The sequence below is a fragment of the Nicotiana tabacum genome, chromosome 2, assembly GCF_000715075.1.
Source record: "Nicotiana tabacum cultivar K326 chromosome 2, ASM71507v2, whole genome shotgun sequence".
Taxonomy (NCBI): domain Eukaryota; kingdom Viridiplantae; phylum Streptophyta; class Magnoliopsida; order Solanales; family Solanaceae; genus Nicotiana; species Nicotiana tabacum.
Genome location: NC_134081.1, coordinates 33441712 through 33513800, shown reverse-complemented (window position 1 = coordinate 33513800; position 72089 = coordinate 33441712). Strand labels below are relative to the sequence as shown.

General features: G+C 38.5%; 3 protein-coding genes and 1 long non-coding RNA gene across 28 annotated transcripts; 2 read left to right on the top strand and 2 right to left on the bottom strand.

The window, feature by feature from the left end:
• Positions 1 to 9371: 9371 nt before the first annotated feature.
• LOC107813071 (uncharacterized) lies at positions 9372 to 11775 on the bottom strand. Of its 3 annotated transcripts, none has more exons than XM_016638282.2 (3): positions 10270 to 11775; positions 9849 to 9917; positions 9372 to 9689 (listed from the first exon to the last, which is right to left on the bottom strand). In XM_016638282.2, exons 1-3 carry the CDS (start codon positions 10714 to 10716, stop codon positions 9585 to 9587), a joined length of 621 nt encoding a protein of 206 aa, XP_016493768.1. In that variant the 5' UTR covers positions 10717 to 11775; the 3' UTR covers positions 9372 to 9584. The 3 variants fall into 3 exon arrangements, with proteins under 3 accessions (XP_016493768.1, XP_016493769.1, XP_016493766.1); XM_016638283.2 differs by having other exon boundaries at positions 9374 to 9689; positions 9849 to 9945; positions 10270 to 11772; XM_016638280.2 differs by having other exon boundaries at positions 9376 to 9689; positions 9849 to 9920; positions 10270 to 11771.
• Positions 11776 to 17082: 5307 nt separating this feature from the next.
• LOC107813072 (uncharacterized) lies at positions 17083 to 19066 on the bottom strand. Of its 3 annotated transcripts, none has more exons than XR_001654243.2 (5): positions 18664 to 19066; positions 18211 to 18376; positions 17950 to 18049; positions 17767 to 17860; positions 17083 to 17671 (listed from the first exon to the last, which is right to left on the bottom strand). It is a non-coding gene; the product is annotated as an uncharacterized LOC107813072 (long non-coding RNA). The 3 variants fall into 3 exon arrangements; XR_001654244.2 differs by having other exon boundaries at positions 17084 to 17671; positions 17775 to 17860; XR_001654242.2 differs by having other exon boundaries at positions 17084 to 17860; positions 18664 to 19064.
• Positions 19067 to 26768: 7702 nt separating this feature from the next.
• Positions 26769 to 30532, top strand: LOC107813068 (receptor-like protein kinase FERONIA). The gene is made up of 2 exons (XM_016638275.2): positions 26769 to 27025; positions 27582 to 30532. Exon 2 carries the CDS (start codon positions 27612 to 27614, stop codon positions 30276 to 30278), a length of 2667 nt encoding a protein of 888 aa, XP_016493761.2. The 5' UTR covers positions 26769 to 27025; positions 27582 to 27611; the 3' UTR covers positions 30279 to 30532.
• A 5543-nt stretch (positions 30533 to 36075) lies between these two features.
• Positions 36076 to 42748, top strand: LOC107813069 (uncharacterized). Of its 21 annotated transcripts, none has more exons than XR_012699739.1 (11): positions 36093 to 36465; positions 38042 to 38346; positions 38560 to 38649; positions 38891 to 38977; positions 39045 to 39104; positions 39194 to 39549; positions 39808 to 39855; positions 40716 to 40789; positions 40890 to 41093; positions 41543 to 41605; positions 42374 to 42748. XR_012699739.1 is itself a non-coding variant. In XM_016638276.2 (8 exons), the coding sequence occupies exons 2-7, from the start codon at positions 38070 to 38072 to the stop codon at positions 41596 to 41598; spliced, it is 642 nt and encodes a 213-aa protein (XP_016493762.1). In that variant the 5' UTR covers positions 36101 to 36465; positions 38042 to 38069; the 3' UTR covers positions 41599 to 41605; positions 42374 to 42748. The 21 variants fall into 21 exon arrangements, 3 of the variants coding, with proteins under 3 accessions (XP_075088547.1, XP_016493762.1, XP_016493764.1); XR_012699737.1 differs by having other exon boundaries at positions 40690 to 40789; XR_001654236.2 differs by lacking the exon at positions 39808 to 39855.
• The last annotated feature ends 29341 nt before the right edge of the window (positions 42749 to 72089 follow it).

The window sequence follows — 72089 nt, the reverse complement described above, 5'->3', positions numbered from 1 at the left end:
GAGCCTAAAAGGCCAACATGATCATTTGTAAACTCAAAACATATGCCGGCAAGGCCATACAAGTATCTGTATACATGACATCTATCTACAAGCCTCTAAGAGTACATACGTAACATAAAGGTCGGGATAGAGCCCCGCCATACCAAACAATACACATCTAAATCATACTGACCAAACAAGCAATCCTAAGCAAATGGAGCGCACCAACACCTTTCGTTGAGCTGATAGCCTACTTGGAGGACTCTCAACCTGTCTATCGGGACCTGCGGGCATAAAATGCAGCATCCCCAAGCAAAAGGGACGTCATTACAAATAATGTACCGAGTATGTAAGGAATGAAAATCAGTAACAATAGACATGAGAAAAACATGGAGTAAAATACTCGACATGTATGTCTGAATAACTCTGTGGGTCATTAATATTTACAATGTCATACATATGCGTATAAATATTATACCATGCTTAGGTATATGCGTTCATAATATCATCAAGCCTTTGAGTTCATCCCATCATATCATCTCGTCCACTGTGGGCAAATCATCAACGTATACCAGCTGATCAGGTGCATACACAATCCTGATTTACTTGATTGATGTAACTCTTTAGTTTCCTCTTCCTTCTGATCAGCCTTTATGTAGGCTTAAGCTATCTTCCGATCTGCGGCTCCTGGTATTAGTTATTACTTTATCCTTTTATAGGCGTTATGGAATATCCATGACACCATCTTCTAACAACTCAATCCTTTGTCTATGCCCTAAGCTCAATTATTTCTTTTAACTTATATCGGAGTTTTCTTTGTCTATATGATTGTTAACATATATGTTGCATGTATAAAACTCCGAACTCTTAAGTGCGTTCATAACGTACTCTAGGTCATTAATCGAATAATTCTTTTTGCTCCTTCTCAGCTTTTTTTTTTAAAATGTAAGCAATTACTTTTCCTGATTTTTCTGCCCCCTTGTTGCGTGCATACTTAGCTTACCTTAGTGCCCACACACATTGGAATTCCATACAACTCATATTATCTTGAATATCACTTCTGATTTTTACTTCCCGTTCATTAGCTACTGTAGGTGCCATTTTCTTATGGAGTGCATACAATATTGTTGCGAGATTATTGTTATAAGACCATTTCCTCCTTAGGTTACTGAGCTTAGGTTGAAGCCTTCGTCCTTACTTCCTCAGCTAGTCTTTTATTGTAGTATTTAGGGAGGATCCTCTAACTCTTGTACAACTATGAGCTTATTACATTGTATATTCGACGGACCTTTTGATGTCCTTCCTTGCCTATAATTATCCGTAGTTACTTACTTCAATGCCCTTGTGCTTGTAGGGTTGCTTTTGAACTGGTATCTTGACTATCTTCCTAGTGGCACTCTCTTTTATTCCCGTAATACTCATACGGTACCTTTAAGTACCCCAACTCCTATCTGAATATTTCTCAAGGGTCACGATATCACATCTGCGAGACTAAATTCCCCGTGTTGGGGTTTTACCATGTTTATCTTGCCCGATCTGTTGATTTGTCTGTAACCTCTTGTCTAGCCATGACTAGGCTCTTTCTGAATCAACTGCTAACTATTCGTTGGCCCATTCTCATATCAACATTCTGCATAATATTTCTTGGGTTATTTCCTTTGTCTTAACTTATGTCTCGCACTGGCTCCTTATTTATCAATAACATCTCGGGCAGAAACCCTTACTTCCTCTTCTTGATATCGTGCTTGCAAAATGTTCTGGAATCGTAGCATATCTGTAGGATTTGGGTAAGTGTAAGCTTATTCCTTTTTCATTTTTATCGCATTCTTTCTTTACCATTCCATAATTACTAGAACCACTTAATTCTGACTTAATACCACATCACTCCATATTCCCCCCTTTAGGGGAGCACTAAGATTTAGTGCTACGATGATCTACGTATAGATGTTTTACCTTCTCATCTTTGGCATCTTTTCACATCATCGATGATCCTTACTCGCCTCACGGTAATCTTTTTGTACCAAGGATAACTAAATTCCTCACTCGCGAGGGTGACACTTAGTGTAACTGGCACATACAATCCCTTAAGCTTAACTTTACTCACCTTGCTTGCTTTAGGGAAGCGTCTTCCTGAATAACCTTTAAAGGGTATTCTTCTGTCGTCCATTCCATTATTGCCGGGATGCAATCTCTGAAATTCTCATGATGCCGACTATTACTCAGTCCCTAGTTCATGTTTAGTTTATCTTGTTCACCAGCCCATACTGATTTCTATTACTCTGGGGTCTAACCTTTCCCTCTAGTAGTCGCGTTGGAGTCACAAACTGATTTATCGAAATGAGGATATGACTCTATTGCCTTTACTCTTTTGTTGTCTCAAGGCCTGTCACATCTCGTCCTTTCCTTCACTTGACTATAAACTCTGTAATGCAGTCATCTTTTTTATGTACCGTTGTCATCCATGTATCACATCTTACTCATAATGCTTCATTAACTCTCTTCTTATTTCCCGCTAACATTTATATCTATCACTTTATTCTAAAAACTCAACAAAGACATTCTTTTACTTTTAGCTCCCCTTGCTCCATCTACTAGCTCTTTTGGTTGCCTAACATTCTTTTCCTAATAGGGACGGGAGTCACACTAAGGTAATATTTATCCCTTCAAGGCTTCCAGTGCCTATCCTTATAGTACTCACATCTAGTTGTACTATTTTAGAGTGCACCATCTGGGTGTCTCACAAGGAGATCTATTACCATATTTGCAATATCCTTCGAAAATGTCAACTAACACAAACAATCCATTCACCATTTTGGGTTACTCTAACCCCAGACGGATCCTGATATCCCGTTCTTCTCTTAAACTACACAAGTCAGCCCCCATAGGGCATAACTGAAATGGGTTTGATCAATTGTATATATCTCCGTTACTGTTGAAAGTAACTCAGAATGCTTATTTTTTTCTGGTTGAAATGTAATTACTGTTAACCTTCATTAACTGGGTACCTCGTACCCTTTTTCATCTTGCTTCTTTTACTTGCTGAAACTTGTGTCTACCTTCCGATTCTCTTATTCCTTTTTACCGTAAGAGTGGATAGACATTCTTGCCTTAAGGCTCCTTATCAAGAAGCTTACACGTCTTAATACACACAAGATATGATGAAGACTTCACATTTACTCATCATAAGTACGATGCAAAATCGAGTTCCTCTGACTCAACCCTTCCACAGCCATATTCAATCCCTTACCAACCATCTTTCTAAATGTAGGCATCGTCGTATTATGAATAAGATAGAGTTTAGTAAATTAAGTTCTTACAACTGAGCTCTACCACACGATCTAGAGTAAAAAGAAAGAGTGATATTCCTAAATGCCCAGTAGCCTCCTGCTTATAAGTGTGGTGCACAACACACCCATAAACAAGACTCTACTAGACACAGCTTGTAGACTTCCTAGGATAGAACTGCTCTGATATGACTTTTGTCACAACCCAAATCGATGGACTGCGACAGGCACCCGGTGCCTTACTCAACCGAGTACCAATGTAACGTATCTTCCTCATTACATCAACATAGGTCAGTAGTCCAGAAGGGGAGTTATGATATAAATAGAGTAAACATGAGGGAATTACCCGGCATAGAATGACCCAACCTGATATAAAAACTCATACACGTGACATAAGGGCCTATAAGGCCAACATGATCATTTGTAAACTCAAAACATAGGCCGACAAGGCCATACAAGTATTTGTATACATGACATCTGTCTACAAGCCTCTAAGAGTACATACGTAACATAAAGGTCGGGACAAAGCCCCGCCATACCAAACAATACACATCTAAATCATACTGACCAAACAAGCAAATGGAGCGCACCAACACCTTCCGCTGAGCTGATAACCTACTAGGAGGACTCTCAACCTGTCTATCGGAACCTGCGGGCATGAAACGCAGCATCCCCAGGCAAAAGGGATGTCACTACAAATAATGTACCGAGTATGTAAGGAATAAAAATCAGTAACAATAGACATGAGAAAAACATGGAGTAAAAGACTCGACATGTATGTCTGAATAACTCTGTGGATCATTAATATTTACAATGTCATGCATATGCACATATAAATATCATACCATGCTTAGGTATATGCGTTCATAACATCATCAAGCCTCTGAGGGCATCCCTTCATATCATCTCGGCCACTGTGGGCAAATCATCAACGTATACCAGCTGATCAGGTGGTGGTGTGTATATAACGTCGTAACCTTTTTCATATATATATATATATATATATATATATATATATATATATATATATATATATATATATATACACGCGTATATAACGCCATCTTGTCATGGGTCATTGTGCATGTATAAATGCATGAGATGCATATTAAATACGTTAATAAAATCTCTTGATACATCATAAGACCATTATGCCTCTGATTAATATCATGAAATAAACTTTACCAAGTTACGTATTTTCTGAGACCCATGAACAAATGATAGAATAATATGACACATGAGGAATCAAGAACATAAGCATCTCTAGTATTTCTATGAAAGAGTCATTTATGGAAGTTACATATTTTACTCATTTCATTTGTATCATTTGGATCATATCAAAAAGAAAGAAGGGATAGCCTTAATATACCTGAGTCAATTCTCTTAAGAAAGATTACACCGTATTCCCTTAAAATTACAAAATCTCACGTTAATTTGAATTGTTGAAGGTTTTGGGCGTTGCTTATATGACCTTCGTTTATAACATACAACATTTACGTTTGAATCCTCATCATATGCCTATGAGAATGAGTTTGTGATTCACGTTGCTTATCCATCCATGTCTCTTAAGTTAGAGATATATTTTATACATTGTTGGGCAGCCACCACATAATCCATAATGATTTAAATCTTGCCACCTATTCTACAATGACTTAAGAGTCATAAGGTTTAGGGGCTGCCACGTAATTCCCTTGTTGGGGGATTTAATCTATATCCAGTAATCTTTAATTAATTAGATAATATCCCATTACCCAATAATTAACCAATTACCCACATAATTAAAAATTATCTCAGCTTACTTAAAATACTACTCACTTTTAATATACCTTATACACCTTACTATCATAGTCATGTAGTACCTTGTATGGCACTAGTCCATAAATATCGGGTATTGTAGCTCGGACCGTATTCTATCTCATATCGACAAATTTTGACGAAACTCACTTTCTTTGATTCGTTTACCCTTTAACCTCCACGGCACTTACTTATCGCTTGTTATAAATAGCATAAATGCTTATAACCTCAAGATAATCTTATTCCCGAACTTACGTCGGTTAACTTACGACAAAATTTTAACGTACGAAAATGCGGAATCTAACATCTCATTTCCGAACTTATATCAATTTACTTATGGCATACTTCCACGTATAAAAATATGGGGTGTAACACGAACTTAGCCGAGACTCGAGCTCTTCAACCTTTTTGGCCTGCACCTCGGCCTTTCCCTTTGCTGCTCGAAGCTGGACCTCAGCCGAAGTCAGTTGCGCCCGAGCAGCCTCTCTTTCCGAAGCCACACGATCCATCCTGACCCTTCATTCGTTGGTCTCGGCCTTGATAGCATCTATCTCAGCTCGCAGTTGATCGATCTGATTGATTTTTTGGTGGACCTGCGAATTATGACCGTTAGTCACCGAGCCTAGCTCTTCGTCACTAACCTCAAATATTTTTACCTGCTCGACCAAGTCAGCATGCTCCTTTCGAGCCACCTCCAGCTCAGCTCGGAGGCTCTTAGCCTCCCCCTCACGCTGCTCGTCGAGAAGTTTGTAAGAATCTTTCTTCTCAGTGAGCCCTCAGACCTCGGCCTCAAGCTGTTTCAGCTTATCCCGGTATCGGAGAAAAGTCTCGTGGTGAAGCACCGAGACCTACAAGCACAAAGAGAAAATGTTAGAGTTATTTGTAAAATAGCCTAAGTACAAATTGAAAATCGTTGAGGAATATCTAAAGTTACCCGGTTTAACGCATGTTGTGCTTCGTTGAACAGACAGGGTACATCCACCACGTTCATCTTGGCCTGATCACCCTCGGTCACCAGACACCGAAGATAACTGGCCACCCCTGCGGGGGCGGAGAGGACCCGGGCATCCTTCGGATGGGAGATAGTGATGGATCACTTTCGGCCAGGATCCATATTCCGGGCATGGAATCGATTGACTAGTTTGGGGCTCGAGAAAGGTCTGCTTGCTCCCAAAGATAGGATCTTCCTCGGTATCTCTAAATCACCCAACCCGATGACGCCCTCTGTGGCCGTAGAGTCCACTCCATCAAAAAATCTGCGGAAGGGGTCGTCTGCTCTGAGAACCCCCTCGTTGGGACGTTCCTTCACCGCCTGAGCCTCATTGTACATAGACTCAGTGAACGAAGGTGACTCAGTGATCTCTATCACACCGAGTGCTTCATTCGGCGCATTGCCCATATCCCGGGAAGCTTCAGCGTCGGCCCCCTCCTCGACCTCCCTAACTTGATAAAGATCGGCATCGTCTCCCTCTGGTTCGGAGGCCCCTTGCCCTCCGATTCGTGACGACACTCGGGCCACCAGATTGAAGGCTTCTTCCTCTTGTTCTCCCTCAGATTCACCCCTCAGCTGATAGAGAGAACCCGAAGGTGGTGCTCGAGCGCTGGTGCATTCTTTGGATTTACGCACTAGCCTTCTCTTTGGGTTTTTCTTCTCCGAGCTCGGAGAACTAGGGGCCCTTTTTCTTTTCTTCTCTTCACCCTATCTCGGAGCAGGGGACTCGGTGGGGAAATCATCGCTACCTGATGGGGGCCTCATTTTGACATCCTTGGATAAACCTACAAAAGGAAATAAAACAAGTGAGAATTTAATGATGCAAAAGAAAAAACAAATATTGCCCATGAAAGAGATCTCACCATGCGAACGAGCCTCCCATCGGCCCTTTGAAAGCTCGCGCCACGAACGCTCGGAATAAGGCCTTTGTGATATGATGCCCTCGACCCACTCCTTGAGTCGAGGAACTGCATTCGGGACCCGAACAACAGCTGCACCACAACAGAACACCGATAAGAAGGAAGGAAAAAAGCGATAAATTAAATTTTGGAAGCAAAATTATACTTATGTGACATGTTTCACTTCTCGGGGAACGGCATGTACTCAGTCGGGATCAAGTCCGAAGTCCTCACTCAGCTCGAGAATGCAGCTTTGCTGGCCCGACAGGCGAGCTTGATCACCCCCCGGTAGAGTCGGGGACTATATAAACGCATAAGGTGGTCGATCGTGAAAGGGAACCCTTCCATCTTGCTTACAAAAAAACAGAGGAGGATTACAATTGTAACGACCCGACCAGTTATTTTGAGAGTTGTAGCCACGTTCCCCAATTTCAATGATAACCGGGTACAGGGGGCCCAGCATGAAGGGATAAGTGTAAACACTTAAAAATCCTTCGACGTGGGTGGTGATGGCTTCGTCAGGTTCGGGAACCACCACATATTTGTCAACCCAGTTACAATCCTTTTTGACTTCGGAAAGAACGTCCTCGGTGATCGAGCAGATGTACCATGAGACCTCCTCGCACCGGCCTGGTACGGAGGAGGGTTTTTTGACCTTAAAATCAGCATTGACCGGGCACCCCCCTGGGATGAACATTTTCAGAGGAGGTTCCGGTACTAGTTCCACGACAGCAGTACGCGAAACGATCTCTTCGGTAGCCGGTCGCGAGGTAGAAGGAGTGTCTTTTTGGGAACAGTTTTTGAAATCTTTGCCATTTATTTGAAAATGAAGGAAAAGGGAGGAAAAGGAGGAAGTTAAAAGAGTACACTTGATGGCCTGGATGAAGACGGAACAGAAGTTCTTATAAAAAGATCTCAAATAACTGAAATATAAGTGCCTGAAATATTGAGATTGCTAAGGTACGAGGGCAGAAGGTTTGAATGTAAAATTTGAATGAGTAAATGAGGGAGTATTTATAGTTTTTCAACGACAGTTCGCATCCAGGAGTGGCCGACCAGCAGCTGACAAATATTAAATGTCATAAAGACTTGACTGACGAGACGTTCCGACTGTTTTGTCGTTTCTGTCGCGTGGTGTCGAAGAAAAAATCGAAAGCTCATGTCGTTTCTCGTCGTCTACTCTCCAAAAAATGAGAGGACTATCTGTATACAGTCAAAATCGAGCTCGCCTACGACATGGCAAGTTAGGCTCGGAACATGACAACCAAAGACTGAAGATTGACCCCGAGCCCCACCGAGCTAGAACCCGAGGTATGAACGTCTGCCTTCGAGAACATTGAGTCCATAATCCCGGAGTCGACCTTAGCCCTGATTGAGCTCGAAAAAATATTGTTAACATAATCAACAGAAGAACAAAATATCCGTGACTTGTCGGATATTACGGCGGGAATATCGGCGCGTATCAGTAAGGAACCGGCAATCAGCTAATCAAGGAATTTTTACCTTTTATAGAATTGTACCTAAAGTAGGACTCCTCTACTATATAAAGGGGGCTCTGGTAATTCATTGAGGACATTGTAACACGCATTCCAAAGGAACATATTATTTATTTTTTTAAGTTCTTATTCTTCTTGATATCGATCGAAATACATTCGGCTCGAGGGTGGCTAATCTTCCAAGGCGGAAACTGTTTAATTCGTGTGGTTTGCATTTACTTTATCATTATCTATTTCAATTGCAATCTGATTTATCATTTTGTGTCAAGTTAATCTACGTATCCTTAAAACTACTTACAAATTCAATTGTTATCCGATGTTGAGGAAAAACAAAAATAATATATCAAAATTTTGTGTCCATTTTTGTAAGCTTTTGGACATAATGAGACATAGTTTGTTCCAGATCTTATTCCTCCTTTCCTCTGTTTGAAGTTGAAATCAGAAGCATAAAGCTAAATTCATCATTTCCCTCTCATTTCCTTAGGTTCAACGTATCCATTAAATTCAAATTAGGGGGGGGGGGGGAAGGAAATGCCAAATTGAATATTTCAAGGTGGCATTTCGAATAGAATTTGGTTAGTTTATTTTTTTCATCCATTGGTGGACCTCTCTTATTCAATCAATCAGCATCACAACTATGCAAAAGAAGGATGTAGTTTGAATTATTGAGAGCTTAAAAATCTGGCATTCTCTCCTACTTTTGTAATCTGTTAACTATGACGAATTGACGATGACCACATTGGACTATGTTTCCCAAGACAGTTAAGAAAATCTCTACATGGACGTTTAAAATGCCAAACCCATTTTTCTAGAAAATGTTGTTGTTACAACTATTGTAAGAATTCAAACTAAAGTTTTTTGGCCAGTCAAAAGAAAGGAAAAAAGGGCGGGGGTGGAATTATTCCACCATTATATTCTGGTATCAGCTTTTATTGTTTTAGGATTGCTCTATTTAAATGAGCCCTACATAATACGACTTTAGATTAATGGGGACATCATTTTCGAATACCTCCACCAACCAACCAGTAAATTGATGATTGGAATTGTATGAAATGTAAATAGAAAACTATATTGATTTCTCATGAGGTAGGAAAAAAGGAAAATGAAGTTTGAAGAGTTTTCGAGACAACAAAACAACTGCTTAGTGAGTAGTGACTATAGCTATAATTTCATTCCCTATGGCACTGGGGTCGTTCTCCGATGAGCTTTCAGTCCTGATGTCATCTTCTTCGTCATAATTCAGCTCCTATAAGTTTTATAAAAAAAAAAAATCAATGTCAACGAAAGAAACAGAACATGCCTTGTAAACTTGACTCAATGCGCTAAAAATAATTAGATTTCAATCAAATAAATAAATCAATTGTGATTGTAGAAGAGGATGCTAGTAAAATAATGTTCTACTTGCCTTAGGCTGATATCCATTCATTTTCTTTTCTTCTTCCTTCTCCCTGAGCGTTCGAATCGGAGAAATTTTCTGCTGCAATACCACCACCATAGTCAATCTGTCAATCAATCAATCAATTTCCTCTAAATCTCAAATAGTCCGTTATTTAAATTCTGTATATCTAATGCACCATACTCATGTTCATTTTAAAACATGCCAGCAGTTCTTTACATTATACACATCCTTACACAGCTACCTAGTTCAACCCACAAACAACAAAATTAATCAAGAACAACTTTAATAGGAGATTTCCTTATTCACTTCTTATTACCATCAAATTTTTAGATTTGGTTTTTATTTTGATTTCAAACACAGATTTGAAATTTTGTACTTTCCATTTTTTATCAAACTAAAAGCAATCAGAAAAAATAAATAGAGTTACCATGCAGGATAATCTGAGCTCTTTCAATCGGAAAAGGCGATCGACTTCAAGCTCAAGCTCTTTCTGCAGCTCTCCTCTGTTGAACAACTCTTTCATCTGCAAATCCAGCATCAGATCCCTTTCTTTCAACATCTTCTCCGTCTTCTCTCTATTGATTCTCAGCCTCTCGAGCTTCTCACTAATGGCGCTCAGCTCCTCAGCTAATGATGAATCGAATGGTACTTCCGCCTGAATGCAGAGTACTACATTTTCCCTTTTTGGATGGAGATTCTCTTTGTTTGAGTTTTGGGTTAGTGAGATTCCTATTGATTGTAGAGTTTTGGGCTTGGGATGATTATTGGGAGTTGCCGGAGTATTAGTATTCTTGGGCTGAAGGGGTTTCCGGCCACTTTTTGGGCGGTGGATCTGATTGTCGGGGAAAGGTGATGGTGGAGCTGTGGATGCCATTTTTCTAATTTGGTTTTTTTCGAATTTGAAATGGTACAGGCGGACAACGGCTACTTATAAAAACTCGTGTTGTAGACTTTGAACGTGGCTCCAGATCCTCTTTGTATTAATAATAGATGTTATGATTGAATTGACATAACAAGGTTGATAAGCTCAGTTGGTTAGAGCGTCGTGCAAGTTCGCAGGTTCGAGACCTGCATGGGCCACACTTGTGCCAACTTACATGTACTAACTGGTTACAATTTTGTGTGCACTGAGAACGTACAATCTGCAGTTTCATTCAAGATATGTCTGCTTATTCTTTTCTTTCTAAATACAAACTGAAACTACATTTTTATTAACTATGTGAAATGAGATTTAGTTTAAACAATAAGCTTGGAAAGTAATCTCCTCGTTGCCTACAGATAGTATTTCATTAGTGCAAATACTCAAACAATGATTTGGCCATCACATTTTGTAGGCTGTAGTGAAATGGAGATCTCGCCAATGCTAGTACAAGCAGTATTAGTCGAAGGATGCCAAAGTTCGCAAAATGCCAGCAACACATTTTTATTGAAGTCATATGTGAATAAAGAGGAGAGGATAGCGTCGTAAACCTTGATGCATTCCAGCATCTCCTTATTGCGCCGAAGGATGTCTTCCACCCATTTCCCAATAGCAAGGTGTGTATTAAACCTCGCCAAAGCCAGAATGAGGATAACTCCAAGCTGGAAGACCTTCATCAGAAGGTTTGGGGCTAGCAGACACAGCTGTATGATCATGAGTCGATGATTTCAACAAAAGAACCTCTGTGTTGGTAGCCTTGCTAGAGAAATTTTCGAGGATATCGAATTCCTCCTTCGTTGACCATTCCAAAAGGTGAAGCGAAGAGTCATGAGACTGCCTTATTAGCGGAAAAGCACCAATCACTGGGAGATTAACTTTCAATTGAAGAACTTTGGTGTGCGGATCTTTTTTATCCCCCTAAATCTCAAGGTATAGATATGGAATTTCATGATGCCTTATTAGCGGAAAAGCACCAATCACTGGGAGATTAACTTTCAATTGAAGAACTTTGGTGTGCGGATCTTTTTTATCCCCCTAAATCTCAAGGTATAGATATGGAATTTCATGATCCTTGAAGTGCACCATGGTCGCTTGGGTAGACATGCAAAATTTATTGAATTTAAATTCAATAAAAATTTTGGACTATACTTTAAATATATGTTAGTCCAAATAAATATTATTGGCCAATATGATTAGATTAATTATATTAGTCCAATATATATGGATTAAATAAATAAATTCAAATTTATTGGGCTAACCAATTTAATTGGGTTAAAAGTGATGAGCTCACTTCATTAGGCCCAAAAGGTCCAGTTTGGTGCCACGTGTAAAATGACGTGACACGTCCAGTCAAACAGATGAGCCAATGGGATCATGTCACGTGTCAAAATGACAAGGCATTTCAAGTCAAATTGAAGGGCCAGTGAAATTGTGTCACATGTGCAAGTAACATGTTCTGGCCAATCAAATGCGGCATTGTCATGCTTCAATCTGATTGGTCGAAAAGAGTGTGTTCTCATCACAACTCTTCTCTTCCACAACTATAAATAAGGGTCTTCATAACCAAGAAAAAAAATACCATAACTTATAACAAGAAGCAAAAAAGAGCTCGTGGATCAAACACTGCAAATTCCTCCACAAGTTTCAAGCTTCAACCAATCAAGATCAAGTTCAAGAAATCAAGTTCAAGCTCAAGAACGAAGAACAAATCATGTTCAAACTCAAGTTCAAGAACGAAGAACAAATCAAGATTCAAGGAGTACGAGTTCAAATCAAAGTTCGTCCTAGTTGAATTCAAGATCATCGTTCGTGACAACAAATATAGATTCAAGATCAAGCTCAAAAGCCCTTGAATTTACACTGAAAACGTAGAATCAGAGAATTCATAGAGATTGTACACTCATATTATTTGAAACAAAATACTACGATTGTTGCAATATTTTTTCGATCTCGATTATTTTCTTGACACAATTTTATTGTCTACAAATTCTGGCATACCAAGTGAGACAATCTCTACCTCTCATCTCAACTTTTCAATCACCAAAGTTCAAGAACATCGAAATGGCTTCACAGAAAATTAACTCCAGATCAACTTCGAGTGAGGCTGCTAATTTCAAGTTCTATGTTGATGTGGAAAGCATAGTTACAAGGAGCAAAGCAAGCTCTTTAGGACAACACGCACTCCAAGTGTGGTCCACGCCAACTCCTATTTTCAGATCTTCATCTTCAAAAAGAGGAAGATCCTCTACAAGCACGACCCAAAAAGGGAACGATGTCGCCAAAAGGATCGAAAAAGTTCTTGCCCAACTTAGTTTATCTAAGTTTGAGAAACTTTTCATGCAAGCTTATGATGATGACTTGAGTGTTGGATCTACTTTAGTCTCCATTAATGCGACCTCCAAGCTCTATCCCAATAATGATCTATTTCATTCTTCATCCTCTACGAACATCATGCAAGTAATGGTTATTGAAATTTCTACCGTAGAAGAACAACTCGCAAATTTGACGAAAGCAGTTGAAGGCTTGTCAAAGCGCGTGCAAGATCAAAATGCTAAACTTTCCAATTTAACAAATAAGTTGGATAGCATAGTAGAAGGAGAATCCATACAAACACCTTTAAATCTTCAAAGGTTACAAGAGAAATGGGACTTCTCCGAAAAGCAAACGACGATAACTAAGGAGATCCAAGTCTCCGTTAAAGGTCTAATTCCCGTTGAGAAATTGAAGGACTTCATCATGGAGGCTATCAAAGATAAACCCGAGTCGTCTTCCAAATTATCTCTCATATATGCAAAGTTGTATACGCAAAGAATTGATAACTTGAAGATGCATATTGGTTATCAACCTCCTAAGTTGCAACAATTCGACGGCAAGGGAAATCCAAAACAACATGTAGCGCACTTTGTTAAAACTTGCAACAATGCTGGAACGTACCGTGATTATTATATCAAACAGTTTGTTCGATCTCTCAAAGGTAATGCATTCGATTGGTACACAGATCTCGAACCTGGATCCATCGATAGTTGGGGGCAGTTAGAGCAGGAGTTTCTTAATCGTTTCTATAGCACAAGACGCATCGTAAGCATGATCGAACTTACAAACGCTCATCAACAAAAGGATGAGCTAGTTATTGACTTCATCAACCGCTGGAGGAGCTTAAGCCTCAACTGCAAAGATCGCCTTAGTGAAACTTCTGGCATCGAAATGTGCATTCAAGACATGCATTGGAGTCTTTGCTATATCTTTCAAGGCATAAAGCCCAAAACATTTGAAGAACTAGCAACTTTGTGCCCATGATATGGAATTGAGTATGGCTACAAGTGGAGATCAAAGGTTTTCTGGCTTTGAGCCTCGTGATGAAATAGAAGCAGAGGATGTTGAGAATGGGGGCAAGTATTCATCTGAGAATGAAACCGAAGAGTCTATGCATGTCACTACGTTCCTCAATGCACGAGCCTAAACTACAAATTGTAATGCTCCTCAATGCACGAGCCTAAACTGCAAGTTATAATTCTCCTCAACGCACGATCCTAAACTGCATGTTATAATGCTTCTTGGCATATGCTATATTGTATGTCACGAAACTCTCCAAATTTTAACTAAATCTTTAAGGCGTAAAGCTCTTCAAATTCGAGCAAAGTCTTCAAGTTGTAAACCTCTTCAAATTTGAGCAAAGTGTTCAAATCGCAAAGATCTTCAAATTCGAGCAAAGACTCAAGTCAAAAGCTCTTCAAAGTCAAGCTAAATGTTCAAGTCACAAAGTTCTTCAAATTCGAGCCAAACTTCAAGTTGCAAAGCTCTTCAACTTTGAGCTAAATCTTTAAGTCATGAAGCTCTTCAAATTCGAGCTGAACTTTTAGTTGCAAAGTAATTTAAGGTTGATCAAGTCATCAAGCTTCGAAGCATTTCAAATTATAAGCTAAATCTTCAAGTTGCAACGCTTCTGGACGCACGAGCCTAAACGTCATGTCATGAAACTCTTCAAATTTGAGCAAAATCTTCAAGTTGCAATGCTCCTTGACGCATGAGCCTAAACTGCATGTTCCTACACTCCTGGCCAGCATGAGTCTAAACTTTGTACGGCCCCAAAAAACAAGTCCGCTAGGTTGAAAACCTCAAAAGAGGTGGCCTAGGCGACATAAAAAAATAAAAAAAAAAATCATCCATTTTGAACTACGGTATGACTTGATCCTCTTCACCGAGGTACGTAGGCAGCTTAGAGTTTCATTCTGAGTTTAGTCGCATGAAATCAAAAGATACATATTGCCCCAACCGTTGTTCGAATAAAGTATGATAGAATATAATCCATTCAATCAACACTTGAAAATCGAGTTGAAATGGCATTCTTCTGTTGAACTTTGGATCCCATATAATTTAAAGGGGGCGAGCCTCCATGGTAAATTGGTGTCCTCAACAGGATGATTATAGTCTTTTAGGAGGCTACCAAGTATTTGCATCGAAGTCCGGAGATTCGCTATGCCTTCGCTAAACATTCAAGTTTTGGTCTTCAAGTTGAAATATTTAATTCCGTCAAGCCTCCAAGTTGAATTCTACGAGTCCCTCAAGTCTTCAAGTCGTCCGGTCTTCTAGTTAAAATCTCCAGATTCGCCAGTTCTTCAAGTTGAAGTTTTCAAGTCCACCGCCCTTCAAGTTAAAATCTGCAAGTCTGCCAGTCTTTAAGTTGAAGTCTTCAAGTCTGCTAATTCTTCAAGTTGAAGTTTAAAGCCTATCGCTCTTCAAGTTGACGCATCGAAGTCCGCCAAATCTTCAAGTCCGTCAAATCATCAAGTTTGTCGGTCTTCAAGTTGATTTCTACAAATCCATCAAGTCTTTAAGTTGAGGCTTTCTAATTTTCTAATCTTAAGGTGGACGTTTAAATCCCTTTGCATCTTAAGTTGGCTTCTTTATGGTTTGTCCTTAAAAGGAACTATAATTTTTCAGTCTTAAGGTGGACATTTAAGTCTCTTTGCACCTTAAGTTGGTCTCATCACGGATTTGATCCTTCTATATATTGTTAAGAATTTGTCCGTCTATATAGTGATGTAGATTTGTCCGTCTATATGATGATGTGTATTTGTCCGTCTATTTGTTGATGTGGATTTGTCCGTCTATATATTAATATGGATTTGTCCGTCTATATAGTGATGTGGATTTATCCGTCTATATGGTGATGTGAATTTGTCCGTCTATATGGTGATGTGGATTTGTCCGTCTATATGGTAATGTGGATTTGTCCGTCTATATGTTGATGTGGATTTGTCTGTCTATATTGTGATGTGGATTTGTCGTCTATGTATTGAAATGTATTTGTCCATCTATATATTGCAAGGGATTTGACCTTCTATATGTCGCTTGTGTAGACATGCAAAATTTATTAAATTTAAATTCAATAAAAATTTTGGACTATACTTTAAATATATGTTAGTCCAAATAAATATTATGCGCTAATATGATTAGATTAATTATATTAGTCCAATATATATGGATTAAATAAATAAATTCAAATTTATTGGACTAGCCAATTTAATTGGGTTAAAAATGATGAGCCCACTTCATTAGGCCCAAGAGGTCCAGCTTGGTGCCACGTGTCAAAAGACGTGGCACGTCCAGTCAAACAGAAGAGCCAATGGGATCATGCCACGTGTCAAAATGACAAGGCATTCCAAGTCAAATTGAATGGCCAATGAAATTGCGCCATATGTGCAAGTGACATGTTCTGGCCAGTCAAATGCGGCATTGTCACGCTTCAATCTGATTGGTCAAAAAGAGTTTGTTCTCATCACAATTCTTCTCGTCCACAACTATAAATAGGGGTCTTCATAACCAAGAAAAAATACTAGAAGTTATAACAAGAAGCAAAAAAGAGCTTGTGGATCAAACACTGTAAATTCCTCCACAAGTTTCAAGTTTCAAGCAATCAAGTTCAAGCTCAAGAACGAAGAACAAATCAAGTTCAAGCTCAAGTTCAAGAACGAAGAACAAATCAAGGTTCAAGGAGTACGAGTTCAAATCAAAGTTCGTGTTAGTTGAATTCAAGAACATCGTTCGTGACAACAAATATAGATTCAAGATCAAGTTCAAAGGCCCTTGAATTTACATTGGAAAAGTAGAATAAGAGATTCATAGAGATTGTATACTCATATTATTTGAAATAAAATACTACGATTGTTGCAATATTTTTTCGGTCTCGATTATTTTTTTGATGCAATTTTATTGTCTACAACTTAATATCAAAATCAAGTTGTAACTCTCCGGAACTGCAAACAAAAAGAAAAGAAAGAATGGAAGAGTTAGAAGAAGTAAACTACGCTGCCAAAAGAGACAATGCACGAGCAAAGTATTAAAAAAAAAAAATGTCTGTCAAGGCACTTAAAGCTGTCAAAGGAAAATCATCCAAAATTCAGGACCATGTTCGAAGTATTTTCTGTGCAAATCTAAAAAGCATCTGGACCTGATTTTTATGGATATTATAGTTCAAGAAGTCCTCTTTCCAACGGCGCAAGCGGATTGAGGTTTCGACGTATCTGCAGAGAAATATGATTTTTTAAGTCGGGGCGCGCAGTCACAGTGGCGGATGTAGAGTATAGTTACTGGGTTCCCGGGAACCCAGTAACTTTTGCGGAGACCCTGTATTTTTATTAAAAATTTTATTAAATATCTATAAATATATAACTGTGAACCCAGTTATTATTGTATATTAATTTGAGATTACAATAGGAACTCATAAACTTCAAATCATGGATCCGCCTCTGCGCGCAGAGCTGTAAAAAGTTGAACGCCAGAAATCTAGTACTGAGTTCAAACAAGTATCTGTACAAATATACTTAGAATCTGGATCTGATTTTTGTATATATTGTAATCCCAGAAGTTCCCTTTCCAACGGTGTAAACGGATTGTGATTTTGACGTGTCTGCAAAGAAATATGATTTTTTTAGTCGGGGCGCGCAGAGCTGTAAAAAACAGAACACCAGAAATCTAGTACTGAGTTCAAACAAGTATCTGTACAAATATACTTAGAATCTGGATCTGATTTTTGTATATATTATAGTCCCAGAAGTCCTCTTTCCAACGGTATAAGCGGATTATGGTTTGGACGTGTCTGCAGAAAGATATGATTTTTTTAGTCAGCGCGCGCAAAGCTGTGAAAAATAGAGCACCCAAAATCCAGAGCTGAGTTCAGAAGATTACCTGTGTAAATTCACGGGGAATTTACACCTGGTTCTGGTGTAGATTGTAGTCTCGGAAGTCTACTTCACGACACCAAAGACGGATTGCAATTTCAATATATCTGCAAAAATATATGTTTTTTCTCGTGAAGACGCGCAAAGTTGAAGGATCAGTAACTGAATTCGAAGTTAAGTTTTGAAATTTGCCTAAAACATGGCAGCTACTTTTATATATGATGTAGCACCTGCAGCATAGTCCCGTTTCAAGAATTTGAGGTCGTACCTGGTCCTAGTACTTGGAAAGGAAATTTATCCTCACCAGAATGAAGCAAGGCGCTGCTGCGACGAATGATGTTACGCCTCCGACACTGCTATTAAAGGTGGCAAGTCTCGCGAGAATTGTGAAGTAGATATCTTAACATCAGTAGATGCCTAAGGGCTTGAACCAGCTGCATAAGTGATCAAGGCTATCAGTGTCTGCTCGATGAAGGCAATGTTCAGTTCATTAGCTAACGACATGAAAACTAATGACGCATATTGTGCAAGAACGAAGTCCAAATAACAAACATCTGGCGTGCAACATATTAACTATATGAGTTAGGCGTCTAATTGGTATTAGAACTACTTGCTACGGGGATATAGGAACTCCATCAAAGGTTTTAGGTAGCATTTAGCAAAGGAACAAAACTGAGCAATGATAATAAAGAAAGCCAAACAATTTCGCAAAGAGAATCACCTGTCAACTGCTACCATGCAAAGAGGGCTGAATATGTATCTTAACAAGTTTGGATCTACCCTTTTATAGGCGTAGGAAAGCAGCAGGTAAACTCAAAAGAGCCGGGAATCGCAGGATAGGGATAACTCCATCTGAATCAAATTGAGGATCTCAATGGAAAAGACTTTGAGTAATCAAAAAGTTGAAGTCCATCCATGTTCTGACAAGGATGTGTTTTGTTTCATGATTAAGGGAGTAAAGAGGTCTGGAATTACCGCAGGCTACGAACAATTCGGCTTTGCCTCGCTCCTACTCAATATGGGCTCATATTAAAGCCCCAAAGCTTAAGGGGTTTATTTCAAACAAGTTCTTTTGGAAATTCTAAGTCAGCTCAAGGACCAAGTTGACCATCATTAACAATACTTCAAGCCTAGTCGTTGAGGTTCGGCAAATCTAAACCGTCAAGTTTTGAAGTAGGGGGCATTTGTAACATACGAATTTTTATGGACTAAAGTCTGGGACAAATTCTTAAATTCAAGAAATGGTTAGCCTAAATCAAGTTTAATTATTTAAGTCCAATATGGATTTAAAGTAAAATCTGATTTTATTTGGGCTCGTTTATTTAATTGGACTTCAAAATATGAGCCCCTTTCACTAGCCGGAAGTCCAAGTGGCTAAAATTACATCTTAAAGCCCAAACAAATGACACACGTTAAATTACATGGCACCAAGTCAAAAGAAGTGGCCAATAAAATGTTGCCATGTATCAAGTTTAACTGGCCAATAAAAACATGTCAAGTGTAACTAAATGAGATAGGTTCATAATTCAAATAGACCAATAAAATCATAACAAAAGCTTTTGGCTTTATCACAACTCTCCTATTCTACCATTATAAATAGAGAGCTCCCATAAGGCTAAAGGGGGGGGACAACACAGAGAGAAAGACATCAAGCAAGTTGGAGAAAAGCTTGAGAAACTCCAAGGAAGCATCTAAAGTTTTCTTCTACCTTGGCGATCTTCGTTCGTAAACAAATCCAACAACGGAGTACAAGTCAAGAATCCAAGAGGCAATTCCAAATCTTTCGTTCGTGATAGCTAAATCTCAAATCATTGTTCGTGACGGCCATCAAACTGTTCGTGACGGATCCCGTCCTTTCAAGAATAAGCCAAGAGCCCTTGAAGCGACGTTTGTGAGGAGAAGAATCAGAAGACGTCATTTGCAGATCTAGTGACATTCTTGAGATTGCAACCCAAGTCGACTCTTCATATTACATTTTGTAATTTGTAATCTTTTTCTTATCTTGAATATTACAGACTTGAAATTTGCTGTTACAAAGATGATTTTTGAAGCTTGGCCAAACAGTCTATAAATGTCACAATAAAATTCAGCATAAGCAAGGGATGAGAGATTAAGTGTTTTCCATGGGAAGAGGTGAATGAGGCCTTACAAGGGATTCTACTTAGTAAATTCATTACTTTGATATGATGTCTGTGGGTACCTGTTATTCAGAGATATCATAGGAGTAAAAAAATGTAGTCTAAGTCCTTTACCTAACTTAGATAAAGTATTCCTTATCGTACTACGATATTTGGATAGGATATAAAGCTTATTTTATTTCTAAAATAGTAGATTTATAACAACATTCTACCTCCTCAAAGACAAGTCACTTGTGGCATACACTTGGTCCTTTACCTCGCGGAGCTTAAACCTCTCGCTTATCGAAATACCAACCCAATCTTGAAAGCTGAAGTGGGTTTGGAAAATAGAAAAACAAGAACATCTTCTTTACCACCAAAAATGGTAACATAAGACCCTTCTTCACTTATGCTTGTCATCTGCTCGTGAATACCGTCCAGTCACAACGGCTTTTCAGTCATTGTGCACTAGCTTGTAGTTTAGGTGTATAATAGGGGTGCCCCTTTATCAAACTATTCTATAATATAAGGTAAGCTTTTTGGAACCCTAGTTTTGGAGTTTTCCTCAACCAACCATCGAAGGTTGGAGAAAGAGATAGAAAGCTGACTAGAGTATGGGGCAGAGGGGTTATGTATATCTATTCCAATCAGAGTGATAGCTCAACTCGGCTTGCATGCCTTATTTGAGACTATTAAGGCAGGCGGTGGACTCTGTCATTAAGTAAGGGAAGAAGGATAAAGGAAAGTACACTCGATCAATTACCATGTTGTGTTGTAAGCTTCTGTCGGTCAAAATAAAATACCAAACCGAAGCTTTCTTTCCTACGGTTTCCGATATTGCAATGGCAAGCCGAGATTGCAATCCTTATCAAGTGGGGAAGGAATGAGTAATGGGTCGAAGAATCAGGCATCAACCCTCTTGGATCCGGTAGGAGCAGGAGTAGTTAAGTTAGTATCGATCTGGTAGTATGTAGTCCTGAATGAGTCTGTTTCAATGGTTATTCCAGAAGTGTTCTTTCAAGCCCTGCGTTCAAAGGTTGGGTTCTCTGTGGGGGGTCGATCCTTATTTCATAGTAGGGCAAAAGTTGGATTTTCAGTTGTAGTTTTTAATTTGGGGTGCTAATAGTAGCATAATTGGTTAATCGACATTCCTCTTACGTATTATAATTTAGGTGCTTTTTATGTTGCCATTAGCAAAAAATAGACTTAATGGACAAATAAGGGATAGGCAAGCCTTCGTGTGGTATTTATTAGGATTAGGACTGAGAAAATTATCTCTTATTTCAGACAGCCCGGACCATCGCTTTTATCTTCAATAGAGGAACAACAACCTAAAATTTAAAATGACATAGAATAAGTGGAATCTCATGCAAACTGTGAGGAGGTGGTTAACCGGGTTCTCTCGAAATCGGGAGAACTCTCAGTTAAGTACGACATCAACTAAATATTATCCAAAGGCACAATAAATGTCACAATAAAATTCAACATAAGCAAGAGATGAGAGATTAAGCCTTTTGATCACGGGAAGAGATGAGTGAGGCCTTACAAGGTATTCCACTTAATAGATTCATTACTTCGATATGACGACTGCTGAGTACCTGCTATTCAGAGATATCATATGAGTAGAAAAGTTAGTCAAGTTCTCTACCTAACTTCAATAATGTACCCCTTATCGCACCATGATATTTGGATAGGATATAAAGCTTATTTTATTTCTAAAATAGTAGATTTATAATAACACTCTAGGGGCAATTAAATTTAAAGGACTTTTGAACACCCTGGAGTAACAGTAGCTCTCGAACAACAGGTCCAGGATGCACACGGGGAAGATCCATGACGATGTCTGTAAAGTGAATAATATTAATTAAAGTATTTTTCTCTTTAATCGTTTAACATCTTTAAATACCGATATTTTTTATATTAATATTTAATCGATAAATTTTCTATATTATTACTTAGGTTGATAAATAAAATAATTATTTATATGTTAGTTTCTTAGATTTTTTGACTAAAATTCGGCAGGGTTTTGTTTGAACTGTCATCTTTTTCAGATATTTTTGGGTTATAAAAAAATTAAATATTTAATTTTCATAACTAATCACGATATATTTAATAATTATTCATATAAAAAAAATACTAAAAACTTAATACTAAATAATATTCAATTTATTTCATTCGTAACGATTTGTTTTTTAACTTTTATATTTTAGTCTCTTTTGTATTGTCAACTAATTATTTTATGATTCATATCTAATATTTGATTGTTATCTAATAATAAATTTAATAAACACTTAATAATTAATTAACATTTGATCCATAATTTGAGTACTCTAACCATGTTAGTTAATGAGGGCACATAGTTTTTATTCTAGACTAAAGAATCCTAAAGAGCACTAAAGTCACACTACTCTAAATGGCTATAAACAATATCAACTAACATAAACTAAAATTTATTATCAGTTTTACTAGGCTAAACGATACTACATAACAATAAAAGGCACAACATAATACTATAGGGTACTAAACAACAATAAAACCACATATTATTACATGTACAATACTAAAGTCACATATAACACTAATTATTCAACAAAAGAACAATATATAATTTTCATAATTTTTTGCACATACATAAACTAATCCGGATAAAAAACAAAAAAAATAAATATATCAAAAAACTATCACAAAAAGCATACATCACAGTAAAAATAACTAATTACTCAATTATATACAATTGTGGCATATTTTAAAATCTCATACCTTTTATTGCCTACATATTTTTAAAGATTCATTAATTAAAGAATCACTAATTAAGGGATGGATCATTAACTTATTCTCCTTTATCCCCTCAAAACCTAATCTCGTTTTCTCTTCCCTTCATACAGACGACTCCATTCACTCTCTCGCTTCTCCTCTTCCATCTGTATGTTTTTCAACTTGACTATAATGGCTCCTTCATTATTTCATAAATATATTATGAATAATATGTTATGTATTTTTATATATTCCATAAATATACGAAGAATATGCTCTAGCTAAAATAAATATGAGCAAACACATATAGATTATATCATTGTTGTATTATTTATATAATTAAACATTCTAATTATATATGCTATATACCATAAATTATTTCATAAATATATAATGGATATATTATATACTATATATATTTCTAGTATAATTAATATTATTTTTTAGATCTCGTTTGTTGTATAAATCATAATTATAGCTCATATATATAGACCACGTATTTTTTGTGAATTATAGGATTTGATATTTTTAATTTATATTTAGCTTAGGTTCACACTTAAATACACATACCATAATCATACAATGCATAACCATTAGAATATCACTTTTGCTTGTAATAGTATAAGATTATTATAAAAAGAAATTGTAACACTAAGCAGAGGCATATTTTTGGAAGGAAAAAATGGAGCTATTCACATATGAAAGGGGGCGGAACAAATTTGAATAGCATTTTCTTATATTTAGTAGTATAGTATCCCTAAAAATGTGCAAAATTAATGGAAAATAGTGATGATTAATGGGTAATTAATTAGTATTAATGGGTGTGGATCAGTTTTCTAGTATAGAATCCGCTATCCATATAATTATGGATTTGTTGTTATAAATTTATAATAATTTCTTAAATCTTGTATAGTAATAAAAGTTGCCCTTTTAATAAAGGTATAGCGCATATATTAGATGCGCTATACCTATCTGTCTTTTCAACTTCAGATATAGCGCATCTAATATATGCGATATAGTTGTACTTTGATCGACTTTTGAAAATCAGGTTTAGCATATGTATTTCATGCGCTATACTTTAACGGACAAACGTGCCGTTATGGCATAATACATAAAATTTAAGCGCTATACATAAAATGGCAGCCAGTTATTTTTTTCACCTATTTTTGTGCTTTGAGTCCAAAAAATAAGAGATTTTTACATGCTTGCTCCCTTTTTAAAAACTATTCTCATAAATGATAGTAGGCTTTATTTATTTAAAAAACAGCACATGTTTTTACCCTTTTAACACTTTCACGTTGATAACTCCATTAACTAGGGATCCCTCTACATTAATACACTTTTTACTACATTTTCTTTTTCCTCACGCTTCCATATTTTTTTTTCTCTTCCTTAAATAACACTTACCCAAATATATCAAAGATTCTGAAAGAAGAATATCTCAAAAATAATTCCCTCTGCACAATGAGAATTTTAGTATTTTTTTCTTTTTTGAGTTTTAAATTTTTTTCTGTATAATTTTATTTTAACTCAAAATATACCTTTAATATATTTCAAGTATATTATATTGTGATAAATTACAATGTAAATATTCCATCAATATGTCATATATATTTTTTATATGTATTTATACCACATATATAACTTATATATATACATCATAATACATTATTATATAGATATACACACACACATCATAATACATTATTATATTGATATTATTCAAAGTATATCGCTAGCATATACTTTACATAAATTTAATCTAAAATATTAACATGCCACTAATATGTATATAGAAGAAAAATAATATGTCACATATACTGTTTATATACGGATAATTTATACAAATATGTATGTTATATTAGTGCAAAATATAAATGGCATATTAATAATATCTATTTAAATATAAATAAGGGTATAAATAACATATATATATGTACATGATTTTTCCTAAAAAAATACATGATTTATAATATACCACAAACATACATTATATTATTTTTTCACGAAATATATGTATTTTATTTCATTGAAATATACAGAAATATAATTTTACTAGGATTAAGTTGAATAAAAAGTTCCATGTATATATATAAAAAGTTTTGTTATGGAATGGATCGATGATATATGTTTGAATATAAAGACGTATATAAACAACTTATGCATATATACATGAATTTTCCTAAAAAATACATGATTTATAATATATATATACCACAAACATACATTATATTTTTTTCATGAAATATATGTATTTTATTTCATCAGAATATAAAGATGTATAATTCTGCTACATTACATTATATAAAAAGGTCCATGTATAGAAAGGAAAAAACCGGTTATGAAATGGATTGGTTTCTAGCGAAAACATAAAACATGTTATGGAATGGAGAGAGAAAATAGAAAAAGTTATTAAATACTAGGACTGCCTTTTTAAGCAGTTTAATTCTTGCTGATTTGAATTGAATTAAATTTGCTATATGTATAAATATTTTACTGTGATATTTGTTAATCATTAATTAATGCTAATCTTTTGTATTATATTTTTAATAGCGTGCTATTAATGCAAGTAGCCCAAAAAATAATACTTTGATTTCGAACTCATTTATGGTTGGGCCTTCATTAGCTAGCACGGCCGAGCTGAAAAATTAAATTTAAAATCTCAGAAGTAGTCCTACTTGATATGATATCTTTAAGCAAAAAATCACTGTTTATTTTTAGTCAATAATTATGTATAGATTATAAACTAATTATGCATAATTATACATAAATTATATATATCATATCCGTCAACTATTTTTAATATATGCGATAGATTTTTAAGTTAATTCTACTGTCTAAAATAGGACATACCAATTTTAGGAAAGGGCTTTGCAGAACCACAGACACCAGCAAGTCCAATTGAAAAATATGCACCGAATCCGAATTCGTGGTGGGTCCCGATAGGCAACAGCACATGATTGAAGGCAAACAGTACAATTTTGGTGATGGGCCCCATTCTCCTTTATAGTATCCAACTCAGCTGCACACCTTTAGCTCAATAAAAAGAGAGCAACGCGTAAATGGCCAAAAAAAATACTAATACTTCTAACTTGCCAGAAAATTGTGACAAGAATGTCACGATCCCAGCCTTTTGGACAATCTTTGAAAATGATTTGGAAAAAAGAATTTGTCTAAATATATTTGGATATAATTGTAGTTTTTCTGAAGATTTGTATTTTATTTAGAAAATGCACTCAGAAAACAAAATTTTGAATAAACTTCTTGAAAATATATAAAAACGTTCTATAAATTAAAAAAATTAAATAGAAAATTCTCTAAAAATAACTCTCGACATCAATTTTGCATAACCAGCCCATGTCTGGCTAAAAAACTCATTGTAGTAATTTAACGGATAGAGCATAATACGATAATTTTCCCAAACATAAGAAAAAACTCTAACTAATATAGGATTGAGGCATTGTTGATATATTTAAAAACTCGCAAAGAATAATAATGTCATACCAATGGTTAGGGAACATATAGTCTTATTCCCTCTATTCTTTTATGATAGAGAGTGAGGCTTGCTCAGTTGGTAAAAACACTTCCACCCACGATTGTTAGGTCCTGAGTTCGAGTTACGCCGAAGGAAAAGTGTAGAAACACTGTAAATCCTCCTAATTGGGAGGGGTTAAAAAAAAAAAAGAGTGAGAGAAAGAAATATCAATATATAATTCAATTTTGAAGCAAAAATAAATATACGTAATAATACTACTAACAACAATTCAATTGCAACCTCCCATTTCGTCCCTACCCAAACGCGTTTATGTCCCAAGTCCTAAGCTAGTCTGTCATCCAATCAGAAATGGCAAATTGGCATTTCAACGCACTGTTAAGGGTATTTCTGTCATTTTATATGTACCTTCGTCAGTAGTTAGGACTTGGTATTTCTATTTTCATAACCTGGATTACCAAACTAAGCAGAGTTTTAATATCAAACTCAAAAGCAACTTATTAAACTACCAACTTCCTTCAATTTTACTTCTCCATTTCTCTCTCTAGCTTACCATCTCTCTAAAACTCAAACCCTATTCTCTCTCTTCTTTGATCTGAGCCTGAGCTTCGTCTTCAGCTGACTGCAGCTTAGAATTCAGTTCTTGTGGGTTTAGTCAACTCAAGAATGGCTTAAACTCTGCTTCTTTTTGGATCTCTCAGTTTCTTGCTGATTTTTAGGTAAATTATCCTTTTGCTTATGCAATTATTTAGCTCCCAAGATTTTGTTGCAAGTCCATGTTCATGCTTTTAGCTGTTTCTTTTAGTGGATCTTGATACTGGGGTAATGGGGTTTCTTTGTTTTGGACTGGATGCTTTTTATTTAGCTCCAAAATTTAGTTATATATCCATTTTTATGCTATTAGCTGCTTCTTGTATTGAGTATTGATGATACTAGGGATTCTTTATTTTGGACTTACTGCTTTCATTTAGTTTTCAAAATTTTATCTATGTGCTTTATGCTATTGGCTGCTTCTTATATTGGATCTTGATACTGGGGTTTCTTTATTTTGGACTTAGTGTTTGTTTGTCCTGTAGATTTATTTGAAAAGTGAGCTCATTTCAACTGGTTTTTAGCTGCAGAATGGTTTAAACCCCTGATTGATTGTTTATTAGGACTTAAAAATCCAGCTTTCCTATGAGTTTTTCAGTTTTCTTGACCTTATGTGATTAAATTTGCTTGGAGGTCAACAGTAGGATATTGATCTTTTCCTTGCAATTCTTTTTTGTTTTCCAGTGACTTTTACTACTGGCGTGTATAGCATCAATGACAGAAGGCAGTAAATTCTGTTTTCTCTTGGCTTCCACTTTCCTGTTGTTGGCTGTTGTCGTTAATGTGACGTTGGGTCAAAATTCTGCACCTGGTGATGATATTCTGTTGAACTGTGGAGGTCCTGACGGTCTTAAAGATGCCGATGGTCGAAAATGGGGTTCGGATATTGGGTCAACATATTTGAAGGGTAGCAAGTCGTCAACCTCTGATGCTGCTGATCAAAAGCCCTCTGTCCCTCAAGTCCCTTTTATGTCTGCCCGTGTTTTCCAGTCTGAGTTCACCTATAGTTTCCCTGTAGCACCTGGTCGTAAGTTTGTCCGTCTGTATTTTTATCCCTCGTCTTACAACAAGCTTAATGCCACCAATGCCATTTTCGGTGTGACTGTTGGACCATATTCCCTCCTTAGAAACTTCAGTGCAGCACAAACTGCTGAAGCTCTCAACTATGATTACTTGACCAAGGAGTTTTCAATCAATGTTCCATCTGAAACTTTGAACATGACTTTCACACCCTCTCCAAATACTTCAAACTCCTTTGCGTTTGTCAATGGGATTGAGATCATTTCACATCCCGATATCTATAATACAGAGGACGGAACTACCTTCATCGTGGGTCAGACGGCTGCTTTCATTATTGACAATTCTACTGCCCTTGAGAATGTTTACCGGCTTAATGTTGGAGGCAATGTGATCTCACCATCAGCTGATACCGGTATGTTTAGGTCATGGAGTGATGACTCACAGTATATATTTGGAGCTGCCAATGGGGTTACAGATACTGCAGATGATGAGAATGTCACTGTAAGCTATCCTGCAGGAGCGCGATCTGACATTGCCCCGCTTGATGTCTATAAGACAGCCAGGTCAATGGGTCCAACTGCTCAGATTAACCTGCAATACAATTTGACTTGGTTTTTTTCAGTTGATTCCGGATTCTCTTATCTTGTTAGGCTCCATTTCTGTGAAATCACTATGAATATCACAGAAGTCAACCAAAGGGTGTTTGTCATCTATATGAATAATCAGACTGCGGAACCTGCAGCAGATGTCATTGCTTGGGTTGGAAGCAATGGGGTTCCTTTCCACAAGGATTACGTGGTCTCTGTCCATTCTGGGGCTCCACAGCAGGATCTTTGGCTTGCCCTCCATCCAGACGTTGCTTCAAAATCCAATTGGTATGATGCAATTTTGAATGGAGTAGAGATTTTTAAAGTGAATGACACCAACGGAAACCTCGCAGGGCCTAATCCTGTTCCAGTGCCAGAACCAGATCATATTGACCCTCTGCCATCCAAAAAAGGTCAATCAAAAAGTAATAAATCAGCTATTGGTGGAGGTGTTGGAGGTGGAATTGCTGCCGTAATTCTTATCGGTTTGGTTGTATGCCTTGTCACCCGCCGTCGTAAACATGGGAAGGTCCAAAGTCCAAGTGATGGACCATCAGGCTGGCTCCCTTTATCTTTATATGGAAATTCACATACTTCTGGTTCTGCTAAGACAAACACTACAGGCAGTTATGCTTCGTCCCTCCCATCAAACCTTTGTCGTCACTTTTCATTTGCTGAGATCAAGGCAGCCACTAATAACTTTGATGAATCTCTGCTTCTTGGGGTGGGTGGTTTTGGCAAAGTATACAAGGGAGAAATTGATGGTGGCACAAAAGTTGCTATCAAACGTGGGAATCCTCTCTCTGAGCAAGGTGTTCATGAATTTCAAACTGAAATTGAAATGCTCTCCAAACTTCGCCATCGCCACCTTGTTTCTTTGATTGGTTATTGCGAGGAGAACTGTGAGATGATCCTTGTATATGACTACATGGCTCATGGTACCCTTCGTGAGCATCTCTACAAGACCCAGAAGCCTCCTTTACCTTGGAAGCAGAGGCTTGATATTGGCATTGGTGCTGCTCGTGGATTGCACTATCTTCATACTGGTGCCAAGCATACTATTATCCACCGTGATGTGAAGACCACTAATATCCTCTTGGATGAGAAGTGGGTGGCAAAGGTTTCTGATTTCGGGTTGTCTAAGACAGGTCCTACATTGGATCACACCCATGTCAGCACCGTGGTGAAGGGCAGTTTTGGATATCTGGATCCAGAATACTTCAGAAGGCAGCAACTCACGGACAAATCTGATGTCTACTCATTTGGTGTAGTGCTGTTTGAGCTTTTGTGTGCTCGGCCAGCATTGAACCCAACTCTTCCCAAGGAGCAAGTGAGCTTAGCTGAGTGGGCATTCCATTGCTACAAGAAAGGCACTTTTGACCAGATAATTGATCCATATCTGAAAGGGAAGATTGCACCAGAATGCTTGAAGAAATTTACAGAGACAGCAGTGAAGTGTGTGTCTGATGTTGGTGTCGACAGGCCCTCAATGGGAGATGTGCTTTGGAACCTTGAATTCGCTCTGCAACTTCAGGAGAGTGCAGAAGAATGTGGCAAAGGTTTTGGAAAGATGGACATTGAAGAAGGCTTTGATGTCACATGCAAAGGAAAGAAGGATTTAAATGAATCCGCAGGTTTTGATGCGAGCATGACTGATTCAAGAAGCAGTGGCATATCCATGAGCATTGGCGGCCGCAGCCTTGCCAGTGACGACTCAGACGGGTTAACACCTAGTGCTGTTTTCTCTCAAATCATGAATCCAAAAGGACGCTAAAATCTCAAAACTTGAAAGCAAATACATATTGCCACTGGTCATCTATAGCTCGTTAAGGCAATGTGCTATCGGCCCCTTACCAGCGGAAGTCACTTTTTCCCTTTCTCGTACTGTCTTATTCTTTTACTCACTATTTATTTTTATGATTCATATGTTATCTTTAAACTCTTTTGTAAGTTGTATCTACCAATACTCGGAAGTGTGAAATAATTTTTCGTTGTACTATTAACTAATGAAGAGGTTGTTCAATGTGACATTAATTCTGATGTCATGCATCATGTAGAACTGATGCAATTATGTTGCTGCCTTGGTAGAAAATGAAGAGATACTGGTCCCAACAAAACATACACAAGAAGCAAAAGTATGAGTTTCAAATCTTCTCAAATAGGCAGGGATCATAGCAGTAGACAGTAGTGCTATTCTATGACATTTTAGTGGAGGAAAATTAGGGCTGTATTTTGTCCCGGGCCCGGGCCTTAGTGGGCCTAACGGGCCGGGCCTCGCGGTCCCGGGCTTCGTGGTCCCGGGCTCTGGCGGTCCCGGGCCTGGCGGTCCCGGTCTTCGTGGGCCTAATGGGTGGAACCGGCCCGTGACGGGCCTAAGCCCACATGGTCCTGTGCTTAACGGGCCGGGCTCGTGGGCTTCGCGGGCCTAGCGGGTTTTTTTTTTTTTTTTTAAAGACAATTTCTTGTAGTATCATGGCTATATTAATATGTAGTATATATGTATATCTAATTATTAAAGTGCTTGACGAAAAAGAAAATAACAAAACAATAGTAAAACACTAAATTGTCATGCATAAATATCACTTCTTGATATTATATTGTATCTTATGTATATATATTCTCTTATATATTTTCTTTTAGTATATATATTGTATCTTATGTATATATTGTAGCTTATAAATATATTTTCTTGTAGTATATATATTGTATATTATGTATATATTGTAGCATAATATATTTTCTTGTAGTATATTATATTGTATCTTATGTATATATATTCTCTTATATATTTTCTTGTAGTATATATATTGTATATTATGTATATATTGTAGCATAATATATTTTCTTGTAGTATATATATTGTATCTTATGTATATATATTCTCTTATATATTTTCTTGTAGTATATATATTGTATATTATGTATATATTGTAGCTTATAAATATATTTTCTTGTAGTATATATATTGTATATTATGTATATATTGTAGCATAATATATTTGCTTGTAGTATATTATATTGTATCTTATGTATATATATTCTCTTATATATTTGCTTGTAGTATATTATATTGTATCTTATGTATATATATTCTCTTATATATTTTCTTGTAGTATATATATTGTATCTTATGTATATATTGTAGCTTATAAATATATTTTCTTGTAGTATATATATTGTATATTATGTATATATTGTAGCATAATATATTTTCTTGTAGTATATTATATTGTATCTTATGTATATATATTCTCTTATATATTTTCTTGTAGTATATATATTGTATATTATGTATATATTGTAGCATAATATATTTTCTTGTAGTATATTATATTGTATCTTATGTATATATATTCTCTTATATATTTTCTTGTAGTATATATATTGTATCTTATGTATATATTGTATCTTATAAATATATTTTCTTGTAGTATATATATTGTATATTATGTATATATTGTAGCATATAAATAATTCTAAGTATAGACAAAGAAATATTGCGAAAAGAAGCTCATGGGTAGAAGCAATAAATTTTATTACCAAAAAATGACATATCTTTCTTAGTCATCCTTCCCCCAATGGAATGAGCACAACAAGGTACTAATACCACCATTAGAAGGAAAAAAACTAAGGAAGATGTGCCAAAATACAAGTTACATATTATTCTATGTATTATCTCTAACAAATCTCATAAATCCTTCAAGGTTCGGAGGAGGTTGCGTTGGTGGTGGTGGAAAAGAAGCTTGTTCATCACCACTTCCGGGCGAAGCCGAATCCTCCGTAAGTTCCGCTATCATTTCTTCATAAGCTTCATCTATCGCCGGTTGTGCTTCTGCAATTCCAAAGTTTCTTCTTTCCGAGCGGATCCAATCTCTAAACAATACTGATTTTTCCAAGCTATCCCTCATAGACGCTCTATGATCACCTATTTGCAGTCTTGCTTGACTGAAAGCGCTCTCTGATGCAACAGTTGAAGCTTGAATTGATAAAATATCCCGAGCCATCCTTGCAAGAACAGGAAAATGTTTTTCCCTTGCCTTCCACCATTCCAAAAGATCAAAAGAGCCGTCTGGATTCTCCTTTTCAAGTCCCTGAGACAAATAAACTTGAAGCTCATTTAGATGTGAAGTTTCATCATAATTTTCACCTTGAGACCCCCTGAACTCCGTCCAAGATTTAAGAGCTTTTAAGCCCGCAACTCTTTTAGAGGATTGTGAGCTAGACGAAGTAGGGGTTGGAATAGTTGGCCTAGCATGCTCTAAGGCAAGTTGATAAGCATTATAAACTGTTTGAGCGTTAATCTTAATTGAAGCTTTTGCATCTGCAAGTGTCGCAATTTCCTCATTTGAAAGATCTAAAGCCTTATAAATATTTGAATACCAAAAATGAGGACCTCCCAATTTCATTGTAGGATTTAGCATTGCAGCAAGACCATAAATAGGAGGGATAGGAAAAAAATATTTTTTAAACTTTTGTTTCATTTCATTTATAGCAAGTTCATAAATATCCCCACCCTCACTAAATTCAACAAACAAATCAGATAGTGCTGCAATATAAACTAAACAGTTTGAAATAGTAGGATAATATTGCCCAGAAAATGCATTTGTTGCAATTTGAAAATGTTCTAAAAAATCTAAAAGAATTTTAACATTAGTCCAATCTTGAGTGGTAAGCATTTCATCATCATCTTCACCACCTACCCGAGAATTAAACGTTGCATTAATTGGGTTTCTATATTCATATGCTACTACTAAACTTTCGTACATACAATTCCATCTAGTCGGGCAAGGTTTAGGAACCTTTCTTTCTCTAAGGCCATATTCATCACATTTTTTAAAATACTCTCTAAGTCTACTTCTACGGTTTGAATAAAAAAGCCAATTAAGAGCCATTCTAACCTTTTCAATTTCTATGTTTAATATTCGCATACCATCACCGACAATTAAATGATAAATATGACAAATACATCTAACATGGAAAATATTAGTAAATGCAGGATTTAGTGTTGTTGTAAGCATGCCTATAGCACTGGTGTTACTAGAAGCATTATCCATTGAAATTGCCATTATTTTATCGCTAAAGCAAAAATATCTACAAATATCTGCAACAGTGTTAGCTATAAATTTACCTGTGTGACGCGAATTAATTATTCTATATGCAATTATGCGTTTTTGCATTATCCATTCTTCATCTATCCAATGACTTGTAACAGTTAGGTAATCACAATCATTACCACTTCTACCAATATCAGTAGTAATAGAAATCCGATTAGGTATATGAGTAAATAAATAACGCAAATATTGTTCATATTCATGTTTGAATTTATAAATATCACTCTTAACTGTTGCGCGAGGCCAACCTTTATAAGTAGGATTAAACACTCTTCTAATATAATGAACCCAATTAGGATTAGAAGCAAAAGTATAAGGTAAGCACATAACAGTAATCATCTTTGCTAATTCTTCACGATCTCTATTTGGATCGTAATATAAAATACCTCCAGTGACAGTGTTAATTCCTGGTTGAACTAGATTTGAACCTGTACTAGGGTTAATCGCAGAATCTACACTTGTCCCCTCTAGATGCGCTTTCATTTGAAAAAATCTAGCCTTATCTCTAGGGTGTGTTTTTATGTGCCTAGTCAAACTACCTGTGCCGCTACGGTCTCCTACATATTTATGCGACATTAATTTCCCACAAGTTTTACACTTAGCCTTATTTTTTCTCTTACTTGAGTAAAAAAATTCCAAACTAATGATGTTTCTAAGCGTTTAGCAGGTTCTCTATTAAAAGTAGGAGTTTCTACAGGTGGGTCGACCGGTGCATCACTTGGGTTATTAAGAGGACTAGTAGGTGTATCATCTAAATCCGGTGCTTGAGTTTCATCATCATCCTCATTTTCCTCATTATTTTCTAAGATGGTTTCATTAGGATAAAGAGCATTCATAATTTCATCATCTAATCTATCACCTGGTGCAACATTATGATAAAATTCACTATCGGTAAATTGAAAACAAGGGTGATCACTATCAAGAATTACGGAAGGAGGAGGACGTCTAGGTTGGCGACTACTTTCAACTTGCTTATCTTTTCTAGGTCGGGGAGCCGGGGGAAGGGTAGTTGGTTGGCCACTACTTTCACCGGTTTTATCTTTTCCTTTACCAAACATTTTTTTCAAAGTAAATGCCATATTAATTATAATTATGCAAACTAAACCACACAAAAATATATTATAAAAACGTAAGAGTTGAAACGAGTTTACCGGATTGCCGAACAACTTCTTGAAAATTGAAAATCGTTGAACACTTGAAAACTTCAATTCAACAACTTCACAATTTTTCACGAAATTTCAACAATAAATTAAGTAATTGTAGTAGAGAGATTGAGAGAGATTGAGAGATATTGAGAGATATTGATGAATTGGTGAATAAAAATGAAAGAATGAGGGGGTATTTATAGTTGAGAAATGGGGAAAAGTGTAATTATATAAAGTTTGGGGTTAAAATAAAGTTTGGGGGCCAAATGGCCATTTTTTTAACTTAAAAAACGGTCATATTTTCAGCCCAAACGGCTAGATTTTAAATATGGCCGTTTGATTTTTTTTTTTTTTTTTTTTTTTTTTTTAAAATAGCCGTTGGGCCCGCCAGGCCCGCCAGGACCGGCCCAGGCCCGCCTGCCGGTCCCGGGCCAAACGGTCCCGGGCTCGTGGGCTCAACCATGGAGACCAGCCCGTGACGGGCTCAGAGGCCCACCAAGACCGGCCCACCCAGGACCGGCCCACCAGGCCCACCAGGCCCGTTAGGACCGCGGGCCCGGTCCGGTCCGGTTCAGGCCCGGCCCACCGAGCAGCATTAAGGAAAATTAACATTATTTAGCACTAGAATTATTTTCCCCGTTGTTTGCTGCTAATATTACTCGGTGCCTAGACAGAATAGTCTGAGGTGGTACGCGGTTTACCTTGGTAGTTGATCGTTGACTTTGGTTGGAGACATTGAGGGAGTTAGTCCCATGTTCTTATCAAAGATTTTAAAAAGGATTTGTTTAATTCTTACAGGTTTTCATGATAACTTTTTGCTTTGTGCCAGTTGTATTAACGTCGAGAGTTGATTAAATGGGCGGTGAGTGTGTAAATCAATTTGAAAAGGATGGATTAGTTGAGCTGCATACATGATGGAGAGAAATTGTAGTCTTTCTATCAATTATAATCACAGAGATAATAATATTAGCATAAATTGTCTTTTGCTGATTTTGTTTTAATTGAATGACGTGCATGCCATGTTGTTGACAAATTTAGGTCTGGCCATTTCCATTTGATTATATCAAGCTTTGAGTTTTTTATAAATAAAATAAAAAACAAGAAAGAATGGAGAAAATGGAAGAAGTTGATAAGGCAAAATAAAAAGTCGTCAGCATGAGATGGGGCTCATCAACTAAATTTGAAGAAGTAGGGGAGAGGCCATAGGCAGAGAGACTCGCTCACAAAAGCAACCACTTATTCACACTTTGAATTTACATTAGATCAACCTAACTTATTATAGTTTATTGATAAATTGTAAAGATATACACTTATTAAGTGAGAACCTTCTGTATATAATTTCTACTATCTAATAAGAGGCAGTTAGCAGGCACCTGGACGATATGCCTGCCTCCCACTTCAAGGGTAATATTGTCTTTCCATCTAATTTTTATTAGCTTCGCTTGGATTATATCGACCACTTTGGAAAACCTGGCAATCACCGCTTCTTTGGCTTCTGTCTTCTTGTTCTTCTCGGTGCCAGGCAGACACCTCCTTGAGAAACTTGGCAGATGCAGGTTCTCTGTATCAAAAACCGATCTAGCAATAGTTTAAAAGCTCCAGCGTCTGGAAATTGCAGCTTCCCAGTTCCACCTTTTCGTTCCTTGCAGTTCCTGATCTTATCTTCGCACTTTCGCCATTTTTTCTCTTTGGCTCATTGTTTCTTGTGAGTTTTCTTCTTCTTATCTTCTGTTTCTCTATTTAAATCTTTCATGGCATACTAAGGCTTTACTGCACGGAAAGTTTAATGTGTCTATCACCTTTGTTCTTTAGCTGTTCGACGCAATTCCTGAATGAACTACTATTGTTTTAGGTTTAACTACACCTAACAAGAGCTCCCTTCTCTTGTTCCTTTCGTGCACCCCAAATCACTAAGCTAAAGAAATTATATCGTTTTTGGATGACAAACAACTAAATGAACGTTGATGTGTTAAAGAAGAAGAAAGAAAGAAAAGAATAAATTGTGAACAATTTCTGATGGTAGGTGTGCTAAATGGAAGAAGACAAAATTCTAGCTTACATTTGAATCACGTGGTTAGAAGTAAATGATTTTTTGGTCTTAATAAAAGAAAAGCGGAGCTCCTATGGCATTTGGGGTTGTTCAAAGACAAATCAATTCCCCAAATTGAAACTTCTATTTCTTCGAGTGGATCGAAGGAAGATTATGATAGGTTCAATATGTGTCCATCGCCTTTGTTCTTTAGGTGTTCAAGGCAATTCTTGAATGAATTAGGCTTTTTTGTTATTTCTACTATTTTTGGGGTTATAGCTGGTTTAACTAAAGGGCTCTCAAAAGTGTACGAATTGAACTAAACTATCCATGCCTTGTGTCTTTTTCTCAAAAAGAAGAGAAATTTCAATATTAAGTTTGCGATAAGCTCTTTAATTGCCTGTTTTCGCCACTTGGTCTTTGTGGGTGAGACTTTGAAACTTAAAGTAACACCTGCATGTAAAGTTACCATCTTATTTTCGATGAAATTGTGATATAGATAGAACTATTTATTTTTGGTTCACATTGATAAGCTATTTCACTTACGTAGAAGATAATGTTCAGAACGATGAGAAGAATATGCTATTTTAGCCGTAGAAGCTACTAAATACCAATTTGAGTCTGGTAGCATCTTGATTTCTTGATATAGGACATAGAAAAGGAAAAACTAATTTCTCATGAAACACTATTCTGCCTTTCCTATAGATTACATGCATATACTTATTTTATGTACTTAGATCCTTTCTTACTTTCACTTTTCTTGGCAATGTTTACGAATAAGCAGTGCTTAAACATTGTAACTTGTTTACGAGCATCTTATAAGACCAACAGAAGAATGGATTACATATTATGTAATGACACGTTTTAAATTGGCTACGTACCCAACTCTGAACGAAAAAGAGCTACCAAGATTCCAAGAGGATATCCTGATTTGAGAACTATATATTCATTGGAAGTAAGTAGTGTGTTGTTGTTTTAGCTCTTCCTGTTCTTATCTTTACACTTTGGTGAATTTTTCTGTTTGGATCGTTGCTTTCTTGTCATCTTCTGTTTCTCTGTTGCATTTTTTATGGCATGCTAAGGCTTTGCGCACATGAAGTTTAATATGTTAGTCGCTTTTGTTCTTTGTGCTTCAGAAAATTCTTGATTGAATCAGTCATATCATTGGCGGTAATTTTGATTTTGGATAAGTGGTGACACATTTTTTGGCTTGAATATTTCATGAAAAATTTGGGCTGAAAATATTTTTCAGATAAAAAGAAGTTGAACTTGTATAGCTGATGGATTCCAAAGAACCAAACAAGTGCTCTTACGCGGAAAAAAGAAAGGCTGCAATGCAACTCAAACGATTAGATACGCAAAGCCAAATATCTGCTCATAGCAGGGAAGCGATGTTGCTATCGCGACGTATGAGAAGACAACATTCTACTAAGCACAGCCTTCTTCAAAGCCCGTTTTTTGCTGTCCCACAGCAATCAACATCATCTTGGGACAAAGCAGGATTTCTAAAACAAACTGCTCTTACCATACGAGAACCTCCTTCACTTCCTGAAAAAGGTTATATTGTTTTACTCATATTTACACACCATATATTATTAATGCAATGGTGCTTATGTATTTTGCTTAGAAACTTAGTATGATACCTTATTTATCTTATATGTGCTTATAAACTAAAATACTCAAACACTGCGTGGTTTATTGCACTTTATTTTGCACCTACAGAGGCTTCACTATACGTTTTTAAACGTCTTCGCTATTCTGTTTTTCCAGTAGTCGGCCATCAAGCTTGCACGCCTACATCGTGGGATAATTTAGAAAAAGGAAAGGGTATATTGGATCCCCCTATCATTTGTGAAACAGGTAATCATACGAGAACCCCTTTCGCTTCCTGAAAAATGTTATATATTGTTGTACTCATATTTATACACTATTTATTATTAATATAACGATGCTTATTTTGCTTGGAGATTGAGTATCACAGCTTATTTATCTTATATGTATCTATAAACTAAAAAACATAAATACTACGTGCTCTTTTAATTTTGCATCTATTGAGGGTTCGTTGCACGCTTTTAAACATCTTGGCTATTCTGTTTACCAGCTGCTACCTTAGCCTGTATGCTTACATCATCTGCTAATTTAGACAAAGGAAAGGGTATATTGGACCCCCCTATCATTCGTGAAACAGGTTATACTCTTTTCAGAATGACATATTGTTTATACATTACTGTAAATTGTGACTATTTGTATATTAGGGTCCACATCGGGTACATCTAACCTGCGTCATGTTATCTTGAACACTGTTCCAATCAAAGGTTTGCACAAACTTAATGTTACAATAATGTCCACCATACGTATGCCTTGGTGCTCCTTTTTTTCCTAATGATACTTCTTATATATTCAGCTCATAGGCGGGCCAGAAAGGTGTGCCTGGTCACTAAAGAGCAACGAAGTGAGTATGTTGCTCTAAAAAGGGTCCCAAACTGTCAATTCTGTCATGCAAAGAAGTTTGAATATGAACCTCCAGGATTTTGCTGTAACAGTGGTTCAATAAGGTTGACATCTCATAAAATGCCAACTGAATTATCGGAGTTATACTTTGGAAATACTTCAAAAATACTGAAAAAATATTTTATGCTCATTTGTATATACACTGGGGACCCCTCAAATAATTTACCTGGCCCCCTTAAGTAATAAACGCCGGACAAAAGTGCTGGTTTTGTAGCCTGCTCAAGTGCTTCAGTTAGTTGATGGACCCAGGTTCGAAACTCAACTCCGTCACCTCACTCCTTCCCTTTTCCTTTTTTAATTCAACGATTGTTTACTTAGTTCTAATCTACTGCTTTTTTTTATTTTATCTTTTCTGATTTCTTTAATGCTTGTACCAATACTCAACCTAGATTTTTAACCTTTTTAAAAACCCCTCGCTCACCCCTTCTGCTTAAAAACAAATATTCTTTTTCAATTGATTGTTTTAACCTTTTTCCGCATTTGCTGAACTCTGACTGTGCGAATCAGTGACAGTGACTCAGTTTGAGACTCTTCTTCAGCTGAAACATACCCTTAGTAAGTTTTTTTTCTTTTGAAGATATTAACTTAGCAAAATAATCTGCTATCGAACTTTTGCTTTCTGCAAAGAGCCGAGTTAAAAGAGAACGCCAAATTAATGTCGTAGCTAGTAGGCATTTGAAAATTGAGTGCTAATGTTAATTTGAAATATTCTTTCAGTGAAGTGTTTGTCTTCAAACAAAATTGTGTTTGGAAATTCGTATAAAAGCAGAACTTCGAATTAGGATATCTTTTATAGGACTAGGGTGAAATTTCGAACTTGTTTAATTTAATTAATACTTGTTCCCATAGTAGTTAGGTTAAGTAGTAAGCCTTAAAATCTTATTATAACCTGAACATTGGAACTGTTTTTATTAATAAAGTCTATAGTATAATAATATTCACTTCTTACAAATGGATTTTGGTCTTAGGATAACTTTGTTGTCCACTTGGTAACAATATGGTATTTACGTATATAAGTAATGATATTTAATAAAATTAAAGTTTGTATTTTGCTGATAATTTATCATAATTATATGTATTTATATTATGTATTGACTCCCCTTAATTTTTTGATATGTTTACTTTTATATATTTGGAAACCCCTTAACGAAAATTATGAATCCGCCATTGGCCAGTAATTGGTACGCTTAATATAATAGTGCCCCCGTAATGCTCAAATTCTGGGTCCGCCTCTGTTCTCAACTACCCTACTTTGCAAGTATTTTTCCTTGTAAATATTGTACTCTTTACACCGACAAACTGTATTTATCGAAATAAAACATGCTATAATCCAAAGTGTTGGATTCTTTGTTTGTTTGATTTCGTTCCCCGTACTAACTGTATTAACAGTGAGATTCCCTGCAATGTCGATGAAGGAATCCCAGAGAAGGGGGTTCCGATGATGGGGCAGAACTGCTTTTTTGTGCTTCCATATCTATCTCTGCTGAAGGTAAAATTTCTTCATATGGATGCTTTCTTGATCATTTTACTTCTTTGCAGTTAAATACTTTTATCTTTATAATATGTAACTATTTATCACGTTATGCTAGAGTTGCGGCGTCTCACTATGGCAGAAGGAAAAGTCGGCGTCTCACTATGGCAGAAGGAAAAGTAGACAAAGATTCAACTGGAGAAGTTTTGGACAAGGTTCAACTTAGAGATGATTTAACTGGAAAAGTTATTAAAGATAATGACCATGACCGAATTGCTGCAATTAAGTTACTTTTAGTAGGATGGTTTTCCTGATTTAATAGGTAAACCCATAACTCATAGCCAATTGCTAAAGATTTCAGGGGAGTTAATATGTTCTTTCTGCTTTTGTCAATATGCTTTAAAGAAGGAAGTGAAAACTTGCTCATCACTTACACGTTCTTTCTTGTGCTCTTTATGTGTCTGATGATACGCTTTAAAGAGTAAGAATGAAAAATTAGCAAGGTGCAAGTAATGGTCTATAAACAACAATGTCTTACTTTAGTTATATGTTTCCCTCCAAAGTAGGATGAGGTGCAAATGAGTCAGAGTAGAATCTTACATTTTACTGAACTAGGATTTAGTGATAGAAATATATAAATGAAAAATGTTTTACTTTTACAACTAAAGATTTCTATACTTTTATTGTCAGTAAACAATACTTCCGTGTCAGCTTCTAATTTCATTAGTTAAATCTACTTTTATTTTTCATATGATTTCTTTTGCCATCCAGGGGTTCCTTTATTTGGATTCTGTCAGTTGTATTTCTCTAAGTTCTTTGGGGCTTGACCAACAGGTACTATTTCTTCATATGATTTATGAAGTTACTTCTTCTATATTTTGTTTGTGGTTGTTTTTATGCAGTATTTTGATTTTCAATGGTAAAAGGTCTGTGCTGCTTATGCTGTTTTTAAAGTGTAGTCTACACCTGGTTAGTCAATTCCTTCTTAGGCATAATGTTTAACTGCACATGCGTTCTTGAAATATCTTAAATCGTTTCAACTCGCTACAGATTGATTTAATTAGCTTTCACGTATACTTATTTTAACATCTTTGCTCTTTTAATTATAAGCACAATGTTAATCATTTTATTTAGAAATAGTTTGATAAACTTGAATAGGAAAGAAAATGTACAGTATGAATTATGGGGCAGTTAAATGTATTGGTACTTTTTCCTTATAACATTTGGTCAAGCACTTGAAATTTACTGGTTGCATGTTTTTGAACCTTTGCCTTCTACATTTTGGCAAATAATTTTTTTTTGAGCCCATAAGTTTCACAATTTACTTGGTTAATCATAGAGGAAAATTTACAGTCAACCACTGCAGCTCTAAGATAACATACTCTAACTTGTACTATACCAATTCTTCTCCAACTTCACGCCTCTCTATTGGCGAACACTGTCTTACCCCTTAAGCTGGACAAAACCAAATCTTGAGAACAGAAGTCTGAAAAAGTGTGTGAATCACTTTATTATATTCATACTCATTCGACGCCTATAAAGTTGATAGTCATAGAACCTATAACAGTATGGTAATGCATTTTTTTTTTTTTTCAATTTCAGATGTTAAGATTACAAGAGTTGGGTGATTAATTGAGGCTAGAACTGTATATTGCTCAGCTGACGAGTAGATGGAACACTATTCCGTTGGCATTAGAACACTTGGAAAAAAACAGGCAGAATAAGCACGGGCAATCTTCATCTAGTAAAAGAATATACATGAGCATTATTGGAATTGGGATTGGTGCCTTTTATTCGAGTATTGAGGGACTAGTGAAGGTTGCACGGCCCAATAATTGTATTATATGATGCGAGATTTTCTTTTGCAGTGTCTTTTTGTCTACCTGTTTATACGTTTAGCATCGTTTGTTTCGATCTATTTTTGCCTCCTTAAATTGATTGACTATTATACAATTATAAAAGTATTTAATATTTAAATCTTATTTGACTATAGACAAAAATTATCCAAAATATTAAACTTTCCCTCTTTTTACGTTTGGAAAATTGGCAGAATACAAAACATCACCAATTTCAACTTTATTCAAAAGGGCCGTGATTATAAAATAAGGAGCATACTAGGTATGAACTTCAAATACACAAGCACGACCCAAATATATAGTACTCCATAGGGCTGTTCATGGTTTGATAAAAAATCGATCCAAATCGATTAAGTAAACTGATTTTTTTTTTTGATTTGGATTGGTTTTGATTTTAAATTTTAAAAATCGATAATATTTGGTGGTTTTGATTCTATTATAAAAAACCCAAAAATAAATTGAATCAAACTGATAAATTATATATAAAATTTAATAACTATTTATATAAAGTATAATATCTTTTTGTAAATAATTTTAAATATTTTTTGTATTTTAATTATTATATATAGATTTTGGTTTATACTATTTATATCTTAAAAGATTGACTAAGCCCAAAGTAATAGGAATTGGCCAATTTCTTTTCCTTAAGAGACTCAAATTCTCTAACCCTACGTATCTTACTTTTGCCTAACAGAAGAGTTGCAAAAATATCTATCACAAAAGTCAAAAAAAGCTATTCAAATTGCAAGACTACGGGCTAAAATTTGAGAAGATTTTTATAAACGTAAGATTCTAATTTGTTACGATGAATACTTTATCATTGATTCAACAAAGTGATATTAGGCATTACGTTTTAAAATAATATTTCTTTGTTACTCACTTTGTTACTCAACAAAGTGACGTTAGGCATTATGGATTCTCTCATTCTTTTTTTAGTTTAAATACATAATTTTTACTTTTAAATGGACAAAGTTGTTTGTACTTTGGAACCTTTATTTTGGCTTGTTCTTTTGATTCTATCATGTACTGCAAGTCTGCAACTTAGTTCATCCGGTACAGTTTTCTATCTTATATTATTGCTATAATTTTAATACTATGCTTTATATTATATGCTACAGTTTCAAATGTAAATAGTTAAAAGAACTATCACTGTAGGTATTTAAATTTATGCTCTAGTAGTACTTAAAATATTGTTGTATAGTGTCGTTTTACTATTATCGACTTATCATTAGCTTATTAAGAACTGAAAACCCGAACCAAACCTACAACAACCAAATCGATGGTTTGTATTTAATTTGGTTTGGTTTTGATTTTAAAATTTTAAAAACCGATTAAATTGATTTGTTTTTTGTTTTAATAAAAAATCGACCAAATCGAATCGTGAACACCCCTAAAGTCCATATGAAAGGGTGCAATTGCCTTGACAAATGTGTAAGGCCATGGATGATATATGATTTGAGTGGGGCCGGGATATGGTGTCCACGTGAGAGTATAATGTTAAGACAACAGATATTGTATTGAAAAATGTGAAGCGATGGATGGTGACATAAGCAAAGGATTTTAGTCAAGACACTTAAAAATATATACAGTAAGTCAGTAACTATAGTAGTGTTTACCCTAAAATTCGAGTAACAATTAAACTTATTTAGTAGTTTTAAGGATACGTGATTTAATCCAATACCAATTGATAAACAAGGAATTGAATAGATAATCTGAATAGTAAAAGAAATCAAACCAGTGTTCTAGCAGTGCTTTCGACCTTGATTCGAGATGGTCTCGAGGTTGGGTAACAAGAACAGTAAAGAAATGAAAATAAACAATGATGAACCGTAATGGATAGTAAGTGAAATAAAGAGCAGCGTTTGTATATTTTCTTATCCGTCCAAATCCCTTTACAAATGAATGGGGTCCCTCTTTATATAGTAGAGAAATCCTAAATAAGGTACAATTCTAATAACGGAAATAAATCCCATGATTGGTGTCAATAACCGCTTGATTCGATCTGTTCCGGGATTTCCGCCGAGATCTTCAATCGGTTGCTAATATCTCGCCATTCCGGTATTATGCTCGGTCTCGATCTTTAGCGAGCACTTCGATCTTCATGCTCCATACTTTGCCATTGAGCTCGAGCCTGGTCTATTACGAGCTTACTGTTACGCGGCGCCTTCCTGAAGTTCCTTGGAAGGGCGACGTAAGGCTAAGCAACCGATGTCAGTGCGGTTGCTATGCGCCAACTGAGGCCCTCGCCGTACGCTAGACTAGATTGTCAGTGCCGTACGAGAAAACCAATGTCGTGAGCAATTGAGCAGCGGAAAATGAGCAATTGATGATGAAAGCTGATGATTGTATTGATGATGATGAAAGCTATTACAAGATGCAATGCGGTGTCGGGGGGAGAGACACCAGTACAGAGAATTGTTTGAATGCTTGAATGTTTGAATGCTTTGGTCCCCCTTAATAATGCTTAAAAAAAATAAACCAAAGTTACATGAGTTGACCTAAGAAAGCTGTAGAAGCACACTGAAAATGAATGAAGTAAAACTACTCTATAATTACAATGAAAAAGACTTAGTCTTCTATGGAAGCAAGTCCGATGGCAGCAACTTTGTCTTGAGCAGCAGGGTCTGCGCGCGCATTGCTGTGGGCACGCGCGGCACTATTTGGATCTGCCAGCGGCTGGGCGCTGGTGCTTGGCATTGGGTCTGCGCGCGGGGCACTGTCTGGGTGTGCGGCGCTGATGGCAACATGATGATTTGTGTGCGCGGCATTGTCGATGCGCGCAGCACTGATGGCATTGGCCAGCCACTGGGCGCTGGCATTGATTATCGGTGGGGCGACAGAGGCGCATGCTCGCTTGTCACTTGGCGCTGCCGAGACCACGAGGCCGACCGTGGCGCTAGGCATTGGGAGGCTTGCCGGGACGCCACGGGGCGCGTCCAAGGGGTCATGGGTCGATGATGGAAAGCAGCCCATGACATTCTCCCCCACCTGAGTTGGCGACGTCCTCGGAGCCTTACCTGCAGGATGATGATGATTGGTCAGGCTCTTGATGGCTGGGAGGTCTGTTCCCCTCGGTGCTGTGAGATGTCTTTCTGAATGATCTTCCATGCATTTCTGAAATGGCCTGAGGCGGCTGACATGGAAGACTGGATGGATTTTCCACCAGGCTGGTGTGTTCAGCTGGTATGTGGATTTCCCGATGCGCCTTTCAATGGAAAAAGGCCCGATGTAGCTTGGCAATAGGTGAGGATCTTGGGTCCTCTTTGCAAACAAGTTTCGCCTCGGGGTTCTTACCATCACTTTGTCCCCTGCTTGATGTTGGGCAAAGTGACGGTTTTGTTCGGCATGCCTCGTTGCCCTGTCTTGGGCCCTGACAAGATAGCTCCGCACTATCTTCAAAGTTTGTTCCCATTATGTAGAGAAACTGGCAGCTCGATGAGATGATGGCATGGCTGGTGCATTCACATTTTGTGGGAGTAGCGGTTGCTGTCCGGTAACAATTTCAAAAGCGCTTTTGTTTGTATGGGCGCACTTTTGTGAATTGAAACACAGCTGAGCAGCATCCAGAAGCTTCACCCAATGTGTTTGTGACCCGGTTGCAAATTGGCGGAGATATTCCTCCAGCATGTCATTGAACCGGTCTGTTTGATCATGTGTTTGCTGATGATGATGGCTTGAGTTGTAACTCAATTTGGATCCGAGGCAACTGAAGAGTTGGGTCCAAAACTTGCTAGTGAAGCGTGGGTCGCAGTCACTAATGATGTTGCTGGGCATACCCCAATGTTTGACAACATGAGAGAAGAAGAGTCGAGCTGTATCTTCTGCTGATATGTTCTGTGGGGCTGCGATGAAGGTAGCATACTTGGAAAACTGGTCTACTACCACCATGATGGTTGCATGATTTCCGACCTTGGGTAATCCTGTGATGAAATTCAGGGAAATGCTTTCCCAAGGTCTCTGTGGGACAGGTAGCGGCTCCAAGAGTCCCGCTTGTGCTGAGTGATCCGACTTGTCCTTTTGGAATGCTTGACAAGTCTTCACGCAATGAGGGGCGCCATGAGCTGTTGGACCCCGATGATGTGATGCCTGTTTGATGATGTTGAGGGCAGCCGGAACTGTGGGTTCAGGTCTGTTGGTTCCCTCCTTAAACTGCATGGCCGTGATGTTTCCAGCGGCCATCTTCTTGGATATGCACGGTATGGTGTGGGGTTTGGCCCCGTTGTCTCCCATCATTAGGAGCATGTTGGCATATGGTACCGGGATGGTGTTGGTCTGCCTGAGGAATTCCAATCCCACTATCAGTTCGAAGTCATCGATGATAGCTATGCGTAGGTCGAATATTCCCTTGTATGGGCCAAGCTGGATTGGCGCTTCTTTGGCTATTCCACTCACTTGCTGAGATGGAGAGTTGATAGCCTTGACACGACCCTTGCATTTTTGCACTGCTAGACCGAGGCGTTGCACCTGAGTTGAGGCCAGGTAGTTGTGGCTAGCACCCGTGTCTATCAATGCCCGAATAGGTCTGCCGTTTACTTTCATGTCAACGAACATTAAGGTCCTCTTTTGTGATGTGGGAGGCCTCTCGTTCGCCTTTCCTTTCCCTTTCTTGTCGATTGGGAATGCCTTCTTCTTGGGGTTGCCAGCACTGGTTCCCGCCAAGGTATTATGAATGGAGCCGACAAATGCGTTGAAGGCACCTACTAGATCGGTGCCGTCTGAGTCGTCGGTATCTGACTCATCATCGTCAACAGTTTGTTGAGCATTGATTTGTGTATTGGGGCATTGATTGTTCCAATGTTCCCCGCCGCAATGACGGCATTCTGATGGGGGCTTCCTCCCCTGATTGTTGTTGACTGATGCAGTGGTGTTACTGCTTGAGGAAGGAGTCTTGGATTTGGATGCACCTCGATCTCCTCCGTTCCTGTTGGAGCCACCGTTGCTAGGTTGGCTCCCGTTGTATCCCCCTCGGACAGGCGGCTGGGGCCTATCCTTCTGAGTTTCCAACTGATAATCCCCAAGGCACTCTGCAGCTTGAATGGCCTTGGGCAGGGTATCTACCTGTTGTCTTTGCAGTTCCATACGAGCATGAGGTTTCAAACCTTCTATGAATGCGAACAGTTTGTCTTTGTCCCCCATATCCCGTATGTTTAGCATGAGTGCGGAGAATTCACGCACGTAGTCCCGCACCGACCTGGTGTGGCGGAGTTCACGCAACTTTCTTCGTGCATTGTATTCCACATTTTCGGGGAAGAACTGTAGGCGTATGGCGGCCTTCAGTTCTGCCCATGTCTGGAGAGTATCTTCACCGGCCCTGATGGCTTCGTATTTGACTCGCCACCAGAGTTTTGCATCGCCTTGAAGATACATGGCAGCAGTTGCTACCTTCTTGGATTCCTCCAACTGTCCAATGGCATCGAAGTATTGTTCGATGTCGAAGATGAAGTTTTCCACTTCTTTAGCATCCCGGGCTCTGTTGTATGGCTTGGGCTCCGGAATTTTCAGCTTTTGTGGAGTGGGGGCAATGTTCATGGCACCCCTGATGTGGTTTTTGCCTCCTTTGAGCAGGCTTTGCAGGGCAGCATTGACAACATTGAGCTGGCCTATCAAGTTGTCTATGGTTTGCTGCATGACTGTCAGTCAGTCTGCCTCTAGTTCCCGATGGGCTAAATCCTCGGCACGCTCCTGTTGGAGGTCCTCGAATTGGCCATGAATTTTGGTTGCCTCGACGGTAGCCGTTTGCCGGTCTTCCTCAGAGTCTTGACTGATGTTTGCTATGTCATTTTCGGCCTGCCGCATTCTGCGGTCCAGGTCGTCCAACCTTTGCACTAGGCTGGTTTTTAGATCAGGCAACGTATGCACGATGGGCTGTAATGCGTCAACCGTCTCTTCTAGGGTCGTGATGCGATCCCCGTGATTCACCATGGTCAGAAACGGTGGCAATTGCAATGTAATCCCTCGTCCGATGTCGAGCCTAGGCTCTGATACCAACTGTTACGCGGCGCCTTCCTGAAGTTCCTTGGAAGGGCGACGTAAGGCTAAGCAACCGATGTCAGTGTGGTTGCTATGCGCCAACTGAGGCCCTCGCCGTACGCTAGACTAGATTGTCAGTGCCGTACGGGAAAACCAATGTCGTGAGCAATTGAGCAGCGGAAAATGAGCAATTGATGATGAAAGCTGATGATTGTATTGATGATGATGAAAGCTATTACAAGATGAAATGCGGTGTCGGGGGGAGAGACACCAGTACAGAGAATTGTTTGAATGCTTGAATGTTTGAATGCTTTGGTCCCCCTTAATAATGCTTAAAAAAAAAACCAAAGTTACATGAGTTGACCTAAGAAAGCTGTAGAAGCACACTGAAAATGAATGAAGTAAAACTACTCTATAATTACAATGAAAAGGACTTAGTCTTCTATGGAAGCAAGTCTGATGGCAGCAACTTTGTCTTGAGCAGCAGGGTCTGCGCGCGCATTGTTGTGGGCGCGCGCGGCACTATTTGGATCTGCCAGCGGCTGGGCGCTGGTGCTTGGCATTGGGTCTGCACGCGGGGCACTGTCTGGGTGTGCGGCGCTGATGGCAACATGATGATTTGTGTGCACGGCATTGTCGATGCGCGCAACACTGATGGCATTGGCCAGCCGCTGGGCGCTGGCATTGATTATCGGTGGGGCGACAGAGGCGCATGCTCGCTTGTCACTTGGAGCTGCCGAGACCACGGGGCTGACCGTGGCGCTAGGCGTTGGGAGGCTTGCCGGGACGCCACGGGGCGCGTCCAAGGGGTCATGGGTCGATGATGGAAAGCAGCCCATGACATTACTCTCGAGGCAGCTCATTGTGCCTATGAAATCGGACATGCCCGATTTCGACCGTATACATATAGTCCCCGCGTTTCTTGGAATAAAATGATAAGAAACGGTTTGAGCCTTGATTTTATGAAACCTCGATCATGATGTCGTCCTCATGACGTAAGCGACGGATTTATGAAATCATTAATGACTGTTAGTTAGCGGTCGGCCACTAGCGCCACCGAACCGTCGCCGTAAGCCTATAAATACCCGCTCCTTCATTGAATCAAACTTTACTTTTGTTCTAATCAAACCTCTAAGTCTTCTCACTCTTTTCGTCTTCTCCTTTTTGCCGTCTGTAGAGCCACCTTCTTTAGCACCGAAACCACCAGTTTTTCATCTTCCTTCGCTCTTCTTTACTTATACAGATGGTGAAAACCCAAAAAACGTACCGCAGAAGGAGAAATCTTCTTGCTCCTCTTCCTGGCCGTCCGACGACAAGGCGCCGGTGGAGCCGCTTCCTTATGAGTATGTTCCCGGCCCGTGTACTCTAAAATCCAACTTCAAGGTCGAAAACCCTTCATCGATTCTGGGCCGATGTATGTGTCGATGTACATGTGCTCGATAACGAAGAGCCACCTCGAGTCCATGAAGAGAGACTGCAACTGGGGTCCCGAGATTGTGGTGCAAATTCCTGCTCCCGAAGAGAGCATCACCGCTTATGTGGAGGGGTTCCTAAGTGTTTACACTTACCCCTTCACATTGGGTCCCCTCAACCCAGTGATTATTGATATCTGTAAAAAATATCAGGTCACCCTCGGCCAAATCCACCCCTCTCTATGGCGCATAGTAATCATGCTGCTCTTCTTCTCTAGCAAGGCCGAGGGGCTAGAGTTTACTCTAAATCACCTCATGCGGTTGTACCGGCCTCGAATCTATCGAGGACTAATCATGCTCCAACGCCGGGCAACGAAGGCCTTGTTCTCGAGCATCGACGAGGACAAAGATCGGGGTTGGATGAGCCGTTTTATACGGGTGAGGACCCGCGACATTATCTCGAAAGAGAAGATGCCGTTCCCTGAGGAGTGGAACTTCGACCCTAAGTGATCTTTTATACTTTGTTCTTCGTACCTTCTTCGACTTCGCCTGATATCCCTTTCGACATGCAGCTATTCCTTGGATGCCTAAAGTGGTACCTGACCTTGAAGATTGGGTTCAGAAGTTAGCCTCAACTTCCACTTATGCCGATCGCGCATGGCGTGATTTGGCAAGGGGTAGATGGGAGGCCAAGAACCACGGTAAGGATCTCATTTTTCACGTTCTGAAACACTTTTTGTACTTCATTCGTCACTAATTTTCTTTCATGCAGGCCTGACCAAGAATGCCATTTTGAGGCCTCGAGTGGCGAGGAAGAGACCAAGTCCCCGGTTCCGAAGCCGGGGAAAGACAAGAAAACAAAAAGTGCCTCGCAGTCTGAGGACCCCAAGTCCAAACCTCGAAGGGTGAGCAGGAAAGTAATCGCTCTCACGATGGACTCGGTCCAAAAACTGAGAGATGAAGAAGAGGAAGAAAAGGAAAATGCCTCGGCACTGATGGTCCGACCTAGGAAAGACATCGAGCTCACCAAACCTTCTGAGCTGACGACAACTGCTAAAATCAAGCCTCGTGCCGAGGAGGCTTCCAAAAATAAATCGGATGAGAATCCTGAATTACCAGAGGTCGAGATTGTTTCTCGGCCATCTGCAACTACACCGGACGGGGCCGGTTCTGAGACCCCGAAGATCGATCAGAGCGCCCCGAGCGACTTGCTCGGGACCATGACAGCAGGTCACTTGCCTTCTCTTCTGACTTTTTCTGAGTAGGCACTAAAGGAGGCTCGAGAGTTGAAGACCCCTGATATAGGCGGAGGCTCTAGTGTAGGGGGTCTCTTTCGGTATTGCTTTACTGGAGTCGATGATGCCTCTGATATCAGTGACGCTTCTATTCTTTTAGAAGAGGCCCAACGTCTTTTATCTCGGGTAAGAATCAGTTTACTACACTTCTTTTCTTTACTCTTTTTTCTCTGAATCTGACTTGTGTTTTCCTTTTTTGTATAGGACTACGCCAAGTTTCGAGATGACCTTAGCCTGTGTCAAACTGAGCTTCAAAAGGTCTCGGAGTAGAGGAACGCTCTGAAGCTTCTTTGCGGCCAAAAGGATGAAACTATAAAGGACCTTCAAGTGGATTTGGCCAAGGCTCGTGAGGAAGAGGCCGAGCTAGATAAGCAGGTGAGCATCCTTTTGATAAAGTATGGACTCAATCCAACTGTGGAGGCTAATACTTCATTATCTCATATGTAGCAAAAGGTTGAAAGGATCGAGCTGCTTCGGGGAGAAGTCGATTAGGTCAAGGCCAATTGTGATCGGTGGAATGAGAATCTGGACCGCCTGGCTGTGGAAAAAGAAACTACCTTGGCCAAACTGTCATCGACCGAGGTTCAACTTCGGGCCTCAAAGAGAAAAACTCGGCCCAAGCCAAGAGGATCGAGGAGCTTGAAATCGGGCTTGCTGAGGCCAAGGCAGAGATCGAGAAGACAAAGGTCGTGGCGGACAAGTCCATTGCCATGTACCAGGCCGATGCTGAGGCTGCTCAAATGCAGCTAAGGGAGGCTTCTGACCGAGAGTGATGGATCATTGACTCAGCAAAGTGTCAATCTCGGAGGGAAACCCTCGAGGAAATCCATACTCGAGGTTTTGACCTCTCCGAGGAGATAGCCCGAGCCAAGGTGCTTGAAGCTGAAGCTAGACAGCTTGCCTCATTCGATGATGAAGACGATGATGAAGAAGGCAGTCGAGGCGGATCCGATGAGGGGCCTGAAGGAGAAGTTGCTCCCGGAGAAAAGGTCAAAACCGGCCGTAGTTAGGACTTAGTTTCTCTTTTTGTAAGACCTTGATCGGTCTCTTGTACATAACCCTTTTTACCAATATATAATAGAAAAAGTTCTTTTGAATGTCTTCTCAGTTTTATGTTCAAATATGTTTTGTGCTTTCGCCTTGTGAAAAGTTTGTTGTTGCAGCCTCTGTAATCGAGTGAACACTATCTTGAACTTAAAACAAACCCTTAGGTTTTTTAGACACTCAAGGGCGAGTCCCCGAGCTCAATAATATGTTCGAGATTTCGGATGGCTTGGTCGATACTATGACTGTACTATTTTTATAACTAAGTTCGAGTAAGTTTCGAACTTAGAATAGAATTAACCCTTAGGGTTTTTATCAAATAATGGGTAATTTTCTAACTTACAGAAACATATACCTTAAGGTTTTATGGCAAATCTTTGAGCTAAATTCAAGTCAGCTTTATTTGAACTCGGAATAGTGGAACCCTTAGGTCCGAGTTGAGTGAGAACAAGGTCTCAACTCTAAATGTATTGGCCCTTAGGCTCTTTTAGGTTGGGCACATATGGCCTCTAAAAGATGGCTATTATTTCCCCCTTTCGGCTTAAAAGACTTAGTAAAAATTTCTTTATGCCTTAGCATGTATGTTTTACCCATTGGGTTTTTTGAGGGTCCGATGTCGGTTGAAACCCTTTTGCTTTTTGTGCCTTAGCACGTTTGTGTTAAGATAATTTGATACCTCTTAAGGTTTTTCGAGGGCTGTTTTTATCGAAGCCCTTTTGATTATTGCCGAGCATAGCCTTTTTTAACTATTTTTTCAAAGAATTTGAAGGCCTATCATTATTGCGGAATTCAGACGTCTCCGAGCCGCGTTATTTAGGCCATAGCCTTTAGTTTGTCCGTAGCCTTCGGATATGTATTTTGGCCGTAGCCTTTAGTTTGGCCGTAGCCTTTGGGTATGCCTCTTGGGCTTATTTCGCAATAACATTTCGAATTTGTTTGAAATGTCAGTCCCCGAGAACAGTGGCCTTGTCCTATAGATCGAGGGGTGCCTATTTGAGGTCTTATGAATTTGAGTTTAAATAACTCGAATATGCCTATCATCGATGGCAGTCCCTGAGTGTATATTTGCACTTTGGCTCTTGAGCCATTTCTCACAATATCATAAGCATGGGGTTTGTATAGTAGAGAATTTTCTTCGAGACACAAAATGTTTAATGAAGGGAGAATGCTTCTTTGAATAATTTATACATGCGCACATGTTTTGCCATCGGGGCTCGACTAATCTATATGGACACGGTTTACTTGACCGTTTGGCCCATTACAAAGCTTCCCTATCGAGGCCCTTTGATATGAAATACTATTCTCGAGAATACAACATCCGAGGGTGATGCCCTCTAGTATTCGAGGTTGATTGCAAAGAAGCCTTGGATACTATTGAATTGTCCTCAGGTAGCACATAATTGTTGCCTCGTTAAAAACCTCGCCGGAAAAACCCAGTTGGGATAAAAACTGATCTAAGGGAAAAAGAGTGCAACGCGTACTTTAAAACCTGAGGTCTGGATATCTTTGGTCGAACTCCTGCAATGAGTTAGCGTCGAATATATATAAACGAAAGAAGGGAGAAAGTCATACCTTAACAATAAGATCGTTTGAGAAGTGATATGTTCCAGTTGTTTGGCAGTGGTTTGCCATCCATCGTTCCGAGTTTATAAGACCCTTTTCCGACTATATCAAGGACTTGATAGGGTCCTTCCCAATTCAGGCCGAGCTTCCCTTCATTAGGATCTTGAGTATTGATGATGACCTTCCTTAGGACTAAGTCCTCGACCCTAAAGTGGTGAAGGTTGGTTCTTCTATTGTAGTATCTTTCGATTCGTTGCTTTTGTGCAGCTATTCGAACGAGTGCCGCTTCTCGTTTTTTATCTAATAATTCGAGGCTAGTATTCATAGCCTCGTGGTTCGATTCCTCCAATGCATGTCGAAACCTTGCGCTGGGTTCTCCGACTGGAATTAAGTCTTCGGAGCCATACACTAAGGAAAACAGAGTTGCCCCTATACTGGACTTCGATGTTGTTCGATATGCCCAAAGGACTTCGGGCAGAATTTCTCTCCATTTCTCTTTAGCTTCGTTCAACCTTTTCTTCAGGTTTTGGATGATAGCATTGTTCATCGATTCGGCATGTCCGTTCCCACTAGGGTGATACGGTGTTGACAATATCCTTTTTATTTTATGGTCTTCGAGAAATTTAGTCACTTTACTGCCGATAAATTATTTACCATTGTCGCATACTATTTCTGCGGGTATCCCAAATCGACACACGACGTGATCCCAGATGATGTCTATAGCCTCTTTTTCTCTCACTTTCTCGAACGCCTGTGCTTCAACCCATTTAGAGAAATAGTCAGTCATAAATAAAATGAACTTAGCTTTACCTGGGGCCGATGGAAGAGGGCCGACGATATCCATCCCCCATTTCATGAATGGATATGAGGATAGGACTGAATGAAGTTGTTCTCCGAGCTGATAGATCATTGGTGCAAACCTTTGACATTTATCACATTTTCGAACAAACTCCTTAGTATCTTTTTTCATGCTATCCCAGTAGTATAATGCTCTAATGATTTTGTGAATCAGTGATTCAGTGCCGGAGTGGTTCCCACAAGTGCCTTCATGGACCTCTCGTAAAACATAATCGGTGCCTCCTGGTCCTAAGCACACTGCCAATGGTCCATCGAATGTTCGTTTGTATAATGTTCCATCTTCAGCAAATGTGAATCGAGCAACTTTGGTTCGTAGGGTCCTCGACTCTTTAGGGTCCGATGGGAGCTTTCCATTCTTCAAGTATTCAATATAGTTATTCCTCCAATCCCAGGTTAAGCTTGTAGAGTTTATCTCGGCATGACCTTCCTCGATCACAGATCTCGAGAGTTGAACGATAGTCCCCGAGCTGATCTCATCTTCCTCGACCGATGACCCCAAGTTTGCAAGTGCATCGTCCTCACTGTTTTGTTCTCGAGGTACATGCTGTAAAGTCCATTCCTTGAAACGGTGCAAAGTTACCTGCAGCTTGTCCAAATACCTTTGCATTCTATCCTCTTGAACTTCGAAGGTTTTGTTTACTTGGTTCATCACCAGTAAAGAGTCACACTTAGCTTCAATGACTTTTGCCCCCAAGCTTTTAGCTAGCTCGAGACCTGCAATCATGGCCTCGTACTCGGCCTCATTATTAGTCAACCTAGAAGTTTTGATAGATTGCCTAATAGTGCTACCCGTGGGTGGCTTCAAAACGATGCCTAACCCAGACCCCTTCACATTTGAAGCACCCTCTGTGAAAAGGGTCCATACCCCAGATGACGTACTCGATTTTAACAAGAGTTCCTTTTCAACTTCGGGTACGAGGGTTGGCGTGAAATTGGCCACTAATTCCGCTAAAATTTGAGACTTGATGGCCGTCCGGGGTTGATATTCGATGTCGTACCCACTGAATTCGACGGCCATTAGGCCAATCGGCCCGACAGTTCGGGTTTGTGCAAAATATTACGAAGTGGGTAAGTGGTTAATACGCATACTGGGTGACACTGAATGTATGGTCTTAACTTTCTAGAGGCGCTTATTAGTGCAAGTGCCAATTTTTCTAAGTGTGGATATCTAGTTTCTGCTTCTCCTAAGGTTCGACTTACATAATAAACGGAAAATTGCGTACCTTGGTCTTCTCGAACTAGGACACCACTTACCGCGATTTCCGATACTGCCAAGTACAAGTAAAGTTTCTTATCTGCCTTTGGAGTGTGAAGCAATGGTGGGCTCGATAGGTATCGCTTTAACTCTTCCAATGCCTATTGGCATTCCGGGGTCCAGGCGAAATCGTTCTTCTTTTTGAGTAAAGAGAAAAATCTGTGGCTTCGATCCGATGACCTTGAAATGAATCGGCCTAAGGCAGCTATCCGTCCAGTTAGCCTCTGTATGACTTTTACACTATCCACGATGACGATGTCTTCGATGGCCTTGATTTTATCGGGGTTGATCTCAATTCCCCGATTCGATACCATGAAGCCAAGGAACTTGCCCGAACCAACCCCGTACGCACATTTCTCGGGGTTGAGCTTCATGTTGTATTTTCTTAAAATCTCGAACATTTCCTGCAAATGAGCCAAATGGTCCTCTGCGCGCAGGGACTTAACTAGCATGCCATCAATATAAAGCTCCATTGATTTACCTATTTGTTCTTCGAACATTTTATTCACTAGGCGTTGGTAAGTAGCTCCTACATATTTTAGCCCGAAGGGCATTACATTATAACAATATGTTCCATACTTGGTGATAAATGAAGTTTTTTCTTGGTCTTCCGGGTTCATTTGGATTTGATTGTACCCGGAATAGGCATCGAGAAAAGTAAGGATCTCGTGGCCGGTCATGGCATCGATCATGCGATCGATGTTAGGCAGTAGAAAAGAATCTTTAGGGCACACCTTGTTTAAATCCTTATAATCTACACACATTCTAAGTTTACCCCCTTTTTTAGGGACTACAACTACATTGGCTAACCATTTGGGATATTTCACCTCCCGAATGGATCCTATTTTGAGAAGTTTAGTTACCTCGTCTTTTATGAATGCGTGCTTTACTTCGAACTAGGGTCTTCTCTTTTGCTTCACCGGTTTGAATCTAGGGCCCAGGCTTAGACGATGTGTCGTTACCTCCGGTGGAATCCCTGTCATGTCTAAATGGGACCAATCAAAACAATCTATGTTATCAACAAGAAATTGAATAAGTTTTTTCCTGAGTTCGGGGGTTAATCCCGTTCCCAGGTATACCTTTCGCTCGGGCAGGTACTCGATCAATATAACTTGTTCCAACTCTTCGACCGTTGATTTGGTGGCGTCAGTATCTTCTGGAACAATAAAAGTTCGAGGGGTTAGAAAATCCTCCTCTTCTTCTTCTATCTCCCGCTTCCCCGATTCGGTCGAGGCTGGTGGCTGTGATTGCTATTTGACTTCCTGTTTATCTTTGATGCTCGACCTTTCCAAGGTTGATAGTGTCGATATCGGTGTTACCTCATCGACCACAAATATTTCCTTTGCAGCATGCTGCTCCCCGTATACTATTTTTACACCATTTGATGTCGGAAATTTTATCATTTGGTGGAGAATCGAAGGGACTGCTCTCATATTATGGATCCAAGGCCTTCCGAGTAGGGCATTGTACCTTATGTCGCCCTCGATCACGTGGAACTTAGTATCTTGAATGGTTCCAGCCACGTTCACCAGTAGAATAATCTCCCCTTTAGTTGTTTCACTGGCCATAGTGAAGCCGTTTAGGACCCGAGCTGCGGGCACAATTTGATTTTGTAGGCCGAGCTGCTCCACGACCCTCGATCGGATGATATTCGCCGAGCTACATGGATCTACTAAAACACGCTTAACTTGAACTTTATTTAATAAGATAGAAATTACCAGAGCGTCATTATGGGGCTGAGAAACGCCTTCTGCTTCTTTGTCGTTGAAAGATAAAGTGCTTTTGGGCACATAATCTCGGGTTCATTTTTCCCTAGTGATTGATACCTTAGTGCGTTTGAATACGGGTCCCTGTGGAATGTCGACCCCATCGACCATCATATGAATGACATGTTGGGGTTCCTCCTGTTCATTTTTCCTATTGGAGTCTCTTTCTCTGAAATGATTCTTAGCTCCATCGTTGAGGAACTCTCGAAGGTGGCCCTCATTGAATAGACGAGCTACCTCATACCTTAATTGCCTGCAATCCTCGGTTTTGTGACCATGCGTGCCATGATACTTGCATATAAAATTTGGGTTTCTTTGAGAAGGATCAGTTTGTATGGGTCTAGGCCACCTAGTATCTTTGATCCTTCCGATTGCCTATACAATGCCTGATGCACCAATGCTAAAGTTATATTTCTATAACTGAGGTGCTTCTGTGGGATCGACGTACTTGTCAAAACCACTCTTGCTCATAAGTCCCCGAGAATTCTATCCTCGATCACTTCTCCGATCATTCCGGGCGGAATTGCGTCCTGAACCATTATCCTTATTGTTCCTTCGATCTGCGGTATATGGTTGATATCGGTCTCTGTTCGACCTTGGCTCCCTGTCAACGTTCCTCTGGTTTTTAACTGCCGACCTGTTTGGATGTGCTGAACCGGAAGGGGCTCTCAATTGATTGTCCTCGACCCTGATCTTCGATTGGTATCGATTGTGCACATCTTCCCAAGTTACAGCTGGATATTCGATCAAATTTTGTTTCAACTGACATGATGCTATCAAACTCCGCTCGTTCAACCCTTGGGTAAAAGCTTGAACGGACTAATCATCTGTGACCGGTGGCAATTCCATGCGTTCCATTTGAAATCGGGACATGAACTCCCTCAGCATTTCATTATCCCTTTGTCTTACCTTGAAAAGGTCTGATTTTCTCGTTGCGGCCTTTATGGCCCCGGCGTGTGCCTTTACGAAAGAATCTGCTAACATGGCAAATGAGTCGATTGAATTTGGTGTCAGGTTGTGATACCAAATCATTGCTCCCTTCGAAAGGATCTCTCCGAATTTTTTCAACAGCACAGATTCGATTTCATCATCCTCTAAATCGTTACCCTTGATGGCGCATGTATATGAAGTAACATGCTCGTTGGGATCGGTGGTACCATTATAATTGGGTTATGTCTGGCATACGAAACCTCTTTGGAATAGGCTTCAGAGCCGCACTTGGAGGAAAGGGCTTTTGTACAAACTTCTTTGAATCCATCCCTTTCAAAATTGGCAGTGCCCCAGATATCTGATCAACTCGAGAGTTGTATATCTCCACTTTTTGTTTTATCACTTGCTTCGATTCAATTCTCCCCTGATTCAATTCTTTTGGTGAGCTTCTCCAACATTTTAATTATCGCAGGATCAGTCCCCGATTCGTTACCATTCGGCCTCTCCGATACTGGTTCGGTACGACGAGTAATTTCCGGCTCGACCCTATTCAGAGCTCTATGTTGATTTTGTAACTGAGCAATAACGGCTTGCTGAGCCTGAAACATCTCGAATATTACTTAGAGACTGACTCCCTCCTCTCCTCTGCCCTGTGTTCCTTGGCCACTAGATCGGCCTTCTCTGCGTACACTCCCATCGAGATCTGCGCCTAGGTCCTCATTTAGAGCAACGTGCGAACTGACATCGACGGGATTGGCAACCGATGCTCCCCCGTGATTAGCTTGTGGCACTTCAATTCCTGGAGCAATCACATTTTTGTTTCCACCATGGAGTCCGAGGTCATTGTTATCGTGTGTGGATGCATTTTGTGAGTTTGACATGTTTTAACCTGAAAGCAAAGTTACTTGACAAGAACAAGCGTAAAATAGAGTATTTCACCAGAATCAGTACTGAAAAATCACTATTATCCTTAGTCCCACGGTGGGCGCCAAACTGTTTACCCTAAAATTCGAGTAATAATTAAACTTATTTAGTAGTTTTAAGGATACGTAATTTAATCCAATACCAATAGATAAACAAGGAATTGAATAGATAATCTGAATAGTAAAAGAAATCAAACCAGTGTTCTAGCAGTGCTTTCGACCTCGATTCGAGATGGTCTCGAGGTTGGGTAACAAGAACAGTAAAGAACAGAAAATAAACAATGATGAACCGTAATGGATAGTAAGTGAAATAGAGAGCAGCGTTTGTCTATTTTCTTATCCGTCCAAATCCCCTTACAAATGAATGGGGTCCCTCTTTATATAGTAGAGGAATCTTAAATAAGGTACAATTCTAATAACGGAAATAAATCCCATGATTGGTGTCAATAACCGCTTGATTCGATCTGTTCCGGGATTTTCGTCGAGATCTTCGGTCGGTTGCTAATATCTCGCCATTCCGGTATTATGCTCGATCTCGATTTTTAGCGAGCACTTCGATCTTCATGCTCCATACTCTGCCATTGAGCTCGAGCCTGGTCTATTATGAGCTTACTCTCGAGGCAGCTCCTCGTGCCTATGAAATCGGACATGCCCGATTTCGACCGTATACAAGTAGGATTCGTTTTTGACCAATTATACTACTTCATTTAAACGAAATGACCAAATTATCCTTGATATCCCTAGAAGACATGTTGGCCTACTGCCTGCTTATTCCCTCTTCTATATAGTAAGCAGACATGTTGACCAACTGCTGCTTATTCCCTCTTCTATATAGTAGTAAAAGTAAAGTAAAGTAATAAAGTAATCCTGTTTGTGGTTAATTATGCTTTATGGTTTTACGGGTGTTTTGAGGGGATTGGATTGGTTTTGCGGCTGAGTATTTTGTTGGAGGATATTTTTTCAGGTTTCTGATTGGTACCCTTTTATATGTCTCCGGTTCGGAGTTTGGAGGGGGTATATTCATAATGTGTATATGTATATTAAAATACGTGCAACTTGTATAATAAATGTATTTATATTAGTTAGTTGTTTCATAAGATATTATTTAGTGCTAAAGGAGTGCATCTTAGTTAGTTTAGTTACCCGAACGGTTAAGTAATGTTTATGATAAATAAAGTAATTGTTCCGTGATTGTGCATGAGTGTCGAATATTTGTATGGAATAGTTCATGCATGTACGGTATTTAATATGCCTATAAATAGTTGTTTGCATCCAGCGGTGTATGGTAGCTTCATCGTGAATGTTATTGTGTCACCTTTAGAGAAGTATGTATTCGTCATTCCTCACAATGACCCCACGCCTGATTCTTCCAATATATGATGACATATATAAAGTGAAATGGGAATTGAGGAACAACAATAAGAACGACTTAGATGCAATCAAACAAAGCTTCTCTCTAAAATTTACTAGAAATCGAAAGGTCAGTCCGGTGCACTAAACGCTATGCGCGGGGTTTGAGGAAGATCCGAACCACAAGGGTCTATTGTACGCAACCTTACCTTAATTATATATCATGGTGATTGTAAACAAGGTTTATGCGTGAATTCAAGATTAATTTATTGTTTTTAGTTATTTTCTTTTTATTTATGTTGTTAACTGTAGGTTGTCTCTACCATAATGTCACGACCCAAACTCCAACTAGTCGTAAGGGCACCTAACCCAACCCGCTAGGTAAGCCAATTAACTACTAACCAATTTCAATAACGATTAATAAAGCAATTAAGTAAAGAAATATCTGAATCGATACATTCCCCAAGGACTGGTAGTACAAACCATGAGCTTCTAAGAATAGAGTTTACAAAGCCGGTATTGTTACACCACATGTTTTCGTACATGGAAGTACGCCATAAGTAAATCGACGTAAGTTCGAGAATGAGATTATTGTGAGATTTTAAGTATTATACTATTTCAAACAAGTGATGAGTAAATTCGTGAAGGTGAGAGGATAAGCAATTCGAAGAAAATGAATTTCGTCGAAGTTTGACATTTTGGGATAAAATACGGTCCGAGCTATAATATCCCGTATTTACGGACTAGTACCATACAAGGTACCACATGACCGTGAGAGTATGATGTATAAAGTATATTAAAAATGAGTAGAATTTTAAGTAATTTAAGACAATTCTTAATTATGCGGGTAATTGATTAATTACCGGATAGCGTTATATTACCTAATTAGTTAATTAATTATTAGATAAGATCAAAATCTCCACCCCACCCCCACATGGCAGTAACCCCCTAAATCAAACAAATGACTCTTAGTCATTGTTGATTAGGTGGCAACTTAGTATGATAGTTAAAAGACATTTCATTTCTAAAGTCTTGAATACAAGAACACTACAACAAACGTTAGCAATTCCTAAGCTTTCAACAAAAAATTCTTGTAACAATTCCTATAAGCTTTCAACATCAGACGTTAATAATTCTAACGAGAATTATTAGCAACCTAAAATTTTGCGGTTCTAAAGGAGTACGGTGCAACCTTTTCCAAGAACATCATACTGATTTTTCCCTACTCCAGGTATGTTAAGGCCATCCCTTCTTTCTTTTTTGGCATGATCAATACGATACAAACGAAACGAGCAAATGCATAATTTTTATAAATGACTCTATTCATAGAAATATTAGGGGTGTCTATATTCTTGATTCCCCATGTGAATTATTATTATATCTCTGTTCATGGGTCTCAGAAAAATACGTATTTGATAAAATTTATCCGACAGGCATATTATTTTTATGACATTCTGAGAAAATCTTATTAACGTATTTCTTATGCATTTTATGCATTTATACATGTACATTGACCCATGACCAGATGGCGTTATATATGCGTATATTATATATATATGGGATAAGGGAAAATGTTATGGCGTTATATACGCACCACCACCTGATCAGCTGATATACGTTGATGATATTACCCACAGTGGATAAGATGATATGATGGATGCCCTCAGAAGCTTGATGATGTTATGAACACATATACCTATGCATGGTATGACATTTATACGCATATGCATGACATTATAAAAAAATGAAACGATTCACAGAGCTATGCAGACGTACATGTCGAGTCTTTTACTGCATGTTTATCTCATGTCTATTATTTACTGATTTTCATTCCTTACATACTCGGTACATTATTTGTACTGACATCCCTTTTGCCTGGGGACGCTGTATTTCATGCCCGCAGGTCTCGATAGACAGGTCGAGAGTCCTCCAAGTAGGCAATCAACTTAACAAAAGATATTGGTGCACTCCATTTGCTCCGGAGTTCCTTGTTTGATCAGTATGATTTTGATGTGTATGGTTTGGTATGGAGGGGCTCTGTCCCGACCTTTATGACAATTATGTACTCTTAGAGGCTTGTAGACACATATCGTGTACGTGAAAGATTGTACGGCCTTGTCGGCCTATGTTTTGAGTTTATAAAGCCTATTAGGCCCGTATGTCATGTGTATAAGATGAAGTAATAAGAAAGATATGTTACATTGGTACTCGGTTGAGTAAGGTATCGGATGCCCGTCGCGGTCCATAGGTTTGGGTCGTGACAAAAATGGTATCAGAGCAGTTCTGTCCTAGGGAGTCTACAAGCCGTATCTAGTAGAGTCTTGTTTATGGGTATGTTGTGCACCACACTTATAAGCAGGAGGCTACAGGGGATTTAGGACTATCACTCTTTCTTCTTACTCTAGATCATGTGGTAGAGCTTAGTTGTTAGAACTCAATTTCCTAAACTCTATCTTATTGATAATACGATGATGCCTCAATCCAGAAAGACGAATGGTAAGAGATGTAACTGTGGAAGAGTTGAGTCAGAGGAACTCAATTTTTGCATCATGCTTATAATGAAAAAATATGAGGTATTCAATAGATCATGTGTGTACTAAGATGTGTAAACTTCTTGATAAGGATCCCTAAGACTAGAATGTCTATCCACTCTTACGGTAAAAAAGAATAAGAGAATTAGAAGGTACACACAAGTTTTAGCAAGTAAAAGAAGCAAGATGAAAAAGGGTACGAGGTACCCAGTTAATGAAGGTTAACAGTATTTACAATTCAAGTAGAGAAATATAAGCATTCTGAGTTACATTCAACAGTAACGGAGATATATACAATTGATCACACCCATTTTAGTTATGCCCTCTGGGGCTGACAAGTGTAGTTTAAGAAAAGGACGAGATATCAGGATTCAGCTGGGGTTAGAGTAATCCAAAATGGTGAATGGATTATTTGTATTAGTTGACATTTCCGAAAGGTATTGCAAATGTGGTAATAGATCTCCTTGTGAGACACCCAAATGGAGCACTCTAAAATAGTAAAACTAGATATGAGTGCTACAAAGATAGGCACTGGAAGCCTGGAAAGGATAAATATTATCTTAGTATGGCTCCCGTCCCTAGTAGAGAGATAATGCTAGGCAACCCGAAGAGCCAGTGGATGGAGCAAAGGGGAGCTAAAAGCAAAAGAATATCTTGTTGAAGTTTTCAGAATAAAGTTATAGACAGAAATGTTAGCAGGAAATAAGAAGAGAGCTAATGAAGCATTAAGAGTAAGATATGAAACATGGGTGACAACGGTAGATCAAAAGATGACAGTATTACAGAATCTATAGTCAAGTGGAGGAAGAGACGAGAGGTGACAGGCCTTAAGACAGCAAAAGAGTATAGGCCATAAAGTCATAATCTCACTTCGAGATATAAGTTCGTGACTCCAACGCAACTACCGAAAGGAAAAGTTAGACCCCAGAATAATAGGAATCAGTATGGGCTGGTGAACAAGATAAACTAAATATGAATTAGGGACTGAGTGACTGGATAATAGTCGGCATCATGAGAGTTTCAGATTTCATTCCGGCAATAATAGAATGGACAATAGAAGAAGATTCATGAGAAATTCAGAGAATGGTCGTTCAAGAAGACGCTTCCCTAAGCAAGTAATGTCAGCAAAGTTAAGCTTAAGGGACTGTATGTGCCAGTTATACTAGGTTCCTTCCTCGTGAGTAAGGAATATTTTTATCCTTGGTACAAAAGGATTACTGCAAGGTGAGTAAGGGTCATCGATAATATGAAAGGACGTCAAAGATGAGGTAAAACATCTATAGCTAGATCGTCGTAGCACTAAATCTTAATACTCCCCTAAAGGGGGGGGGGATATGGAGGGATGTGACATTAAGTCAAAATTAAATGGTTCTAGTAATTATGAAATGGTAAAGGAGGAATGCGATAAATATGAGAAAGGAATGAGATTGCACTTACCCAATCCTACAAATATGCTACGATTCCAGAACATTACGCAAACATGGCGTCAAGGAGAGGAAGTAAGGGTTTCTGCCCGAGATGTTATTGATAAATAAGGAGCCAATGCGAGACGCAAGTTAATGCAAAGGAAATAACCCAAGAAAGATTACGCGGAATATTGATATGAGAATGGGCCAACGAGTAGTTAGTAATTGATCCAGGAGGAGCCTAGTTATGGCTAAACAAGAGGACACAGACAAATCAACAGATTGTGTAAGATGAACATAGTGAACCCTAACATGGGGAATTCAGTCTCGCAGTATGACATTGTGATACTTGAGAAATATTCAGATAGGAGTCGGGGTAGTAAAGGCACCGTATGAGTATTACGAAAATAAAAGAGAATGCCACTGGGAAAAATAGTTAAAATATCAAGTTCACAAGTAACCCTACAAGCTCATGAGCGTAAACAACAGATAATTATAGGCAAGAAAGGACATCAAAAATTCCGTCGAGTATTCGGTGTAATAAGCTCGTAGCTTTACAAGAGTCAGAGGGTCCTCCCTAGGTAGTACAGTGAAAGACTAGCTGAGGAAATAAGGAAGAAGGCTTCAACCTAAATACAGTGACCTAAAGAGGAAATGGTCGTGTAACAACAATCTCACTACAAAATTGTATGCACTCCAAAAGAAAGTGGCACCTACCATGGCTAATGAATGGGAAGTAAAAGCAAAAGTAATATTCGGGATCATGTGAGTTGCACGAAAATTACGGCATGTGTGGGAGTTAAGATAAGCTAAGTATGCACGCAACAAGGGGGCAGGACGACTAGAAAAAGTGATTGCTTATGTTTGAAGATAGCTGAGATGGAACAAAAAGAATTATTCGATTCATGATCCAGAATTAGTTACGTTATCAACGCATTTAAGTGTTTGGAGTTTTATACATACAACATATACAGCCATAGAAGACTCTGGTATAAGTTAAAGTAAGGAATTGTGCCTAGGGCATAGACAAAGGATTGAGTTGTTCGAAGATTGTATCATGGATATTCCATAACGCCCATGAAAGACTAAAGTAATAACTAGTACCATGAGCCGCAGATCGAAAGATAGCTTAAGCCTATATGAAGGGTGATCAGAAGGAAGAGGAAACTAAAGAGTTACATCAACCAAGTAAATCAGGAATCTGATTATTGGACACAGAAAATTATAGAAATCATGATTGAGAACATTACAGGATCACTCTTAATATTAGAGGTACCAAAGGGATAGTACAACAACCATATTCTATAATGGCTCTACGATAAAGCCAGATAGAAAAATACCAGCATCATAAGAATTCAGTATGGAGCTCCCACCGGATTGTATAGGCACCAGAGGTGCAAGTATTATAATAGAGCTTCAAGTTATGGACGTGAATTATACCTATGTGGAAGGGAGGTCATGAAAGAGATAAAAGATACGATGCGAGATTTTAAGGTAAGTAAGGTAAATGTGAACAACGTACAATATACTCAAAGGCAGAAGATCGTGAATAGTCCATGCTTCGGATAGAAGTCTAGAAGCACTAGGATTCAATATCCAGGAATAATAGCAGCGTCGTCAGTGGTGTACCTTCCAGCCTATGGTTTCTAAGTAACGAGAGATCTATTCAAAAGAGTAAAGAAGAGTTAGAGACGATGTGATGTCTCGCTTGTTGTTCCAGAATAACATAAGGAAATCTATGGTGCAAGCAAGTTGAAAGAAGGCCGCGAATAGTGCATAGGTCCCAAGCTAAAGTATAGTAAAGCGACAAAGTTTTATGACGAGTAAGAACGAGAAAGGAAGAGTGAGAAAGTGACGAGAATGGATAAGTCCTCGGGATTAAGCCCATGAAAACAAGAAAGCTAACGGTTTTTCTAAGTTATAGAAAGTTCAGTATAGCCTGAATGAACTCAAAGGAGTCTAAGACTAATAATATCTAGAAAAAAATGGAATGCTGCCCTGGTAGTGGAATAAGGGTGTGATTGTGACGTTTGGGCCTTCGACTGAGTAATGATTTGAAGAGGATTTCATGGATTGTACGGAATTAAAAATGTAAGGTGAATCACATTGGGATGCTATAAAATAAGATTATTGAAGTACAATATCGCCCCTAAGTGGATCAGGAAAATCACTTCAAATATTCCTCGATACAGCATAAGCCCTAATTACAATGTATTACGTAAGAAGTTTCAAGTTATCAATAGAAGATTGTAGATCAACATTGAGGTGAATCGACAATGGATGGATAAAAGATACAAAGTAGGAGATGAGATTAGACCATCATTCTTAAGACGAACAGTAATGAAGAAGCGTTAAAAGACTTGGCTTTATGCATATGGGATAAGTAACGAAAGTAACCTGGAGTTCTGTAACAGACCTTAGTAACGATAAAGCGAAGTAAGAATTATGGTATAGTATGGCCTACTTAGATGTAGTAAAGCTAATGACGCCCAGAGGGACAACTTGACATAATTTTGTATATGTTCACTAAGTGAGGCCTAGAGATTGGCTACGAGCTGGAGGAAAGGGGAGAGAAGTGTAGCATAGGCGCACATACAAAGTTAGAGTCGTACAAGCTGCATGATAGAAGGTAGCAACAGTTACGAGATAAGAAGGATTCCGACTACAAGTCGTGGTGTGAGAAAGAGGCTTAAAGGGGGGGGGGGATGCCCTAGCCTTTGGATTTATTCAAAGAACAGTTGCCTAAATGGCAAGAAGAGTATTAAAGTATTCGGAAGAGCTATGGGTTATGATAATGATAAGTGCATCAGTCAACATTCGAGGACGAATGTTCCAAATGGGGGAATGATGTTACACCCCATGTTTTCGTACATTGAAGTACACCATAAGTAAATCGACGTAAGTTCGGGAATGAGATTATTGTGAGATTTTAAGTATTATGCTATTTCAAACAAGTGATGAGTAAATTCGTGAAGGTGAGAGGGTAAGCAAATCGAAGAAAATGAATTTCGTCGAAGTTTGACATTTTGGGATAAAATACGGTCCAAGCAATAATACCCCGTATTTACGGACTAGTACCATACAAGGTACCACATGACCGTGATAGTATGATGTATAAAGTATATTAAAAATGTGTAGAATTTTAAGTAATTTAAGACAATTCTTAATTATGCGGGTAATTGATTAATTACCGGGTAGCGGGATATTACCTAATTAGTTAATTAATTATTAGATAAAATCAAAATTCCCCCCCTCCCCCAACGTGGCAGAAAGCCCCTAAATCAAACAAATGCCTCTTAGTCATTGTTGATTAGGTGGCAACTTAGTATGATAGTTAAAAGACATTTCATTTCTAATGTCTTGAATACAAGAACACTACAACAAACGTTAGCAATTCCTAAGGCTTCAACAAAAATTTCTTGCAACAATTCCTATAAGCTTTCAACATCAGACATTAACAATTCCAACGAGAATTATTAGCAACGTAAAATTTTGCGGTTCTAAAGGAGTACGGTGCAACCTTTTCTAAGAACATCATACTAATTTTTCCCTACTCCAGGTATGTTAAGGCTATCCCTTCTTTCTTTTTGGCTTGATTCCCCACGTGAATTATTATTATATCTTCTGTTCATGTGTCTCAGAAAAATATGCATTTGATAAAATTTATCCGACAGGCATAATATTTTTATGACATTCTGAGAAAATCTTATTAACGTATTTCTTATGCATTTCATGCATTTATACATGTATATTGACCCATGACCAGATGGCATTATATACGCGTATATTATATGTATATGGGATAAGAGATAAGGTTATGGCATTATATACGCACTACCTCCTGATCAGCTGGTATACGTTGATGATATTGCCCACAGTGGCCGAGATGATATGATGGATGCCCTCAGAGGCTTGATGGTGTTATGAACACATATACTTATGCATGGTCGAGTCTTTTACTCCATGTTTCTCTCATGTCTATTATTTACTAATTTTCATTCCTTACATACTCGGTACATTATTTGTACTGACGTCCCTTTTGCCTGGGGACGCTGCGTTTGGTATGGCGGGTCTCTGTACCGACCTTTATGACAATTATGTACTCTTAGAGGTTTGTAGACATATGTCGTGTACGTAAAATATTGTACGTCCTTGTCGGCCTATGTTTTGAGTTTATAAATGATCAAGTTAGCCTATTAGGCCCGTAAGTCATGTGTATATGATGAAGTAATAAGAAAGATACGTTATGTTGGTACTCGGTTGAGTAAGGTATCGAGTGCCCGTCGCGGCCCATAGGTTTGGGTCGTGACAGGTATGAAGTAAATACATCATCTGTTTGAAAAGTACATAAACAGAGTTTTTTGAATCTAAGGATATCATGAACAAGAGGCAGCTACAATCGGAACCCAGGTACATCTTAAGATCCAGCTCCCAATGAACACAGCAAAATCAACAACCAACATCTGCACGCAAAGTGCAAAAGTGTAGTATGAGTACAACAAATCCCATGTACTCAATAAGTAACAAACCTAACCTTAGGTTGAAAGTAGTGAATAGCTTGTACCAAGGTCGAGTCTGACACCAATTACCAACAATAATTCATAACAATGTAAAGCAAGTAATAAAAGAAGTAACTCAGAGATAAAATGCACAGCTTAATCATGATTTATGAAAATAGTTCTGCCCTTCAAGTACATCGGTGAAAAACCCAAATCTTTTACCGAAGTTGCTACAAAGATAGGCACTGGAAGCCTAGAAAGGATAAATATTATCTTAGTATGGCTCCCGTCCCTAGTAGAGAGATAATGCTAGGCAACCCGAAGAGCCAGTGGATGGAGCAAAGGGGAGCTAAAAGCAAAAGAATATCTTGTTAAAGTTTTCAGAATAAAGTTATAGACAGAAATATTAGCAGGAAATAAGAAGAGAGCTCATGAAGCATTAAGAGTAAGATATGAAACATGGATAACAACGGTAGATCAAAAGATGACAGTATTGCAGAATCTATAATCAAGTGGAGGAAGAGACGAGAGGTGACATGCCTTAAGACAACAAAAGAGTATAGGCCATAAAGTCATATCCTCACTTCAAGATATAAGTTCGTGACTCCAACGCAACTACCGAAAGGAAAAGTTAGACCCCAGAATAATAGGAATCAGTATGGGCTGGTGAACAAGATAAACTAAACATAAATTAGGGACTGAGTGACTGGATAATAGTTGGCATCATGAGAGTTTCAAATTTCATTCCGGCGATAATAGAATGGACAATAGAAGAAGATTCATGAGAAATTCAAAGAATGGTCGTTCAAGAAGACGATTCCCTAAAGCAAGCAATGTGAGCAAAGTTAAGCTTAAGGGACTGTATGTGCCAGTTATACTAGGTTCCTTCCTCGTGAGTAGGGAATATTTTTATCATTTGTACAAAAGGATTACCGCAAGGTGAGTAAGGGTCATCAATGATATGAAAGGACGTCAAAGATGAGGTAAAACATCTATAGCTAGATCGTCGTAGCACTAAATCTTAATACTCCCCTAAAGGGGGGGGGGATATGGAGGGATGTGACATTAAGTCAAAATTAAATGGTTCTAGTAATTATGAAATGGTAAAGGAGGAATGCGATAAATATGAGAAAGGAATGAGATTGCACTTACCCAATCCTACAAATATGCTACGATTCCAGAACATTACGCAAACATGGCGTCAAGGAGAGGAAGTAAGGGTTTCTGCCCGAGATGTTATTGATAAATAAGGAGCCAATGCGAGACGCAAGTTAATGCAAAGGAAATAACCCAAGAAAGATTACGCGGAATATTGATATGAGAATGGGCCAACGAGTAGTTAGTAATTGATCCAGGAGGAGCCTAGTTATGGCTAAACAAGAGGACACAGACAAATCAACAGATTGTGTAAGATGAACATAGTGAACCCTAACATGGGGAATTCAGTCTCGCAGTATGACATTGTGATACTTGAGAAATATTCAGATAGGAGTCGGGGTAGTAAAGGTACCATATGAGTTTTACGAAAATAAAAGAGAATGCCACTGGGAAAAACAGTTAAAATATCAAGTTCAGAAGCAACCCTACAAGCACATGAGCGTAAACAACAGATAATTATAGGCGAGGAAGGACATCAAAAATTCCGTCGAGTATTCGGTGTAATAAGCTCGTAGCTTTACAAGAGTCAGAGGGTCCTCCCTAGGTAGTACAATGAAAGACTAGCTGAGAAAATAAGGAAGAATGCTTCAACCTAAATACAGTGACCTAAATAGGAAATGGTCATGTAACAACAATCTCACTACAAAATTGTATGCACTCCAAAATAAAGTGGCACCTACCATGGATAATGAATGGGAAGTAAAAGTAAAAGTAATATTCGGGATCATGTGAGTTGCACAAAAATTACGGCATGTGTGGGAGTTAAGATAAGCTAAGTATGCATGCAACAAGGGGGCAGGACGACTAGAAAAAGTGATTGCTTACGTTTGAAGAAAGCTGAGATAGAACAAAAAGAATTATTCGATTCATGATCCAGAATTAGTTACGTTATGAACGCATTTAAGAGTTTGGAGTTTTATACATACAACATATACAGCCATAGAAGACTCTGTTATAAGTTAAAGGAAGGAATTGAGCCTAGGGCATAGACAAAGGATTGAGTTGTTAGAAGATTGTATCATGGATATTCCATAACGCCCATGAAAGATTAAAGTAATAACTACTACCATGAGCCTAATATCTAATTATTAGATAATATCAAAATCCCCCCCCCCCCAAACGTGGCAGAAAGCCCCTAAATCAAACAAATGACTCTTAGTCATTGTTGATTAGGTGGCAACTTCGTATGATAGTTAAAAGACATTTCATTTCTAAAGTCTTGAATACAAGAACACTACAACAAACGTTAGCAATTCCTAAGCTTTCAACAAAAATTTCTTGCAACAATTCCTATAAGCTTTCAACATCAGACGTTAACAATTCCAACGAGAATTATTAGCAATGTAAAATTTTGCGGTTCTAAAGGAGTACGGTGCAACCTTTTCTAAGAACATCATATTGATTTTTTCCTACTCCAGGTTTGTTAAGGCTATCCCTTCTTTCTTTTTGGCTTGATTTCCCATGTGAATTATTATTATATCTTCTGTTCATGGGTCTTAGAA

Bases quoted from the DNA above. Each gene is read 5' to 3' on its own strand.
- LOC107813071 (XM_016638280.2), bottom strand. From the start codon at position 10,716: ATGGCATCCACAGCTCCACCATCACCTTTCCCCGACAATCAGATCCAC. The intron at 9,921-10,269 runs GTAACTCTATTT...GTGGTATTGCAG, and splicing joins AGCTCAGATTATCCTGCATG to CAGAAAATTTCTCCGATTCG. The intron at 9,690-9,848 runs GCAAGTAGAACA...TAAAACTTATAG, and splicing joins TGAATGGATATCAGCCTAAG to GAGCTGAATTATGACGAAGA.
- LOC107813068 (XM_016638275.2), top strand. From the start codon at position 27,612: ATGACAGAAGGCAGTAAATTCTGTTTTCTCTTGGCTTCCACTTTCCTG.
- LOC107813069 (XM_016638276.2), top strand. From the start codon at position 38,070: ATGGATTCCAAAGAACCAAACAAGTGCTCTTACGCGGAAAAAAGAAAG. The intron at 38,347-38,559 runs GTTATATTGTTT...CTGTTTTTCCAG, and splicing joins TCCTTCACTTCCTGAAAAAG to TAGTCGGCCATCAAGCTTGC. The intron at 39,856-40,715 runs GTAAGTTTTTTT...ATGTCGATGAAG, and splicing joins TCAGCTGAAACATACCCTTA to GAATCCCAGAGAAGGGGGTT.